At 38.3% G+C, this 61,354-nt stretch overlaps 5 protein-coding genes, 2 non-coding genes and 1 pseudogene across 7 annotated transcripts in view; 2 read left to right on the top strand and 6 right to left on the bottom strand.

Moving 5' to 3' along the window:
* Window positions 1-926: 926 nt before the first annotated feature.
* On the top strand, window positions 927-1,855 carry LOC148079785 (leucine-rich repeat-containing protein 3 pseudogene; annotated as a pseudogene).
* A 7,687-nt stretch (window positions 1,856-9,542) lies between these two features.
* Window positions 9,543-27,048, bottom strand: atp7b (ATPase copper transporting beta). Its single transcript, XM_087792372.1, is given in 23 exon segments — window positions 9,543-9,934; window positions 10,826-10,928; window positions 10,986-11,103; window positions 11,171-11,374; window positions 11,441-11,583; window positions 12,100-12,246; window positions 13,373-13,556; window positions 13,622-13,804; window positions 14,448-14,642; window positions 14,708-14,842; window positions 15,927-16,081; window positions 16,143-16,270; window positions 16,329-16,420; window positions 17,809-18,042; window positions 18,189-18,372; window positions 18,473-18,546; window positions 18,602-18,763; window positions 18,829-18,986; window positions 19,823-20,047; window positions 22,273-22,996; window positions 26,234-26,390; window positions 26,392-26,405; window positions 27,025-27,048. Coding segments are annotated over 23 exon segments (3,933 nt in total). The 3' UTR covers window positions 9,543-9,744.
* trnar-ccu (transfer RNA arginine (anticodon CCU)) lies at window positions 21,027-21,099 on the bottom strand. The gene has a single exon. It is a non-coding gene; the product is annotated as a tRNA-Arg (tRNA).
* Window positions 24,303-24,375, bottom strand: trnar-ccu (transfer RNA arginine (anticodon CCU)). The gene has a single exon. It is a non-coding gene; the product is annotated as a tRNA-Arg (tRNA).
* On the bottom strand, window positions 26,572-31,752 carry eed (embryonic ectoderm development). The gene is made up of 12 exons (XM_087791459.1): window positions 31,611-31,752; window positions 30,994-31,146; window positions 30,797-30,889; window positions 30,212-30,277; window positions 29,754-29,879; window positions 29,603-29,684; window positions 29,036-29,127; window positions 28,822-28,955; window positions 28,477-28,582; window positions 28,258-28,416; window positions 28,101-28,174; window positions 26,572-27,334 (listed from the first exon to the last, which is right to left on the bottom strand). The coding sequence occupies exons 1-12, from the start codon at window positions 31,728-31,730 to the stop codon at window positions 27,208-27,210; spliced, it is 1,332 nt and encodes a 443-aa protein (XP_087647585.1). The 5' UTR covers window positions 31,731-31,752; the 3' UTR covers window positions 26,572-27,207.
* A 280-nt stretch (window positions 31,753-32,032) lies between these two features.
* pwp2h (PWP2 small subunit processome component) lies at window positions 32,033-39,369 on the bottom strand. The gene is made up of 21 exons (XM_087791458.1): window positions 39,223-39,369; window positions 38,808-38,920; window positions 38,648-38,742; window positions 38,464-38,563; window positions 38,246-38,389; window positions 38,038-38,173; window positions 37,743-37,966; window positions 36,894-37,037; window positions 36,726-36,796; window positions 36,414-36,550; window positions 36,157-36,305; window positions 35,934-36,081; window positions 35,728-35,878; window positions 35,468-35,648; window positions 34,266-34,413; window positions 34,084-34,192; window positions 33,092-33,157; window positions 32,799-33,017; window positions 32,458-32,608; window positions 32,309-32,383; window positions 32,033-32,249 (listed from the first exon to the last, which is right to left on the bottom strand). Exons 1-21 carry the CDS (start codon window positions 39,238-39,240, stop codon window positions 32,084-32,086), a joined length of 2,745 nt encoding a protein of 914 aa, XP_087647584.1. The 5' UTR covers window positions 39,241-39,369; the 3' UTR covers window positions 32,033-32,083.
* Window positions 39,370-40,320: 951 nt separating this feature from the next.
* On the bottom strand, window positions 40,321-44,299 carry pjvk (pejvakin). Its single transcript, XM_087792557.1, has 6 exons — window positions 44,089-44,299; window positions 43,800-43,995; window positions 42,720-42,861; window positions 41,867-41,984; window positions 41,026-41,169; window positions 40,321-40,953 (listed from the first exon to the last, which is right to left on the bottom strand). Exons 1-6 carry the CDS (start codon window positions 44,297-44,299, stop codon window positions 40,652-40,654), a joined length of 1,113 nt encoding a protein of 370 aa, XP_087648683.1. The 3' UTR covers window positions 40,321-40,651.
* Window positions 44,300-58,807: 14,508 nt separating this feature from the next.
* The window catches only part of LOC148079778 (uncharacterized), a 9,638-nt gene continuing 7,091 nt past the window's right edge, over window positions 58,808-61,354 (top strand). The window contains exons 1-16 of the mRNA XM_087792371.1: window positions 58,808-58,821; window positions 58,953-59,006; window positions 59,072-59,125; window positions 59,240-59,284; window positions 59,358-59,411; window positions 59,486-59,530; window positions 59,715-59,796; window positions 59,878-59,922; window positions 60,002-60,100; window positions 60,195-60,248; window positions 60,368-60,475; window positions 60,596-60,649; window positions 60,734-60,832; window positions 60,936-60,989; window positions 61,065-61,163; window positions 61,244-61,297. Coding sequence (XP_087648497.1) covers window positions 58,808-58,821; window positions 58,953-59,006; window positions 59,072-59,125; window positions 59,240-59,284; window positions 59,358-59,411; window positions 59,486-59,530; window positions 59,715-59,796; window positions 59,878-59,922; window positions 60,002-60,100; window positions 60,195-60,248; window positions 60,368-60,475; window positions 60,596-60,649; window positions 60,734-60,832; window positions 60,936-60,989; window positions 61,065-61,163; window positions 61,244-61,297 — 1,014 coding nt within the window. The remainder of the gene's footprint in view (window positions 58,822-58,952; window positions 59,007-59,071; window positions 59,126-59,239; window positions 59,285-59,357; window positions 59,412-59,485; window positions 59,531-59,714; window positions 59,797-59,877; window positions 59,923-60,001; window positions 60,101-60,194; window positions 60,249-60,367; window positions 60,476-60,595; window positions 60,650-60,733; window positions 60,833-60,935; window positions 60,990-61,064; window positions 61,164-61,243; window positions 61,298-61,354) is intronic.

Genomic DNA, 61,354 nt, shown 5'->3' with positions numbered 1-61,354 from the left:
CTATGTATTGTGAATTTAGCGTTTATAATGATTTATATTTCCATGCTAAAGTGTTTGAAAAAGGATCTCAAACTCATTTGTAACAATACTCATTTTGACTAGTTATATAGACTCAACTAGACTCAAACAAGATCTGTAAATTATCTTTCATTTCAGTAATTTAACCATGCAACAAAATGACTAGATCTTTAAGTAAAATGACTCCACTGAATGTTGGTTATCTATTATTCTGTCAATTTCTACATATTTTCAAAATCAAATCAAATTAAATTAAACATTACTTTTGATAACTTTGTGCCGTCACTTTATTCAGAGCCATCATAAAGACATTAAAATTAATAAATTAATCTTATGTAAAGTATTAATATTCCTATTGAATGTGTTTGCCGTGCTTTATACACAAGGATTTCAAAGAAAGTGTTACAGAATACTGTATGTATAACTAGAACAGAAACTCTCTGAGGAAGAATCTAATCAAAAGTGTTGTTTCTTTCATAGATGTTTGTTTGTGCTAATGATTAATACTCACCCGGTGAACGCTTTGTTATTATAGGTTAAAAACAGATTTTTTTTAAAAGGGCTTCAGTCCAGGGCAGAGACTAAATTACACAAAAGGATTAAAATCGAAGAAAAACCAATCCAGCCTTTGTCAGATTTGGAGCGAGAAAAGCTTAAAAACAAATTGAACAGCTTCAGAAGTATAAACTTTTGTAGTAGTATTTTAGTGAGAATCGTTATACATGTGTTTAGTGACCTCTCAGCTCTTAATTGATTCTTGATTCTGACTAAAAAGGAAAATAAACAAGTGTTTTTCTCTGTGTCTCACACAGGTTCAGTGCAGCAGCAGCAGGATCAAGCATGAAACTGCTCAGATATCCGTCTCTCTCTCCAGATGGATAACATCAACAGCACAGTCTTCTGACGTCTCATTTGTCTTGCCTTCAAACCTTTGGACTCTCCTCCGTTAATGCCGGATCAGGTCAGTGGAGCTAAACGATGACTGATGATGTGTTGGTGAATCTTGAAAAGAGCCCGGAGAATGAAACTTTAGCCATTAACGGCGGGACTAATGGAGGCCGACCCGAGGTGCAAGTTTTCCGATAAATCTGCAGTTTCTTTCCGCTCGGTGCGAACTTGTGTGTTTGTTTTCATGATCATGGGGGCGAGCGCTTGCCCCAAGAAATGCCACTGCTCTGACCGGAGCGGCGTGGTGGTTCAGTGCACCTCGCGGAATCTCGAGAAAATTCCGTCCAACTTGCCAGAGGACACGGTCGTTCTCCTGCTCTCGTCCAATCGGATCAAGCACGTCCCTAAAGAGGTCTTTGCGGGCCTTCGCCGGCTCAGGGAGCTGGACCTGTCTCACAATGACATCGAGAGCGTGGAGGTCGGCGCCTGGGATGGAATCTCCGACGCTTTAAGGACTTTGGATTTGTCCAACAACCAGCTGAGCAGCCTCTCCAAGGACACGTTCACCAAACTCAACGCGAAGGTGCGCTTGTCCAACAACCCGTGGCACTGCGAGTGCTCCCTGCAGGAGGTCCTGCGGGAGCTGCGTCTGGACCCGGAGACGGTCAACCAGGTCAGCTGCTTCACCGCGGTGCAGGAGGAGTACGTGGGCCAACCGGTGATCCAGGTCCTGGACTCCGGGATCAACTTTTGCAACTTCCACCGGAAGACGACGGACGTGGCCATGTTCGTGGCCATGTTCTGCTGGTTCTCCATGGTCACCGCCTACATCATCTACTACATCAAACACAACCAGGAGGACGCCAGGCGCCACATGGAGTACCTCAAGTCTTTACCCAGCATCTCACCCAACGCCAAAGACTACGACACGGCAAGCAGCATCTTCTAGAGCTAGAGTTTGGAGTGTGTTTTCAGTCACGAGGGACATCAGCAGCACAATCACAACTGACAAAACAAAACTAAAAATCCTGTTTATCTTCATTAGGACTAGTTGCTTCTATGGAATTACAGCATATTTTTTTTACTTTAAAAATGGTTACACTTTCTATGAAGGTCGCTTATATAAAACATTATGAGCTCATTTATAAGACACTATAAATAGTTTATCAATTATTTGAAGAACAAAGTTTTGAAGTCAATAGTCATGTATGTCGACTTCTTATAAGATTCATACACTGATATAAATGTTGGACGTTAAAAGCTATAAGTAAAGTAGGAACACTGTCTTGTAATAATACATCAGACCTTCATAGAAAGTGTTACCCAAGTTGAGAGGACTTCAATACGGTGAATTTTGGATGTTTGAAAACAAAATATTTTAAAGAGAATGTTTTATTTTCAGAAGATCAGAAGAAGAAACACCATCCAAAGGCTTCAGAATACAAATCTTGTTTCCCTAATAATCTTGCCATCAAAAGATTCATTTCATGATCTAGAAAAAACAGAGATAACAACAACATTCGGAACTCCTGTCCATGTTACACGCTTTGAAAAATGACAGTATTAAAGGAATTCAAACTACTAAAACTTATCGGTGTCCAGCAGTAGATAAAAGTTAAATGAAAATGCATTTCTCTACTGCAGAAAACAAGGTTTCTGTTCTCTGAACTTCATTTTAGAGACTTTAATTAACTCAGGGTTCAACACATGAAACTGGAAGTCGCTTCTGTGAAATAACATTTTACCGAGGAGTAATCCCAGAGGGGTTAAAGGTCATATTTAAACTACGCTTTTATTAGGTAGCAGTAAAAGGCCAGTGTGCAAAGAAACTTTAAAATATCTTTAAAATGAAGGAAAACTTAGTGGTAAAAAACAAAACAAAAAACTAATTATGGTGAAGTTCAATTTTCTTTAAAATGTCAATCAAGTCTAATGGCTAAACTTGATTTTATTATTTTAGGGGTTTTGTCAAAGGCAAGGTTGATGACCTTCAAAACGGTGTCAACGAGCGGATCATAACTTTCCCTCATTGGAAACAAACTAGATGTTACTTTCAGCTCTATGATCAATTGCTTTAAACAGCTTTTCTATTGTAACCTCACATCGCTTCGTCAACCAATTACTACCTCACAGGCAGCAACATGTCACAGTAATGATTTCGTTTTGTTATTACCATTTTTACCCGGAATGTTTATTAACTTTATTTTAACTTTGGAAGCACTTCTTAACCACGAGGCTCAGTCGGCTGTATCGCCGCAGCCGTTCCTCTCTCCGATTTCTAATGAATAATTCCTTCATTTGACTATTTAAAAACCTCAAATGTTCCGAACGCAGCGCTCATATATCATTAGCTACACCGGGGAAGGAAGCAGAATGTTAATTATGATCCTCTGAACCAAAATAGTTTCAATGTAACGGTTCACTTTTCGTAAATGCTTCATTTGCTTCTCTGATGAATATCCTGGTACAAACATCTGTGTTCGGCTCATTACAAAACTACAATAGTTCTTAAAGTACATCTTACTTTGTCTGTCTGGCAAATGCCTTTAATGTCTTATTAAAAAACACATTTGGTGATCAGTAATTTAGTCATCGTGATGTGTGTGACTCTGAGTAGGAAGTATTTGTAAGAGCAGGAAACCTTAGCTTTGGAACCAAAGAAAGTTTGAATAACGTTTCTGTGTGCTTTAAAATGGATCCTTGAATAAAGAGAAGACCTTGACCAGTCATGCTTATTCAAAATGTGTTCTGGTGTCGTTAATTCTAAAAGTCAATGAGTGTTTTTTTCGCGATACGACACGCTTCTGGGGTGCCTCAAGTTTACTTTTCTCGTTGTATATCTGGGCTAATGAAGCTTCATGAAACAGTGTCATGTTTTTATTTATAAAGTTGGTACCTTTCAGTCTAAAATTGATGGGTGGTTTTAATCAAATATATGTTTAAATGAATAGATTATAGAGCAGAGAATGACATCTAGTGGGGTCTGAAAATAAGGACACTGCTTCATGAGCTTCATCATAACCACTGCCAAACAGATCTTGTTTTCGTTGATTTTACACATCTAACTTAAAATGTTTTTTCACACAACACTGATATTAGGAAAAGACATGAATGCTCCTCCCCAGATGCAACACTAACAGACTGAGGGACTCATTCATTCCTAACGCTATGAGACTGTATTACTCCAAGTTTAGGGGGAGGAGCGAAGTGAAAGGATGATGTTTTCTATACTATGTTAATCCTTGTATCTTTTCTTTGTGTTATTTTCTTTGATCTATGTTCTTTATATTTGCACTTTGTCATCCCTCGCACTTTGTTATTTTTATTGATCTCAAGAAGGATTAATAAAGTGTATCTATCTATTTATCTATATAAGCTGAACCCAAAAGCAGAGAGAAACAACCAAGAAACAGCCAAAAAACAATAATTACACATTAAATAACAAAACATAAATAAAGTCCCACTAAGAAGACTGCAAGAGTCCAAATCTCAGTCCAAAAGTCAACTAAAAGCACAGCGTGAAACAGATGGAGAGGTCCTGGACAAACTTAGAACAAAGAAACAAGTGGAACAAGCAGGAAGTGTCAAAATAAAATCATAAGACGAGACATGAATATAGCTGTAGTTTAGGAAGGTCACGGTGGAGCGGTGTCCATCAGTGTCTGGAAGAAAAACCCATCCATCAAATGGAGCTGTCAGGTAGCGATGGGTTGATGAAGCTTTATGAATCAATCTATCTTTCTAGGTCAGTAGGTGATGCCCTCAGTTTAAAAAATATTTGAGGTTTTGTCTGGATTAAGTAAGTAAGTAAGTAAGTATGTTAGTAAGTAAGTAAGTATGTTAGTAAGTAAGTAAGAAAGCTTCATCTACACATCACTACTCAAGCTGCCTTAAATCCAGATTCAAATTTCCCTGGTTTCTTTTACTCATCAACATGTCGTATTTCGGGTGATGAAATCTTGTTTACCATAACCACGCCCACTCTGCTGTGATTGGTCAAGCATCATGGTTTGTCGTGCACCATTAAGCAGTAAGACTTCACCTCCAAGGGACTCGTTGTATAAACAAATCAGGCGTGATAAAAGCAGGCTGGAGGAGAAGTGAAGCCATTTATATGTCATAATGGCCTCCGCTCTTGTAACCTCTTGTTTGTCAAGATTTAAGACAGTGAGAACTTTATAAATGAATAAGTTCAAAACATGGTCATGATGAGAGACTTACTGCATCTTGGAGAGGAAGACTTCAACATTTGTAACATGAGAATAAGTCAGGAGAGTTGGGTTTTCACAATAGTTGCCCTTTAAGCTCCAGTGTCTTATATGATACACGTTATCAACTCTTACACTCTCAAAGAGTTAAACTCCAAAGTGACTGGAGCTAAATTGCATTATATCTGGTGTGATCAGTCTAATGGAGAGTTCTGTGCTGCAGCTCTCTGTGTGCGTTTTCATTTAATTGCATGAAAATATGCCTCATTTAATCAGATCAGACTCTGAGAGATCCAGTTAAGACACCATTCGTCCTCCAGCAAAGTACGATTTTATCATAATGCTGATGATCACCAATGCTTTTGTCCTCTGCATTGTCAGCCGTCGTATGACAGCGCTGCACAGAGAGAGAGAGAGAGAGAGAGCGAATGCTGCAATGCTAGTCGACATCAACATCATTTCTGGGGGTTAAGAAGTGATCAGGGGTGCTCTGTGACTGTGACTGTGTTGCTCCGCCGTCGCCGAGACGAGTGCTTTCTCAATCTTGGAGGGATTTAAAAAGGAAATGTGAGAGTAATGAGAAAGATTTACAGCTGCTGAGCAGAAAACACATTCACACTTGAACGTAGATCAAAAGTTTTGCTCATGGTTTTTTGGCTCGGTGTGAATGTCACATTTTAAATTAAAAAGTCAACTTTACTCTGTATTCAGCTCGTTTGCAGCCAAATAGTGAGTTTTTTCTACCTCATTAGATGAGAATGGTCTCTGAGGGAACTCATATAGATGACAAACTGTCTTATTATTGCTTCTCATTGGAGATCATCATATTGTATTTATTTACAAACTGAGAGTGGACTTAAAAAGGTAAGAAAAACTTACATACACAATCATGAGTTGATAGCATGGCAGAGGTTATATAGCAAACACTCCCCATAATTCACAAATAGAATCTTAAAAAATAATATTTATCTACAAAGATCCGAGAAATCCGAAAAAAGTTGTGCGCTAACTTCTCCTTAATTATAAGTTCAACAATAGCATGAATAGGCTTATTGTCTTCATCTCTTTTCAAAGAAGATGTCAAACTTAATAGAGCTCTGAAGGTCAAATAGAAAAGAAAGAACATAAACATAACAGCTGACAAAAGTCCTTTGGCCTTCACTTCTCTTCGCCCTAAGCGGCTTCTGTGCCATATTTCAGAATCTGTTGCGAGTGATTGGCCGAAAAGGATGTTAAAGGGATATTAAAATGATATGGCTTTTTCATTTTTTCCTTTAAAATATATTTCACGGCTCGGTATCTTATAAAATTTCCATGGCAATGACAGGTAGTTTTATATATTTATTTCGGAAAATAATAATAGAAATATCTTAATTCAGGGATTGTAAATTATATATTACTAATTATCATGTTTTAATGTTGTAGTGTAGATAGCGAGATTGTAATCAGCTCATTCTTGGAACTCATCAGTTCTATTGTGCTCCGAAGGGCTCCTACAATCCAAAGCATTCAGAGATCAAGAGTGGGAATTTGTTGAGTCCAACGCCATAGGCTGTTCTCTGCGCTTGCTTTCCAGGTAGGGATCATTAGTCGAGAGGAAGAAGTCGGCCTGTATGAGGTGTTGTCCACATTCTGCCCTACAGTAGGATCATTTAGATTTACACTAATGCTTTACATAAAAATCAAAGTCATCTTATGTAATAGTTTGAACCTCGAGCAGAATTTAGAAAGAGGTAGAAGAATCTCGACTTGTAGAATCGCTAAATTGTTAAATAAAATGTTAATAACTTGATTTACATTTTCTCAATCATCAGCAAAGCTAGTGATGAAGCTTCAGGAAACAGCTTACTATTTTATATTTATATTAGATCTGAAGATGGCGCCCTCAGTATTTAACCTACAACCCTTCTTCAGCAGCACAGATCGATGGTCTTTAAAAAAGAAATAATGAAAACAAGTTGAATGATCAAATTAAATATTGATTAGTTCAAATTAAAAACATCATGATCACTGTTTTTAAATAGATCCTAAAGTAAACAACTAACAACAATGACTAAAATGTATACTCCTCTAAGGTCAGTTCTTGGCCCATTAACTTTTTTACAGAAGAAAAGTTCAGGCTTTTTTTCTACATCATACTTTTTTTTTTTTGTGGTTGACTAATTATGAAAAAATATCTTTAATTAAATATCCATGTATTCCCTTTTTAACTAAAAAACAACTAAAAAACATATGTAAAAGACTCAACAGTGTATTAGGAAATATTAAAAAATATTCTTGATAATAATGGTGTCATATGCATGAAGAAAAAACCCACGTCATTGTCAGAAGAAAAAAGCTTAACAATGGTGACCAGTATGACGCAACAAAAGTTGTCTTGTCTCCGGGGAAAGCAGTTGAATTGTTTGTGTTCAATTATAGCCTCTGTGGAACCCTGTACAGACCATAATAACCTTTCCAATCCGGGGCATTTTATCAAGCTGCGGCAGCTCCTCTGTGGGAAACACAGAGTGTAATTCTTTCTTTGCTGTTTAAAAAGCAGCGCTGGTGTGCTTCTGCAGCGGGAGATCTTTAATCCCTGGGTTTATATAAGGACACTTAATCTTGTAGTCCTGTGGATCTCGGGTCAGAGCCTCAACGTTTTTGCAGAATCGCCAAAAATAAAATCTCCTCCGTGGGGTTTCTCTATAGCTGACGGCTGTCGTCACGGATGCATCCTCGAGATTAACCAGAAAGAAAACATGAAACATAAAACATTAACAATTATCTTTGTTTTAAAAACATATTGTTGCATTTTTTTTTCAGGTTTGCCTTTGTATTTGTTAATTTTTTCTTTGTTTTCCAAAATACAACAAAACATTAGATTACAAAGGAAAAGAAAAGTACTGTATGTTCCTGTTTTTTAATTTATTTTTTATTTAATTCAATTAGCTTTTTGACAAATAAGTAATAATACATGTGCAGAAGTTCCTTCAGACTGTATCTTTATAATGAGTATCCAATCAGTGCCACAGAGAATGTGCAGCAGGACAGACAAGGAGATCATCACACTGTCTCTGTGGGAGTTCTTCTCTCAGTGTCAGGACAGATAGTCCAACTGGAACTTGGCTCGGTGAGCAGAGCTGAGTAAGCAAGAGGACACCCGCGGGTGTCTAGAGCCAACAGGACAGTGCTGTGAAATCTCTTCCGACACCTTATTAAGCCGGTCCGTGTTCTGATAACCCTGAGAGATGAGGACAGAGACATGAGCCGATGATGACGACGCCTGTCGCCATTGAAGGGTTTCAGAATTAAAGCCAGTGTGTTGAATAGAACTGGATGAAGATGAAGACGCTTTATAGTTTGAACTTCTGAACTCTTGATATGATGTCACTGTTCCAATTTGACCTGTGCTTTTTGTGTCGCTTTGAATACACTTTATGTAAAAGTAATACAACAACAACAAAAAATACAAGCAAGAAGGTTGCGGGTTTGATTCCAGCTTGAGGCAAAACTTTATGTGTGGACTTCTCTCTGTATTAACGGGAGTTTACTCCGGTTTCCTGAAATCTTAGCGAACGAGAGGTTACGAGAGTGACGTCTATTATGACGCAATAATCGTCTTCACTGACAAACCTCAATGTTTGACCAATCACAGCAGACTGGGCGTGGTTATGGGAAACGAGATTTCATCTCCAAAGAAACCAAGCATTTTCAGTGGGCGGGGCTTAAGCACATTTTCAAATGTAATATTTAGTAGAGTTTTTTTTACAAACAGGCACTTAAATCAACACATCAGTTGCCCTTTAAGAATTATATTAAAAACCATATAAAATCACAAGATAAACCTACAACTGTAGCACAAAATTGTATTTAAAACTTTTTGTTGAAATCCATGTCTGTGAAGTTCAAATCAATTTCACTGAACTAGAAAAGCACTGAAGCATCAAATACCTCTGCCAAGGAGCACATTTCGTATGCGGGTTCCTTGATAGGATTCGTACTCACACCTTTAGGGTGCTCCAGGAGAAACCGTTAGCTCTACTGCAGCTACAAACAAACCAGCGGAGTCTAAACTATAACCTCAAGCAAACATTATATATGTTTAACACTCAATCACAGTCCATCTTAAGATCTTAGTCAGTAGCTTTTAATGAAGCCTTTTTTGGAAGGATTTATTTTGATTAAAAAAGTAAATAGATCTTTATCCTCATCCACAGATACATAAAGGGCACGACAACAGTTTTTTTTTATGACTATAATCACACGGACAAGTTTATAGAACGTTTTTCCACTGAGTCAACTGAATGAATGTCGTGTGATAAATCGTGCTTTATTGTGTCAGAGTTGAATGATTGGACAAACTCCAGCAGCTGAAAGTGACAAGTTAAACAAACGCTGTGACTGACTCGACAGGTCTATGCTTCTCTTTTTTTCATTGTCATACATACGTGCGCTCCACACTTCCTCCTGCGTGATTCATTAGCGTCGTTCATCATCTTCGGTCGTTCACAGAAACATTCCCACAGTATTTAACTGAACTATGAATCATCAGAAAAGTATCCAAAAATATTAAAAACAAGAGCAGCTTCTTCATGACATATAAATATTTAAAATACAATCTATAAAAAAGTTGTTTTTTCCCTTTTCTCTAAATGTCCAGGAGCGAGGGGCGGCTGTGATCCGGGACAGAGTTCTTGATAAAGGTGGTCGAGGTCACGTTGGGGAGACTGCGCCTCCTACTGTCCAGTCTGGGATGTGTGCTGATCTGAGACGAGCGAAGGCTCCTCATTTGGCCCCTGGCCCGGTTCTCATACAGGTCACGAGGGGTCTTCTTGTATCTGAAAAAACAGAAGGTGGAAAATAAAGTATATATAAGTGCGATCTTAATGTCTTATAGACTCACAAACCCCACAAAATTGCGAGGGAGATTAAGAGTTGGACTTTTTAAGGTTTTGAATCTAAATTATTTATTTTCCTGGTTAAATATTTTATTTAAATATTTGTTATATATAAAAACTATTCTTCTTAGGAGGTAGAAAAGGCGGTCCAATATTGATTTAACCATATGTGTTGCATTCTAAATAAGGGAAATCTCCAGAAATTCAGATACTTTTTAGGAGGTTAAAAAAGCGCAAAAGATTGATGATTTCGAATCACAAAATAGCTCTGATTTTAATTAAATTAAACTAATAAAGGGAAACTAATGTCAAAGTGTAATACACCTGACTTAATGACATGTTTTCAAATGTTGAAGAGGTGGGGGACACCCTGGACAGGAGGCTGTTGCAAAGACATACAACCATTCACACACACACTCTATGGACAATTTCCCGAAGTTTCCAATCAATCTCTCTAAGTTTTTGGACTGTGGGAGGAAACCAGAGAGCCTGGAGTAAACCCACTCAACACGGGGAGAACAGACATTCATGTGTATTTTAATGTCCATTTATTTTATTTTTGAATGCTAGGTATTTCAGCTAGTTCTCTTCAAAAATCTGATTTAAAACCACATTACTAATTCTCAATATGAAGGATTGGTTTGGAGAAAAATAAATAATCTTTACGGTGGAGCAAGTTTTTCATTAACATTATTTTTCATATCTAACAAAGTTAAAACAGAAAAAAGAGATCATGTGGTTTCATGACATTGCATTGCACTGTTCTAACACTGGGGGGAGCCGTAAACATATCTGTTCAATTATGCGTCTCATCTTATAGACTTTGCTTACAATCTCAGGAGGAGAGAGGACAGAACCACTGACACGGACGAAGCAGCCATCGCAGCAGAACCCATCCAGGGCTGGAGCACCAGCCCCGCAGGCATGAAGACACCTGCACACAGACAGATGGAGTCTCTGCAGGATCGTGAACCAACCACTGTGAGCTCACCTGCAGCGATGGGGATTCCTACGAGATTATAGACGAGAGCGAAGACAAAGTTGATCCTGATCCGCCGCACGGTCTTCATGGACAGCTCGATGCTGGACACCACATCCAGGAGGTCGTTCTGCGGAGCGACCAGAGCCACACGTGGACGAGATGAAAATCCGACCAATCGTCAAGCCGGTACTCACCCGGATGAGCACGATATCTGCCGCTTCGATGGCGACGTCGGTTCCCGTGCCGATGGCGATGCCGACGTCCGACCTGGCCAGTGCGGGGGAGTCGTTCACGCCGTCGCCGACCATGGCGACCCGTAGACCTTTTTGCTGAAGTTCCTGGACTTTTGCCACCTTGTGTGACGGCAGCACCTCCGCGAACACCTTCTTAATCCCGACCTGACGGGAAATACAGGACGTTTATCTGACGATCATTGTTCTTACGACACACATGTGTCTACTCACCTGTGCGGCTATAGATTTAGCTGTCCGCCTGTTATCTCCTGTGATCATGATGACCTCTATGCCCATGTTATTGAGCGTGTGAACAGCGAGTGACGCCTCTGCCTTCACTGTGTCCGCTATTGCCAGCATTGCACACAGAACACCTGGAATATTCAGACACGTACATGTACAGGAAGGATCACTTTCACGCTTCTGTACTGGCATTTTCCTTTCTTCAAATATTGGTCACTATTGCTGGGGTTATGTTCTGAACCCCCTCTATCAAACAAGTGTGAAAAGTATTGACCTTTTCATTTTACACTTAAATGGATGACAAATTTAAAATACTGGAAAACATAACATTGCATTTGAGGTCCCATCCCTTTCACCAACTCTCTCAGTAACCTGACCTTAACAGATCCGCTAATGCTTTGCCGCCCAGCCAAAAAAAATCACAATTATTTGACATAGAACCTTAGATGTAGAATTGAAATACTGTATTTTAGTAACTGTATGTAACATACATAACACTGTTTGAACCAAGACAAGGACCTTTGCTGTTCCTCAGTGCTGCTTGCGACACAATTTTTAAAAATGCAGTACATTTTAAAAAGAGAGAAAATCAGCAAAACAGCACAAGTTGAACCAGGATATAGCGAGGGATCACTGTATCACTTTACCATCAATAGCAACCAAGATCGCCGTCTGCCCTTTGGTCTCATGGCTGGTCATGGCAGCGTCCAAGTCCGCTCCAATATGGTGGCCATTCCTCCTCAACCACTCTCTGTTCCCGATCAGAACAGCATAAGATGAGATGTCACGGAGAACTAGAACAAGAGAGTGTGTTTTAACAGAAATCAAAGACACCTTTCATGACACACCATCTCTAGACAGGACAGATCCCTGGACTTCTTAGACAAAAACCTTCATGAGTTCATGTAAGAGGACATTATAATGAGATAGATCACACAAGAAATCTCATCAGGTCACTTACATTTTCAAAAACATGTGGTTTAGGGTCAGATCCGGGGTACAACAAATAAAATCTCAAAATAAGCATTGCATTAAGATCTTTGTACTAAAACTATCATTTATACTTGTTTTTAAATAACATTGACATGTATAAACTGGTCTGTTTATATTTTAGACAAAATCACACATGGAAATACAATGAAAACATTTGAACTTGGTCAAAAAGTTCAATATAAAATACTTTTCTTTTTATTAATTAAATTTCAATTAGATTTTGCATACAGAGAAAGTCAAAAGCATTTATTTTATAAATCACTTATTAGTACTGGCCGTGCAAGAATGAGACACCAAAATTAGTGTAGATGAAATACCTGGCGTAACCGGGTATAAAAAATACATTTAAAAAACATATAACCCCCAAAAAACGTAAAGACAGAGGTAAGTTCAGTTGGATTGTTGGTCTTAAAATTGCTGAAATTATTAATTTAATCACTTAATATTTAATATGTATTTAATATGGTATGAATTTATTTGAAATAAGACGTATATTATTAATTTAATTTTCATGGGGCTCTTCTGCCCCCCTATAACCCATGTGTTATCTTAGGTTCAAGGTGACCCGAAGGCCTGAAAGCACATGGCTTTGGGTTGTCTCTGGGTCCAGGTGAACGACCTTCCTGGCCTCCATAAATACATGTGCATTGGCTGAAGTTGTTTACCTTGACCCAGAGACAACACATGGGTTAACCCCCGTTTCCCTTGACCTGTTTAAGTTGCCCTCCCCCCTAAAAGCTCCCCTGAGAGGTCAGTCTACATGATTATTTTCAAGATATTTTGAAGAGCAGCTTGAGTCAGACTCACACAGACACTACTTTATATATATGTATATATACATAGATTAAAAAAAGTTTTTGCGGATGGTCATAATGTTAGGGCAAACTATACATTTCTATAATCCTGTCAGACTTTGAGCTGGAGCACCTTCATCTGGGACGTCTGCATTAGCGACAAGGCTGCTCTCGTCGGTGGTGGCTCCTGGCAGAAGGAAACGTTCTCCGCTGGACGGCTGCAGCAGATGTTCCACGCTTGAAACCCGGCAGCTGATCCCGCAGCCAGGAACCGCCTGGAAGTCCTGGCAGTAGCCGAGCTGCTCCGTGCCGAGCTCCTGTTTTTCAAGGGGAGTCACGATGTCACGCCCGGTTCGTTCTGCAAATCTCCACGTTTGTTCACCTCTTTGCAGTGTTTGGTGACGGCCATGCCCAGCGGGTGTTCACTGCTGGCCTCGGCTGTGCCCACCACTGCCAGGATCTTCCTCAGAGGCAGCCGAGCTATTTCCCACAACACCAGCACACGCGTGACCCGAGGGACGCCGTTTGTTATGGTGCCAGTCTTGTCAAACATCACTACGTTGATCTGGGGAGGAAACAGAGCAACATAAACATTTAGATTAAATTTCACTGATGTTGATGAACAAATAAATGACTCAGCTACTCCAGCTTTGCTTATTCAAGAATGAATAATTATTCTTTTTGTTAAAATAAATGGGATGATAAAGCAAAAAAAACGTGTTGACATTATTCATTTTCTTTTAATGGAAGAAAATGTATACAAAAATCATTTTTAAATTAAAATATTCATACATTTAATTATTGTTACAAATATATATTAAATAATGTATGAACTATCTTTACTAATCAATTACACAATACATAATAATAATTTAAATTATGTTGGTGACTCAGAATGTTCTTCATCATTTACATTTAAAGTAATCGTTTCATGTCATTAAAATGATCTGACATTTGTCCGATAGATTAAACGAAACTGTCTTCCTCAAAGGATTCGGGAACATTTTGGTATTTTTGGCAGCCGGCCCAAGAAGAGCGTGATGAGGATGAAAATGATTTGATCTGAAAGAGAATGACTCGTCATGCAAATCTTAAAGATGAAAATGCTTGAAGTCCACGTGACGACAGCGACTGATAAGTGTGACATTTAAAAACGCTGACTCATCGCGAGCGTGTAGCAATCACAAACGTAGCAGAAGCAAGATTGCCTTGTGAGCCATCTCCAGAGGCTCGCCGCCCTTGATGAGGATGCCGCTCTGAGCGCCGACGCCCGTGCCCACCATCACCGCCGTCGGGGTCGCCAGCCCAAGAGAACAAGGGCAGGCTATGGACAGGACAGTGATGGACGCCTGGAAGGCGAAGCGTACGATGACTTCCGTCTTGGAGATGTTGGGATTATAACTCTGCGAAGAGGAAAATGATATGAATATTAATGAATACAGGTGGAATTGATCTTGACAGAACTCACAGGGAAGTTCTTCTTCACAATGTCAAAATCGATGTAGCCGATGGTCAGCCAGGCCACCAGCGTCAGCACGGACACGATGACGATGAAGGGCACAAAGTAGCCACTGAGTCTGTCTGCAAACTGCTGGATTGGAGCCTTCAGGAGAGGAAATTAAGTTAATGGAAAGAACGAGAAATACTTATGAAAATGCTTCATGATGTTGTTTCATCATTATTTAGAGGGCAGGATTAGTGCCATTGGAGGAAAACAATCTCAGAATTGTCACTTTAATCTAAGAATTGTCACCTTAAATGATCACTTTACCATCAGAAATCTCTCTTTAAAGGATTAATATAATTCCCATTTAGGAGTTCTTACTTCATTATCATACTTCTCACTTTAAAGTTATCCCTTGAATCTTAAAATTCCTCCTTAAAATGATCAGAATTCACACTGTAAAGTTTTCAATTTTATCTTAGAAGTCTCAATTTAAAAGCAACAGTTATCAGTTTAATCTCAGAATTCCCAATTAAAAATTATCAATTTAATCCCAAAATACACAATTAAAATGATCAATTTAATCTCAGAATTCTCAATTAAAAATTAACAGTTTAATCTCAAAATACCCAATTAAAAATTATCAATTTAATATCAGAATTCCCAATTAAAGGTTATCAGTTTAATTGAAAAATCCCATTAAAAATGCCATTTTTAAATTATCTGTTTAATCTCAAACTGCCCATTCAAAATGTATCGCTTTAATCTCAGAATTTACACTTTAAGCAAATAATTCTCTCTTTAAACTCTCAGTATACGCTATGAATTATCGTTTTGATTTCATAATTCCCTCTTTTGAAATTATCCTTTAATCTCAGAATTTTAACTTTAAAGTAAGAATTCTTACTTTAATTTTCAGAATGATCTAAATTGTCATTTAACCACATTTTAATGTAATAATTTTTTTTAGATTTTTCAAGAACTGAAGGCATATCGTAATAACAGGAAGTCATAAACAAATGGACTCCTTCTGCTATTCCTGGATCACACTAGAAAATCCTTAAAGATGTCCTTGATCAGGTTCAGAGAGAAATGTGAGATTTCCACCCATAGCCCTAATCATCTTCCATAATAATTCAAGTGGAAGAAAAACATTTTCTAACAGTTTCAAATTGGTATCAACCTGAACAGGAAATAACTTTTATCTCAAGAGTAAGTTTTGCTGCGGATCCAACACTCTCACCTTGGACGTTTGAGCTTCTTCCACCAGTTTAACGATCTGTGAGAGAGTCGTGTCTGCACCCACGTGAGTCGCCTCCACCAGCAGAGTCCCGTGAGCGTTGATGGAGCCGGCGATGACCAGACTGCCCACCTTCTTACTCACCGGCATCGGTTCTCCTGCGACACACACACACACTTTCAAGACCATATTTAAACAGCGACAGTGATATGATCTCACCAGTGATGAGAGACTCGTCCGCCATGGAGGATCCTTCTATCACTTTACCGTCTACTGGGAACTTCCCGCCCGGCGTTACCTTCACTATGTCGCCCCTCTGGACCAGCTCCACCACCACCTGCTCCTCTCTGGCGTCAAAACAACCAGTTTGAGTGCAAACCTTCTTCTATTTCTCTCACTTCTCACCTGATGATGGAGTGATCTGGACCCAGAGTGACAACGCTGGCGTCGGTCGCTTGCAGTGACATCAGTTTGGCCAAAGCTTCCGAGGTTTTATTCTTCACATCAGAGAAGCAAAAAACAAAAGGAACATTTAAGATTCAATCTTAGAAGAACATTGTGCCGAGTGAGCCAGAGTGAGAGCAGGATTAGTGCCACGTCAGATTATATAGTGTCAATAAATTCTGCAATAATAAACAGAAATGAAAAACACAACACTGTTAAAGTTTTTAAGTATATTTACAAGAGGCCAGGCAACAAAACACAATGAAATGATCCTAAAATATGTCAAATGTATTACATATAATGATGATAAATAACAATACAATATAGTATCATGTGATACTTGATTTATTATGAACCAAAAAAACTTTTAAGGCCACATAGATGTTCTGTTTGTGTGTCAGCTGGTTGATCATTAACTTGGATCACCGGTGAATCCTCGCGCTAACAATTAAACTGTCCAGAGTCTCACAAGTTATAGCAAAAACAAATACAATAAAAAAATAGACTATCATGGGCCTGCTGAGGTCATCGTTTGTCTTCTTCTCAGAACATCTTCTCACTTCATTATCTGACTGTCAGCCTCAGTGTTGTTATTGCTCAGTTGATGTTCTCCTCTTTCTATGAATAGGTCTTCTCAGTAACATTCCTGAGGGAGTGAGACTAACTACTTCAAAAATAACTTTGCAGGACGTCAGATATGCGACATAAACTTCGCTTTACATAACCAAAGGTGAGACAAAATAACTCACTTTAGCATAACTTAGAAACTAATCTGTATTATGAATTATTATTTTTTGTTAACTCTGTTTTTAACTAAAAGAACAAAAATAATATGAAATTAGCCGCCTTTACTCGATACTGTAAATTAATAATGTCACAAATCAACTAATGTGATCAATTAGTTTCACAAACATTCCATACGATTTGATTTGTTACACTCCTTCTAAACTAGGGGGAGCCATAAACAATATTTTCAAACTTGCATATTGCTGCTTTAAAAGGTAAAATCTAAAATTGAAACAATGTTTTTTGTTCACATTCAATCTTTACTATGTTTAAAAAGTTAAATATCACAGGTTAAATATCAGGGGTATCATGAATAACCCGTAAGAAGTAAGAATGTACTCCTAGAAATAGAGAAACCACTAAAAGGTTTGTTATTGCGTTTGGCATTGAAGATGCAATTTGGGTCGTTCTCAATTCAGCATTTTCAACGTGTTGTTCTAAGCATTATTCTAAATGTGCTTATTACTTTTTTTCAAAGAAATATTTAATTTGTTAATGGAATTAAAAATAACCAATTGAGATTTAAATATGTTGCATTTGCCATGAACCTCAACATCATCTTTGAGATGTTGTACATCTTCATTGGAGCACCTCCAGAAATCGCTCTGATTTTAACACAATTCAAACACAAATGATTTCATATACTTCACGCTACCTTTGCTACGTGCTCGAGCCATCGGCCCAGCGCGATGAAAACGAAGAGCATGGGGGGCGTGTCGAAGAAGGTGACCGGGCTCTGCTCTGCTTTCTCCGCCATGGCCACGATCAGCACCACGCAGGAGTAGAGGTAGGCGATGGACGTGGCCAGCACGATCAGCACGTCCATGTTAGCGATGCCGTGTTTCAACGAGCGATAGGCCTGGATGTAGAAGTAACGGCCGCCGAAGATCTGACGACAACAAAAACAGACTGTTTCGAATCAATACGTCTGCTCAAGGGGAACTCCTGAGACACATTAACTGTCCGAGGCTTGACAGCAGAGAGTGTTTATTGACGGAAACATTTTATTTATCGATCTTCTTCCGCTTTCACTACCTGAACTGGGGTGCAGAGGAAGAAGAAGGCGAGATTCAGAATGGAGAGTCCAGGCAGAACGTTCTGCTCAGGTGGCATGGATCCTCCGTGCTGCTGGTGTTGACCGTCCATCACCATCATGTAGACCATCAGACCCATCACTGGGACTCCAAAGACCAGGCTGAGGAGAAAAGAGTTCCTCCATCTAGAACGAGAACACACCAATGTAATATTCTTCATTGACTTTGGCGGGACTCAGTCTGGAAATGATTGACATGTTTGAAGGACACAGACGAGATACTTGCTGTTTAATTTCCTCTGAGTGGTCCAGGTTGTTTTTGAAGCCGGCCTGCGCCAGTTCCGCCTCAAACCCGAGGCTCTACGACCAGAAACGTCAGGTGATGGTGGACGTTTTTTGTCACGGCGCGTCTTACCTGAACCATTTTGATGATATCTCGAGCACCAAGGACATCTGGGTCATACTGAACGTGAGCTTTCTCGGTTGCCAGGGCAACAGAGACTTTCAACACTCCTTTGGTTTTGCTGAGTTTGGACTGGATGTTGTGGACACATGATGCACATGTCATTCCTTTCACCTGCAGATGGTTCCGAGTTAGATTTATCGACCACTTCCTTCGAGTTTATAGAAGCAGATAATCACAGTGAGATCCAGTTTCCCATATGCGTTGTCCTCGAAGAGTTTGGCACCAAAACCCAAATCTTCTATGAGCTGAGTCACGGCCAGAGAATTTAAGATGTCCGGGTCGTATTTCACTTCGGCTTTTCCAGCCATCAGTGAAACCAAAACTGTGATGATTCCTGTCAAACAACGAGTATTACGACGTGTATGAAAGTTAATGTTGCATCACACTATTGAATGGTGGAATTTAACATTTCAATTGTAATAATTTTTATATTGTAAGCTTGAATTTGACTTGTCTTGTATTTTATATAATACAACTTTCTTTATATTTTCAAAATGAGAATTTTTTTTACACATTAAATTCACACTTGTTGAAACTTTGAATGTATCTATGCAAACTTTTAATATGGTTTATAATACAATAATATCTATATTGAAAGGTGTATTTTTAATTATTTAATAAATGTATTCATTTCTACACAGAATTTCATATTATAAATTTCGATAATTCAAAATAGATACATAATTAAACATATTTCTGATTGGCTGTAGCCTATAATACAATTTAAGAGGCTATGAATAAAAAAAAATTGAATTTATAAAAAATTCGAATTATAAGGGTAGAAAGAGGTAAATAAAAAAATAGATTCAACATTTCAATAAACATATCAATATGAAATAAAGAAAAATATATTAGATTATTAAGAAAAACATTTAATAACAAAAAGAAAAATCTAAAGTTTCAACATTAAAAGTGTAAATTAATCTTAATATTAACAATATTAAAGTCTGGAACACTTTCACTTGCAACAGTTGGACTCTTTGGACATTTTCAAATCACAGCTCAAATCCTAACTCTTCAACTGGTTTATTCTAATATTTTAAATGTATTATACTGTGTATTTTCAATGTTTGTATAGTGCTGCTTATATCCTCTGATTTATTATATTCTTTCATACACACACGGTCACGATACATGTCCAAACGTTTCAATCAAACAGACCCAACTTACCCTTTTGTTTCAACAGGCTCCTCTCGATGTTTGCTACACATGATGCACATGTCATTCCTGTCACGTAAATAAAGCACTTCTTTGCATGGCTCGGAGATTTAAGCAGACCGTGGGACGCCCCGTTACTGACGGACGATTGACAGGACTGTTCCGAGGCAGGAGGACCAGAAGATCCGGAGGTGGTTGGTAGAGAATCCTCATTATCCAGGGACACAGTTGAAAATTCTAAAAACGGTGAAAACATATTTGTTTCAATGGAAGACGACGACCACGTAATCGTAAAATAAAACAGAACGTGTGTTTTAATTTGAAAATGTCAACATTTTCTTGTAAAAAAACAAAGATTTCCATCAACTCCGAAGCAGCTGTTAAAACTGAGTCTCATTAAAGTTGTTTGAATTCTTTCACAATTTCACGAAAGGAAAATCAAGGACAAACATGTGGTCTTGAACCTCAGAACCTCTTCAACTGAAGCGGAAATCTGAGACAAGAAAGAAACGTTCTGATAATCTGACGGATGCAATCCCACATCTTGGCAGGCTGCTCCCGTCATTGAGTTGCACAGGAAGGTCGACACAAGAGCTCTTAATGTCACGCTGGAGAGCGCGCACATTCGGTTTCCATGGTAACCGATGTAAAGAATATGTGAGTCGCACTGCAGTGCGTTTTGAATAAGGTTGGTTAGGTTTAGAGACAAGCACACTTACATACACTTATCTAGATGCACATTTTGGTCATGTTACGACATTTTTGAGTTAAGTCAATATCAGTAAAACAAATTTCAACCCTTGTTCTCAGGGTCAAGTTGAAGGCCCAAAAAATCAAGGTGAACAACCTCCCTGGCTTCCATTGATACATATACAGTAGAGGAGATTGTTCTCGGGCCTCCGGGTCACCTTGACCCTGAGAACAGGGGTTAAAATCGTTTTACTTATATTGACAAGGGTTAAGTAGTTTTCAAATATGGAGTCTATAAATGATATTTTAAATATTCTTTTGTTAAATGGTCTTTATTCTTTAACCATCGGACTTGGAGGGCCAAAGAACAAAATTCCACAGCCAAAAATGGCCTGCAGGATGCACATGTATTTGACTGATTGTAAACAAACAGTGACCAAAAGAGTACTAGCAGAGGATGGTTTCGATCCATCGACCTCTGGGTTATGGGCCCAGCACGCTTCCGCTGCGCCACTCTGCTGCAGAACACCCCAGATGGGACTCGAACCCACAATCCCTGGCTTAGGAGGCCAGTGCCTTATCCATTAGGCCACTGGGGCTGCTGGCACAACAGCAGTTGCTGACCAGACACTCCAGAGAACAACACAACTGGCTGTGAACATGATAAAGTCGCTTCAGAAAAATGTCTATTGAACCGATCTGCTGATCAGTTCAGTATCACCAATATATAAATGTATCAAAATCCTATTAAAACATATGAAACAAACTAACTAACTCTTCATATTTCCCATAAGGAGCTCATGACTTTAGAAAAAGCATCTAAATAAATAAATAAATAAACTTAACTTTCATGACTCAAGAATGGCATAGATTAATGGCAAAAAAACAAAAAAACTCAATGTGTTCTTGACCACTATGCTAACACTACGTTACCTCTGCTACTTTCTGGAGTAGAGTATTGTCAAGTACTAATAAGTTCCTTTAAAATACAATACAAATCTTATAATATAATATAATTAAACTTTTCTTACAAAACAAAGAAAACAAAATAAAGTGTATTAAGCTGTGTAAAGAAACACTAAACTAACTTCAAATCACTTTCAAATTTTAATAAACTTCTTCTCCAGCACACAGGATAAAACAGGAAGTGGAAATAAAATCCCTAAAGTTTAGTGGAATTTCTTTATAGAACGATAACAGGAGGAAATTGTCATTTTTAATTTATGGTCTTCCTTAAATACTAAAAATATTTTTCAGATGTCCTTTTAGATTTATTATGATTCCAATGCTGCCAATTTGAATACTCGGGTAAAGCAAAGCATTCTGGGAAATTAAGTATTATTCCCACCATTTTACATGTTACAAGTTACAATACAAATTATTAAATAATCTCATTAAATCAATAAATGATGCTTTTATGCTTAATTGTTGGTGTAAGTAATTTAGTTTCAACACAGTAAACTTGATTATTATTTAACTTGGATATTGTTTTGAATCTAATAGTATTTTTTTTGTATTAAAAACATTGTAATGGTAGAATCAGTCTTTGCTTAGACGACCAATACACACGTGATAAAGACTGTGCGGAGCATAACAAATCGATGAATACTCAGTTTTAAAATACATTTTCATGAGGTGATTAAAGTGATTCAAAAAGGTTTCGCAACATCCTGCAACAATCTTATCACCTGATCTCCTTTTTTTGTTTTTCAAAGTGCAAGTGCAATAAAAGGGTTCAACGTGCACTAAAAGGTTTAGTGAAAAGAACTTACTTTCCAGTGATGCTTCGAAGCCCATGTCTTCGACGGCGGCTCTAAGCTTCTCTGCTTCCGTCACACTGGGGTCAAAGGTGACGGTTCCCTTTCCCTCCTTCAGTGACACCACCACGGACTGCACTCCGGCCATCTCTGACACCCGGCCCTCGATGGACTGCACGCAGGAGTTGCAGGTCATCCCAACGATCCAGATGATCACGGTCTGTGCTTCCTCGGGAACATCATCAGCCGACGGAGGCGACATCAAAGTGGCGACGAATCCCATGTCCGTGATCTTGTCCCTCAGCTCCAGCGGGGTCACGAGGCTCGGCTGGTACACGATCGTAGCCGCAGCCTCTTCTAGCGACACCTGGATTTTGGAGACCCCCAGCAGGGGCCCGAGTTGCTCCAGGATCGTCTGCACACACGACTGACAGCGCATCCCGTCCAACTGGATCCGCACCTCGGACTCGACTGCTCCGCCTAAACTCTGCAGCTCCAAGGCGATGAGTTTGCTTGTGATGGTGGCGCTCTCGTAGTCCACGATGACTAGCCTGTCCTGCAGAGACACGCTGACCCCAAGTACCCCATTCAGCTGGGAAACCCTCTCCATGGTCTGCTGCTCCGAGTTCAGGCCCTGGACTCGGAAGGTTGCTTTAGAGGTCACTGAGAGGTCACTTCGGCTTCCATATTCATAGGCCAAGTTAACAAGTCCCTTTTCTTCAACATCAGCTCCAATCCCCTGAAGAAACAAAACCACTTTATTAAAGATAAAAAATAAAGTAAATCATGACAACATACCAAAGACGGATTGTTTCTCCTCATTATCATCTTGTCATATCAACACAAAACAGCTGTTCTGACATTGTAACAGTGCTGAATTTAACTTTATTTAAAGAATAAATTAACAATTATATTTTCTGTTCTTTATCTGAAAATACTTCCATATTAAACTTCCCAACATCAATCATCTATTAACAGTTGTGCAGCTGATCCTGAAACACGATGAGAAAATGTTTCTTTGCAAGGTTTATGGAAGAAAAACAAAGTCAACTCTCTATGACATGTTGTCAGGTAACACAGCAACAGATCATTAAAGACATGATACTTTCTCATGATTAAGTTAAACAGTCTTCACCTCTTGTAGGAAATGTGTTGATCACAGAAGTATAAATATATGTTCAAACCCCCTTTTTTGAAGGAATGTCTGGAAAATATTTCACGATAATCATGTGTTTGGTTTTTTCTTTCTTTTGCTCTAGATTTTTTTTAAAGAAATAAATCCTCCACTCCATTATACATCTTCTCTCCTTGGCCAGACCAACTCATCACATGACCACCTCTTCACATAAGCCTGCAAATGTGACTCTGCTTAAGGTCAGGGAGCTGGGAGTAGAAGTAGAAGAGGCGATGACAGTTTCTGTGCTTTTTTAGAGTTAGTAAGATTCTGCTGCACATTGGTTTCGTACTCACATGATTCATGACAACTTCAGTCGTTAAAACAACTCTCTGTGTTGTTTTCTTCTTCAAAGTAGCGTTTATATTTATTCTCTCTAAATTTTAATTTAACATCTTATCTCATCCATCCATTAACTTGACTAAATTTGTTTTTTTGCTAAACTAACTGTTCAATGAGAGCCTCGGCTCCATCTGTTTGCAGATTTAAACAATTTTTAACTGATTTGCTAGTATTTTGTCTCTATTTTAACAGTGTTAAAATAGTGGTTAAATGGTGATGTGTGTGTTCTTTACTTTGAGTTTTTTTTAGCTCTTTTTTTCTGCAGACATATATATATTTGATATATATTTTGTTTAGTAATGTGTTGTAGGTATTTCTGTGGTTTCAGTGTGAATTTGGGACATTTTCCCATAATTTTAAACAATATATTTTCTGCTCTTTTTGGCCTTGGTGATGTGCTATTGACTATTTTATTTGACTGATTGTAAACAAACAGTGACCAAAAGAGTACTAGCAGAGCATGGTTTCGATCCATCGACCTCTGGGTTATGGGCCCAGCACGCTTCCGCTGCGCCACTCTGCTGCAGAACACCCCAGATGGGACTCGAACCCACAATCCCTGGCTTAGGAGGCCAGTGCCTTATCCATTAGGCCACTGGGGCTGCTGGCACAACAGCAGTTGCTGACCAGACACTCCAGAGAACAACACAACTGGCTGTGAACATGATAAAACCGGTGCTGTGTCTCAAATCGCATACTTCTCTTAGTATACTAGAAGTTAGTATGCATCAGGATAGTGTACATACTAACTAGTACGCAAATTCTCAACAGATAATACGTCTCAAATCAAACACTGCTGCTACGCACTAACCGGAAATGACGCGACAGCTTCTTCTTCTACTTCTATTTAATGATGGTTGCAACCAGGTTTTTCAGCGCTATCGCCGACACCTGCTGGCAGCACGTTTTGCAAGTTTGAAAAAAGAAATAAAGGAAAAATATGAGAATCTAAATATTTGCGAGATATTTAAGCTGGTATTAGCACTGAAGACAACATCCTTCTACTGCTGCTGAAAATGCTCCTGTAAGTATATGAATATATGCATCTATATATGACATAACTTCTTTTTACAACGTCACTAAGATTGCAGCCGTTTAGGGTGGTTAGTGTCCATCGAACCATACTCAGTTTTGTGGGCGTTTAAGTACGCCAATTTAGTGTGCATGGCGCAAGTATGCGATTTGAGACACAGCACGAGTGACGTTCAAAGAGCAGATTTCAACAGAGGCGGCATAAGCGTTCTGTGAAATGGACTTTTGTTATTTGAATTGGGGTAATTCAGATAACCTTGGATCCACTGACACAGTTAGACAAGAGTCTATGACATGCTCAATAACAAAGTATACAGTTAGTGAGGAAATGTTAGGTGGAATCCAACAATTAAACTTCCCAACATCAATCACCATTTAACAGTTTTGCAGCCGATAGTCAAACACAATGAGAAAATGTTTCTATGGTTTCAAGGTTCGTGGAAGAAAAACAAGACACATCTTGATGACATATTGTCAAGTAACAATGCAACAGATCATTAAATACATGATATTTTCCCATGATTAAGTTTTCACCTCTCATCATTGATATTCCTTTTTATTTATGTACTTTAATACTATTTTCCCCTACCCAAATATAACTTTAATTTCATTATCTGTTTAAAGTATGAGGACAATGGAAGTCTTCAGCATCAGCGAAGAATATTAACGTGTATTATAAAGATCTGTGTGTGTTTAAACAATACTGTACTACATTTCAACTTGTGGTGAGTTGTCCCTATAGCTATGGCAACCCTATAAGGACATATACATCCAAAACATTTTTTTATTTTTATTAAGTAGGTTGAAATTCAATTTACAGATGAAGTAAGCAGAGAAACTAAGTCACTACTTCCATGCATCATAGAGCTCGTTGGTCTGTACTCTGGCTAAGGAAAGTATTGTAATCCCACACATTATTATTTTGTTGTTGCTTTGCTAATGCTTACTATCTAGCAATAAAAAATATACTTTATTAGTTTAAAAAAAGCTGTTTTTCGGGGGGTTTTCCCCGAGTATATGACAGACTTTTAATTAATACCTTATTTCAGCTTTAGTTATTTAAATAAATGTATTTATTCACCAGTCATTATTGTATATTAGCTATATTGCTTAAGCGTCTATTTTAGCATTGCTAACCAGCGGCCATGCAACGACAGTGACATAAAATAATGTAATAGTTTAAAAAAAATAAGTGTAATACATTATTTTAACAGAACACAGTTTGTAAATGCATTACACTTTTATATCGGGGTTCAAAGTAAATCATGGAGGATGAATGAACAGTTTAATGTCCACTATATCATTAATTCCACAGGTGGTTTACTTCATTTAAATCAACTTTTAAACAGAAAAATCGATATTTAGACGTGAAACGGCGTTTTTTTGTTGTTTTTTTTTCAAACAATATCTATAACCCGGTTCACGTACCAGGGCGGCGGGTCCTCGGCCTCCCGGAGGCTCCGTGTGGGGGACCTCGAGGTCCGGGGCGCAGTCACACTCCACCATGCAGATCTGCTCCCCCGCGGGAGCTGAAGACTTGGAGACATTTTGACTTCTTTGCGAGTTCGGCGAAAACATTTCGCGGTGCGACGATCCGTTGCTTTATCGACGGCAGTCAAGTTCTAAAAGGGCAAAAGTCCGCGATGGACCTGCGAACTGCTCCCTCAGGTGATAAGCGCGCGCGCTCTCTCTCTGTTGCGATGAGAAGTTGAAATCAGTCACGTGACTTATGTCCATGATAAAAGGAGGTACTAACCCACTTTCAATGGTGTACAAAAATAACTTTTTATTCCAGTCCACAAAGTCATATACAACAGCTTCATAAGAGTGTTTGACCTCCCCATCGGCAGATGACTGGTCGTTTTAAAAAGCAGGTCTTCTTATCTTTAATATGTGAAACAAATACTCATAAAGAAATCTACAAAAAAATGTTTCAGGACATCAAGTCAGTATCAATCTTCACCGTAATAACATCTACTTGACCCATAAAAAAAATGTTAGTCACTATAATGAATGATGTGGCAGGACACAGATGTATTTACAGGTGGTCAGAATGTTCCATATACCTGAAATATAACTTGATATTGGAATTGTTTTTAAGCTTTGGGGTGCATGTGTGCCAGAGAATGTATTTCAAAGTCAAAGGTTAACAGTAGAATGCAACTGCATAGTAACTAGAAGGCACTCTGAGTGGACAGAAGTATCACTATATTGCTTACATCAATCTTCCTGGACCAAAACATTGTTCAAAAAAACATGTTGTCTAAATGTCTCAAATATCCAAGATCAGGTCTATAGTTAAAAATCCTTCTGACAAACAGAGAATGTTCCACAACCTTTTTTTTTTTTACCCCTTCTACTAACTCAAATGTGACTTTGAAACACGTGAACTAGTCAGAGCTTCATCGCTGTCGATCCCAGCGCCAGATGGAGGCGTCATCACACACGGCGATCAGGATGCTGCTGTCCCGACTGAAGCTGGTCTGACGGATGGCTGATGTGCATTTGGGAAGCGTCAGAGTGGTGCATCTGAGGGGCGACACCAAACACTTGAATTAGTCATCTTTATTTGTAAAACGCCTTTCGGTCAAGAGTAGCATTACGTTTATTTGAAGGTATTAATAGACAACATTAAAAACTAGTCTCTAAGCGCTGTGGGTTTCTTTTGCCCTACATTTACTTTGAAGATATAAACTTTTATAGATACAGTTTATAGAACGTTATTTATCCTTTGGGGACATTTTTCAGGAACTTATGGTTCCAGTCACATAACAGCAGCTGACAGAAGAACAAAGTACAAGCAAAGCGCAAAATAAAATAGCTGAGGACATTCCCCCCCCTCACTCCCTCCTCCAGCCCCGAAACTTTCCTTGCATTTCTTCACATTGAAGTTCAATCACGTACTCGTTGCTGGGGCAATTTCCCCAAATGATAAAATAAGAGGGACTGCATTGTCTTTGCTACTGCGAAGAACTAAAATGGAAGTGACAGACGGTGTCCTCTGTGAATGCCCTGAATAAATACAAGTAGCATTCATTTTTCTCTGCCACAACAGCAGCAAAACAACAACTAGGCAGTTAGTTTGTTTTATTGCCGGTCATCCCATTTTATTTTGGCCATATTCATCAGCCACAGGCGACAACACTCCATGAAACTAATGAACAATGTAACTTGTTTTTCTCCTATTATTCCAAACATTTTGTTCATAGAAAAGTTTTGAAGAATGACGCGTCTCTCCTGACAGCTCTTGTTAATCTAAACACTAGTGTGTGTCAACCTCAAGTCACCCACTCACTTCGCTTTGTGTGGATCCTCCACCTCCAGGTCCCAAACATAAAGTTTCCCCACCTGGTTTCCAAGAGCCAGCATCTGTGAACAAGATCATTATTGAAATGATAACCGACAGTCGTTCAATTGTACTATACCAGAGTTATTATAAAAGGTTTAATCACCTTCTGCCAGAAGTCCATGGAGAAGCGCATGTACCAAATGTCACACTGGGTGTAATCAAAGCGTCCCAGGATGGTCACGTTGGATTCATTTGGTTTGATGCGATCAATGTCGTCCTCCATTTTCCCGGGTTTCCAACACACGATGGCGTTTTCACAAGACTAGAAAAAAAAGAGTGAAGTAATTTGAGGTTTGAATATTTGTCATTTGTCAAATATTACCTTTGACAGAATGAGGTCTCCGAGCCACCTCACACAGTCCACGTAGTTCCTGTGGATGTCTCGTGTGGAGAAGTCTGGGAAGTGAATTTTCTCAGAGACAAAAGGCCTGTAACACAGATGATACAAGAATAGTGCTGAGTCAGCGGAAGCTGTGGGACGTCGGCTTCTCCTACTGTTCTAAAATCAGCTGGCATGCATGTCCACCCACTCAAACCTCGCCTCACACACATACATACATATTGAAGTTCCTATAAGTTCTCACAGTATCCTTTAAAAACTTTTGTGTTACACATCACAAAAACATCAATTCATTATCGGGACATTTACATCATGATTATCAACTACCTGTTGGTCTTGGATGGATTGTATTCATAAGACCCACGGATGGCTTTCTGCATCCTTTCAGAGTTGATTCGCCAAAGTTTTAGAGAGTGGTCCATCCCACATGACATGATCTTTTCTCCAAGGAGATCAAAGTCCTGCAGAAGGATTTAAAAAAAAAAGGAGTTTTTGAGGAAGAGACAGGATAATGGCACAGATAAATCAAGTCTGAGCTTACAGCACTGAGGACTTCATCACGATGACCTTCCACTCCTCCAAATATAGCCACTAGGGTGTCTGTCTGAATGTTCCACAGACGAAGGGCATGATCTGAAGATATTAAAATAAAATTAAAAAAAATTAAAATAACATGGTCAGTAGCAGAAAGTGATGGAAAACCTCTGCTGTATCACATCCACAATTACTGTTGTTGAACCATCTTAACACGTAAATATTTGCTTAGCTAGAGTACATCCTTATCAGCTCTAAACTGTCGCTTCTGCTTTCGAGTGTAAATATTTCTTTCAGAAATTCAAGAGAAAGTTTAAGATTTTGATCTCGGCCATAAATGATTTTCTTGTAAATGTTACAGGAAGCATCGACTTCCTTCTATTCTGTCGTTGTCATGTGAACACAGATTAGCTTGTTGATTTATAAAACAAAATAAATGAAAGAACAACATAAATATTGAAACTATTTTAACAATTAACTTCTGATTACTGCATTATTATATTTACTATAGGAGTCCATGTTGTTTGTTTTTGTATTGCACTTGTATAAGAAGGTTCTATAAAAGGATCAGTACCTTTGCTCACAGAAAGGAGAAGATTTGGATCCCTGGGATGAAACTTTAGCTCATTTATGGCATTTCCATGGCCCACGTAATGCTAAAGGAGAAGAACAAATCAAGTTGAAGAACAAATCACACGATACCTTGGTTATTACAGAAATGGTACCTTGATGCACTGCATTGTGATGTGGTTGATCACCCGAATGATTCCTCTGGAACCAGCAACAGCCAGCAGAGGGTGACTGGTGTTGGTGTCATAAGTCCAGGCACACGTGTAAAAGTTTTCATCAGCCTTGATGCAAAGTTTTAGTCAAGAAAATATACTTTAAATGTCAAATCATATTTAAAATGTACTGTATGTTTCTTTTTCTATGTACAGTGCTGTCTGTGCTACATACATTTTAAGGTAAAAAAAAGAAGAATCTATGAGAAGTGTGTTGTTAGGGGTTTTACGGCCTTAAAACATGTATAATAATTGTAAAAAATAAAGCTGATTACTTCACGGATTGGGTCTATTGTGGGTTATTTCTAGATCGTATCCCTGCGATAAATGAGGGACCACTGTACTCACAACTTCTATAATAACATCAAATGCAAATGTAGGAGAACTTATTTAGAGGATACATCAGCGTCCACGTAAGACTGCAGCAGGCGGACTTCTCCCTGAGAGTGACACTCGTACAGAGTTACCTTGTGAGAAAAAACACAGAATTAGATTTAGATATATAAATACGTTTATAACCTCAAGATACATTTGCATATGTTTTCTAATAGCGGTTGTAACAGAATAAGTGTTCTTATACAAAGAAAAATTTCTATTTCCAGATGCCATGGAATTCAGATCAATTATTTGAGTTATAATAGCGATATATTCCTTTAAGAACATTCAGCAACCAATTGCAAACGATTTAAAAATCACTATTACATTGGCTGAAATTTGGCAGCACTTTGGCTCTCGCTCCTGAATAACCAGCCAATGCAGGATGTAAAACACAGAAATTATGATTCATCAATTACCCTTTTCACGATATTGACTTCCAGTGGAAATCTGTCATTGAGTGATTACGTTAAGTACAAGTATATCATTGTCAATTCAAGCATAGCCCATGCAACTGGATAATTGTTGTTGTGTCATTTTCATGAAAACAAAAACAACGCTAACGTATACACAAACAGGAGCATGTTTTAATACTGCTCATAGTCATTTACCCTGTTACTGCCGACTGTTGCAAACACCAGTGGATCTCCTTCCTTACTGTGCCAGTTAAACTGGACTCCAAACAGTGGCTGGCCATGGTCCTCCTTGAAAATATCAGGCGTACAACATAAGAACACATAAGAACACCGGGGATAACTTTATGTAAGAAAGCTGGATTAACAATGACGTATCTTAAGGGTTCACTCACTCGAAGACTGTTGACACACTTGAAGGAGTATCTGCACTTTTTGTACTTCCACTTCCCCTTGCCCCAGCTTTTCCTGCCGGGAGCGTTGGCGGTGTTGGTGGGTGTGTCTGGTCGCTCAGCATTTGTCCCACTTTCAACGCTCACTGCATCATCCTGGACACAAAAACCAATGACGTGTTGGGTGTGTTTCAAGAGATGCTGCCTGACTGAACACTGTGCTAGAATGTACACACACTTGAAGCGTGTATAACATTGTTGAAGAGGACTCCTTCGGTATTTGGTCGATGTGATGTTAAAACTTCTATTATTATGTAAATGAGTGAAGATGCTGTGTGTTAAATAAAGGACCTCCATTGAACATAGAGGCTAAACCTTTATATCCATTTTATCTTCAATATTTAAGATGCTCATGTAGTCTTGCACATCATTTACAATGGAAACACTAGAATACATTGTATTTACTGACGGAAATGAGAGACTGTTTTGAAAGTCTTATTCTGTGTGAGCTTCTGGCTATTCACTTTAGCTGCTCTGCTACTTTGGCACGATGCTAACGGGCTAGCAGGGAAAGGTTGATGCACAAAAAGCTGCAGGCGGGAAACATAAAAAGTGCTTACATTCTCATCTCCTGATAAATCTGGGTTGCTGTTCTCGTCACTGCTCAGTTTTTGTTTCTTCGCCGGTATTTCTTTTCCCGCTTGAGAAGGGGACTCAGACATGTTCTTATTTTCCCTCATGTTGGCTCCGACTCCGCCTTTTCCGCCAAATTGCCGCCAGTGCTTTTGGGTATTGTAGTTTCAAGTCGACATATACGTAGTCCAATGATCTTAAAACGTCTTCCACTTAGATCGTTAATTATTTATTTATTACTAAAAACACAGCATAACAATAGTAACATTTAAACCAATGATCAACTGATTATATTGAAAGTGGAATAGAAAATGAAAATTGATAGCATTCAGTTTAACAAGAATTAAAAAAACGACTAAAATACATTAAAATGTTTTATTAAAAAACACATTACAGACATTTTATGTAGTTGGTTTCAAAGTCTAATCATTTTTTAAAGATTTGGAATGATGATTCAAAACTACATAATCATGTCTGCACCATCTAAAGATGCTTCGCTCATCTCTTCCTCCTCTTCCTTCTCCTCCTCCTCCTCATCTTTGCTCTCCTCTTCAGCTGCTCTCTTGATGCCCCTCTGCTTAGAAAGAGCAACAGCATAACGGATGCTGTACATGTTGAAGTCACACCTGAAACAGAACACGAGTTAAAATCTCGGAAGACAACATTAGCCGACATGGACACTCACAGTTTGGACAGGTCGTCGTAATGTTTCTGTATACTCTTCTGTAGCGCCTGCAGCGTGGGCATCATGGATCCAGACCTTATCCATCAAATATGTAGGAATAAACGCAGTTAGAAAAACTCTTTATTTGATCAAGGTTAACATTTCCTCACCTATTTTTGAGTTTCTGTCCATTCAGCATGAGCAGGTTTTGAGCCCAGGTCAAGTAGAACTGCAGGTGACCCGACTTCTCCAAGCAAGTCGCCAGAAAGCAGAGCAGCTTCTCAACGTAAATGTCAGGGAGGGAGCCACATACCACAGGAACTACAACACAAAATACAATTTAATTTGGAGCCAACATACGAAACATACTTTTTCTTATTAGCCATGAACAGAAATCATGATTTTCCATTGTCTCTTTTGACATATATTACAGATATATTAGATTGAAATTCATCAATATATATGTCTTTTCTCAATTAATCCAAAACGAAGATCAAAATCTTTTACGCACTTTGCTGATGTGGGACAGTTTCCAACACTTCGAGGGTGAGAGGTTTCTCGTTCAGTCGGAACGCTAGAACAATAGCAGGCGCCCAGTTTTGAAGCTGCAGCTGTTTACGGATGCTGACAGGCGTTACGTCCAGGTCGAGTTCGTATGGATCGAAAACCATTGAACTGTCCAGGGAGTAGATCAGAAGACCCTCTGTGGTGGTGGCTGACCAGCTTCGACCTGACGGATAAAGAGAACGACTGAGATATGTGTGCGTGTGTTTACACTTCATACATTTTGTTCACCTCACTTACCAGTAGGAGAGAAGCGCAGTGAGCTGACCCTGATCTCAGGCTTGAAGTGACGTGAACTCATATCTCCTGTAATGGAAAGGAAAGAAATAAAAAGTAAATATATAATAATATCAAAATATTGAAAAAAGTAAACACATCATTGCATATTTCTTCATTAAATTAAAAAAAAGGTCCATGTCATTCTTTATTTCTCTAAATAATATGAGGGGCTTAGATAGATAGATAGATAGATAGATAGATAGATAGACCATTTCAGATCACACCAAGACCTCTACAAGATACCTCCCTGTGGATGTTTTCCTGGCATGTCGAAGCAGAAAGAGATCAGGGGCTCGTATCCGACTGCCAGTACCTTTGCACAATGTGTACAGACCCAGGACACGTTGGAAAGATAATGTCACTCTGCTGGCTTGTAAACGATTCAATGAAAAGCTAGAGGTGATTTCTGAGGAGAGGACAGTCTGGACCTCTTCCTCTTTGTAGCTGCATCACCTGCTTTAATTGCTTTTATTATTGTCTGGGCCAAAGGTGCCCATTTTACAACCTTGGTTATTATTTTGCATGTACTTTGTGAAATTATTCTCATATAGATGTAAACCCAAAGACTTTGAAACAGGTAAAATTATAAATAAATTATTCTATTAGATTATTTGTATGGCCAGCACTGTACCAAGAGCAAAAACGCTGTCTGTGGACTAATAATACATTTAATTAAAAGTGGAAAATTAATTTTCCGTTTCCTCTGTTCACATTTTTAATGTATTATCATACACTTTCTACGCCAGATTTATTGTGCAAAGTTTAGCACGCTAAATACACGTTTAATAATATATAACTGGATCATCTAAAAATCAAACAGATTTCAACTTTTCTTCATGCAGCCCTGCCACTCACTTGGTATACAATTGAATATTTCCATCAATAAAAATGGCTGATAAATTGGTCATATCAATTAATTAAATAGTTAAGTAACAATATTTAGAACGTTGTACCCTTCCTGACGCCTGGAAGGCTGATGCTGACACCATCTTCATCACCAGCTCCTTCATCCACGAGAGCAAGACTTCCAAACTCTGTCATCTTCCTTCTATCCAGGAACTCCTAAAGATGGCCACATAAAGGAAGTCAAGACATATTCCACCTCACGATGATCAAGTTTCACTTCGAGACGCACCTCCATGGCGTCAAATGACAGGTTACAGGAGATTTCAAACTTCTTGATGAGCATCTGCTCCCTGATGTTGTAGATGCAGACAAATTTGGAAAGACCTCCTGCGAGAATTGACTCCCCATCTGCTGAGTAGCACAGCGATGTGAAGGACCTGTTGACACAGAAGATTCAGGGAACACGTTTACTAACTACTACAGGTACAAAAGTTTCTTTTGCTGCATATTCAACTTCACAGTTTTAAATCTGACAAATGCAGACGCATAAATCTAAAAACCTGAGTTGAAAAAAAGCGTGCAATCATGGCATGAACATTATGTGGATATTGGCAAAACCAAACATTGGTAAATGGTAAACATTTTATTGGATATGAGGATTAAATGCACTGATTTAAAATAATTCAAATTATAATAAAATAATTAAAATATCTTAAAGCATACCTACATGAACAAAATGAAAAAAAGTTGATTACAATGGATTAGAGCTTGAGGGGTTAAAACTAAATTTATGTGAAATTCCATCAATTTTTTCAAGTATCCTTAATTTAAATTTCTTATTATAGGTGATGTTTTTAACGTTAGATCTAAAGGGGCCAAGGTGATGGACCGATATGCTTGATGAAAAACTGTCAACATTTTAAGAGGTCAGAAGGTGGCGCACTTAAATAATGTGAGGTTTCACTAGAATATCAGTTGCATGCCATAGATTATGAGCACAGTAAGGATGTGTACTTTCAACAATCTGGTCACACTATATGTTAAACACACACACACACACATATATATATATATATATATATGGGTTATTAATTCAATAATTTAATTGTAGGAACCTATCATAGCACAGTAAACACACAATGCTGTTTCATGCTTAACATGAGCTTACTAAATTAAAACAGAGGGATCTATAGTTTTATTTCACAAGAGAAGAAATACGTGTGAAATCAAGTGAACATTTGCATATTAATTGAATTATAAAAATAAGAAAATCGATTAAGTTCCATTAAATATGAATACAGAATCATGGAGAAAAATATCGCAATGTTTAAGAGTATGAATATTTCCTTACTCCCCTATAAATGAGTGACAACTAGGGGGGGGCTGTCAAATAAGGATACAGTTTCATGAAGCTTCAAAAAAAAGCAAAGCATCACTAGCCAGCGCTGCCATCTCTACATGTTCACATGAACAATGTCATGGTTCACTTACTTGCCCTTGGCAGACTGCTTTGCTGTGATCTTGTCAGTTTCTTTGCGTCCCGTTGACAAGTCATGGCGCCCTGTCACAGAGTTATTCTGCGTGGCCGTGTTTGGGTTCCAGAAGGTGATTTCACCATTCAAGGTCGCCACCGCCAGCTCTTGACCATCGGGGCGGTAAGTCACACATAGAGCTGAGGAAAACATATATGAGCGTCTTCTTATCTTTTCATAAGAGGATGTGCACTGGCAAGTTAAAGGAAGCTCATTCACCATCTGCAGAGAGAGGAAGAGTCTCTTTGACCTGCCAGCTGTCCTTCATGTCCCACAACTTGATGGTGCGATCCCATGAAGCACTGGCAAGGATGGACTGGACCGGACTGAAACACAGGCTGCTCACTGGACCTTCATGGCCTCCCAGCACCTAAATGACGAATAAGATTTAACTCTGTTTGAAGATAAAACTAAGATGATCTTACCTCCAATAACCGGCCTGTCTGCATTGACCATAGGAAGACCTCGAAAGAGTCCTGGGCGCCAGCGCTTACAAGCTCTCCACTGACATCTACTGCAAGCGATGAGAACTGCGCAGGCCGCGGTGACGTGAATGTCCGAAAGTTTCGGTACCTTTATGAAGACAATCAAAAACATTTACAGCTACCCTTGCCCGAAGTTCAAATAAGTTGCAGCACTTCAATTCACCTGTGCAGGTCGTAAGCTCTGACCGTCCCGTCCAGAGAAGCGCTGACGACAACTAATCCACTGGAGGTGAAGGTGACATTGCTGATGCTGCTCGTGTGTTCTGTGAAGGTGACGAAGCAAAGGCAGCTGCTGGTGTTCCACACTTTCACCTTCAGGCCAAAAACATTTAGAAGAATAATTAACATCTTCAAGATCTCAGGATCTCAGGAGCAGAAAAGCAGATTAAATCTCTTTAGCCATTAGAATCACTTGATTACTTTGCCATCGTCTCCTCCAGTGGCGATGTACTGTCCGTCAGGGGAGTAAGCCAGTGACGCCATGTTGTTGAAGTGACCCTGCTGCTTGAAGACGTACGACTCACTCTGCCACTCCCACACCAACAGCTGACCCATCCCTGCAGCAACATCAGGAAAACAATATATCATCAGCAAAAAATCAAAGCTGGAGTAGTTTGCTGTAACTTTACAATACTTTATAATGCATTTAATTCTTGATTATTATCATTTAGATATTTATTCAATGAATAAATTATGATTAAAAACTATGTATTAACATTTTCTATTTCCTACCTGAACACCCAAAGCTGATCCAGTCACCAGAGCAGTTTATAGCTATAGAGGAAATTCTGCGATCTGAAATACTGAAAAGAGCCGATGGTTGATCATCACATTTGAAACAAGCCATATTAGGTTTGCAGGAATTGACAGCATACAGTGTTTCGAGAAAAAATATTTTACCTGAGCGAGTGAATGAGGTTAAACTCTGGGAGTTCATGCAGGTGGAAGATTCCAGAGGCGAAACCCGTGACTAAGATGTGAGTGGGTTTGTGGTAGGCTACTGCTGTCAGGTTGTTAAAGTCACCTTCTTTGTTAAAGAAGTGTCTGTAGGGAGAGAAAAGAAAAATAGCATCAATATTTGTCTCTGTTTTAATATAGAAAAATGTGGACATTTTACTATCAACTACCAAACAACTTTTCCTCTTACATGTTGCTAATCACTTCAAGGAAATTCACAAAATATCAGTTGAGCGTCAATAGCAACGTTGTCAAACTAAAGCACACAAGGTGCCAAAAAAAACAAAACACAAAAAAACAAGCATCATGAGGTGAAAAAAAAAGTGTATTTTCAAAATGTTCTTAACAGGAAGTATTAGTCTGATATTGCAAGATTATCATTACCTATTTGGATGCTCTTAATGATCTCAGTGTTTTTTCACCAATAAATTCTTTCTGTAGAAATCCGTTTTACTCTGACTGGAAGTATAGCCTAATATTTAGCCTAACTTAGCTTAAAGTCAACCATCTTGCGGCCCACATTGAATGGACTTAGAGAACTGAATACGGCCCTAGGCCTTGAGTTTAACACATATGATTATTGGTTAATAGTAGTAGTAATTTCAGTGCAAGTGCTTCTTAAGTATTCACAGAAACATGAAAGCGGGTTGACTAGTATCTAAATGCCACTAATTTTGCACAACTTGTAAAATAAATTTGGAGAGAAACCCGTCAGGCGCTGACTCCCTTGACAGATACTGGTGTAGCAAAGTAAATTATGGATCAAGCCGTCACAAAATTGAGTCAACATACTTGCTTCCTTGCTTGTATCTGACATTTTTTCTCGTCTCCTTTTCTTTAGGTGGTCCCGATTTACCCCTGATGACATCCCCTTCCTCTCCCTCAACCCGGTCTTCATCCTCCTCGCCTTCATTAGGCATCTTGGGCTTTTCGTTACTCTTCTTCAGGTAAAGACCATCTGGCTCGGTGTCACTTTCCCAGACGCACAGACTCCCGTCCTGACCAACTGTGTATAACTGGTGAGACAGAGTGACAGAGGTCAGAGAATAAAGATATATATATGAATATTCATCATGAGTTTACTTACGTCGAGGCTGTCTTTCTCAAAAAAACATCCCATTACCACATCTTTGTGTCCACCAAAGGAGTAGTAGATGAGATTGGCCCATCGCTCTGCCCCGAAGATCCAAGTTGACATGTCTTTGCTGCCCACAGCAAAACACCTACATTTTCAAAAGATACCTTGAATCAGAACTGGCCTCGAGTTCCATCACAAAAAGGTAACGTTGACTCACTTCGAGTCATCGGTCCAGTCGATGCATGTGGTTTCATCATATGGACCGTAGTAACTTTTATCCAGAACAAAAGCGTTAAATTCTCTTTGTTTTCCAGGAGCATGGTAGAGCAGCGCCACGTTTTCCTTCGTCACAACAAACTTCCTGCAGTGAGCGAAAATATAAATCAGCAACTTTCATTTTTTCTTTAGATTAATAGACATTTTAGACCCTCGGACCTGCCATCGGGTGAGAAACGGATGCTGTTTACAGGTTTGTGGAAGTGGAAGTGATGCAGGATAGCTCGGGTGATGAGACTGACCAGCAGTGCAGCACCATCTACAAATCAGAAGAATGCTCCACATCAACAAAAAAGTTACTTTTTTTTACTTTAAATGATGATGGATTTCTCTTCCTCAGCACCTTCATCTACAAGAATGGCCAAATTCCCATCAGGAGAGAGACCCACACATGTGATATTCTTTGTTGTGGAGATTGGTAATGTTTCCGATGTGTTGCTGTCAAACAAAACATAGTCAGAGTTAGAATTGATTTCCATTTTAAAAACTACACCAGGGCTTACTTTTTTAAGTCAAAGACCGACAGTCTGTTTCCAGCCGGACTGATCACTGCGTTGCCATCTTTCGAAAAGTTTAAATTCCCCTGACGATAGACTGCACCAAGTAGATTGGAAAACTAGACACAAAAATGGAAATCAGGATAACATAGGCAAAAGGATTCTAGAAGGATTATTAAATATATTTTTTTCCAGAAGAAACACAAAGTTTAACTTGCATCACTGTATAGAAGTATTATCCAAATAATGATCGTGGTGTTGACAGGACTAACTGTAAGCCCATGACGGGTAAAATAGAAAACACTCATAATTATATACAGTATATACTTCTCAAAACCATTGAGTATTTGCTGGATGTGAGCAAAAGTTCATTTTAAATAAAGTAAAAATGAACAGAGTCTGGTGTTATTAGCGAACTTACCTTGTAAGCAAACTTCATGTTGACAACGTTTCCGTATATCTAATGCATTTGTTAAGCCAACAACTCTAACAATGTTATTTTTCTTTCCACAAACGCTGGACTAATAACAACATACACGCTTCTACTCCACACGTGTTTGCATTTTGTTGTCACTTGTCAGGTCCGCCGCGGAGCTTCATTTGCAACCGAGCGCCCTCTGTTGGAGAGGAGGATGAAGTCAAGGTAAGTTAGTAAGTAATTTTTATTTATAGAGCGCTTTTCCATACCAGGGTCACAAAGCGCTTAAACAATCAAAACAATACTCAATAAAGTATATATTTTAAAGATCAAGATAAAACTGATAACACAACAGGAGTTCCAGTAAATCAAGGAAAAGCCTGAACAAATAGAAACGTCTTAAGATGTTAGACATTGTATTGATATTAATAAGTAAATACATAATAAATGGATTTTTTTCTGAGATAAATGTATTATATTTATACGTTATTGATATGTAATCTAAATATATCAGAAGATGCGGGAATGGAGATACTCATTTTTATTGAAAACGACACTGAGATAAATATTTATTTTTAAAAGAGCGACAGTTTTGGATGTTGGACAAAAAAATCAAGGTTTTTGTAAAGCCGTATTTCTGTAAAGTTTATTCAATAAAAATAACAACATCGCAAGCAGTTTCAGGATAGACCACCAGATGACGCTGTTTTGCAACAACTGTATTGCTTTGAACGCTTGTACAATAAGTTCAATTTATTTTAATAATCTGTCAATCACACTCATGAACATCATATTTGATTTATGGTTAGTAAACAATCTTGTTCTGTCTGGTCTTTCCACACAATCTGTTTACAGATAAGCAACTTGTAAATAATTCAGGTTTTGACAGCTTTGGTACATCCAGACTTCACGTGTGTTGATGCTTCATGAAACTGATCCTCACATTATCCTGATTAATCATAAGAAGCTTGATGTAAAAAAAAATGGGAATTGATTGAAACTACATTAAGAGAACTATTTTATGTATGTAGGTTTGCCAGTAGAGGTACTCAGATTTAACATCTGTGACAAGACAAACCTGTTACACCTTTTCTTAGTTAATCTAATATAAGAAGACTAATAATTGATATTTAATATCAATAAAAATGATCATTTAAAACAAATCTATTTTATAGTAGTAGTTTTGCAGATAAATAAACCCATTTTAAGTGAAAAATAGAAGGAGAAATGGGTGAAATGTGGGAATGCAAAAAAAAAATCTGCAACCAATTGTAGTACTTTTGCAGATACACTTACACATTTAAAGTGAAAAACAACAAAAAACTAATATGGAAAAATGTGAAAAAAAACAACATAAAAACAAGCTTGATGTAAAAAGAACCTTCATCATCACGAGTCTCCAGCATCACCAGGTCTTATTCAAAGCTACCATTCACCTCAGTGATTTGTGCCAGAGGTCAAAACAAGGCACAGCATGGAGTCGCACATATTTCTGCCCCCCGCTGGAACACTCCACACACCCGTACACCGTCTCTCTCTTCTGGCTTCCCATGCCACACAGCGCACACGGGCCTTTGGCGATGTTGTGCTTGAGCAGGTTGACGCGAGTGTGAGAGCTCTCCCTCAGGTAGGAGGTGGAGATGTCCGTCATGCTGGCCGACTTCTCGTAGTAGTCCGTCACCATGTCGTCCATGAAGGTGTCGGTGTGCGTGAGCTCCTCGAAGGTCCTGTCGTCTGCCGAGAAGAATGACAGATGATGAGGCGGATGGACAGACATTTCACAAAGGCTTTTGATGAACTATATACCGGCTCTGAAGGGATTTCCATAAATGATCCCAGAGAGGAAGCGACGGAGTCGACCCATGGAGAAGTGGCCGATGACGCCTCCCAGTTGCTCTCTGATCTGCTCCTTTTCAAATCCACCCTGAGACTCCGGCGCCACACAAATATCTGAGACCAGATGAAAAGATTTACATTTATTTTTGTATTAAACTTGCACTGTTACAAATATTAACACTTTAAATGATCATTGTACTTAAGATGGCAAATTTAAAAATTTCCATTTTTTCTTTTCAAGAAGTAATAAAAAGCTTTGCTCCTCCAGCCAGTTGTAATAACGTTGCTTTGTTTATACAATGAGTCCCTCAGAGGTGGAGACTTTCGGGATTGATGACAAACCTTGATATTTGACCAATCAAAGCACAGTGGGTGTGGTTATGGTAAACAGGATTTCCTCTTCTATCTTTTCAGTGGGCGGGGCTTAAGCCCTTTTTTTAATGTAAATATTTCAATAAAAAGAGTTTCGTACAGACAGACACATACTGATGATACAATAGAGGTTCAAGATCTATTTAAGACACACTTAATTCAATACATATTTTCTCATGGTTTTGTTACTTCCCTTTTCAGACAAACACGTCTGAGTGTATCAAAGACCAGATGACAAGTGATAGTAGTAATCTGTTGTTCTTCTGGATTCAGGAAGGTTTGAGAGGAAATTGTTATTTACTAGAATGGCTTCTAACAGCCGCTCACATAGTGTTTTAAACAGCAATTTAGTCCAGTTGAAAAAAACACAACTTATCCTCGAAGTGTATCGTTAACATAACAACTGAATAAAATGTCCCACAGCCTTTTGTTTGTGTACCTAGTCTCCCGTCCAGACGTACAAACAGCGGGCAGATGGTGAAGGCGATGGTGGTGTGAGCCGGTATGACAATGGCCTTATCACGACCTTTGGGGTTCCTGCCATCGTCAATCTGAAACTACAGTAAGAGAACTATTTTATATATCGTTGATGAAAAATACAATTGTAGGTTTGCCAGTAGAGGTCCTCAGATTTAACATCTGTGACAAGACAAAACTTGTTACACCTTCTCTTAGTTAATATAATATAAGAAGACTAATAGTTGATATTTAATACCAATACAAATTTAAAACAAATCTATTTTATAGTAGTAGTTTTGCAGATAAATAAACCCATTTAAGTGAAAAATAGAAGGAGAAATGTGGGAAATGCAAAAAAAAAAAAAACTGCAACCAATTGTAGTACTTTTGCAGATACACTTACACATTTAAAGTGAAATACAACAAAAAAAGGTCTGGAAAAATGTAACAAAACATAAAAACTCCAACAAATTATTCAACATAATTATATTTTCATGATTACTAGGAAATGATGATACTTTTCTGATTAAAAGGAAACTGTGTCATTAAATCCTAAAAAGAAAATAACAGAAAAGCAAATTATCTTCCTGAAAAAAAGAATGTAGATTCAAATGGATAAAATTATTTTAATTCATTTTTTTTTATTGATAGAAACTTGATAAGAAAAATGTAGAAGAAAGTTTTTTATTAATTTCATTACTGTAATATTTAACACTATTAAACACTGTTGGAACTTCAGAGCTTTAAACAAGGACTCTGCTTCATGGAGCTTCACCAGCCCATCACGACTCATTGCTCATGTTTTCATTTCAAAGGTCAAAGCATCTTTTTACCCTCATGGTCGTTCCTCTCATCCCTGCATGGACGGTCAGCGAGCACTGGCGTGTGGTCCGGATGCTCTCCACCACCACACAGAGGATGCTGCGTCCGCTCTCTCTGGACTGTCGGACCAGACAATGATCCAGATCCACTTTCCTGTGAGAGACGCACGGTTAGAAAACGACACCATGAACTTCACAAGCTCCAAAAATATTAGCCCCGTCATCATCTTGTGGCAGTGTTAGATGACATCATCACTTATTCAGTTTTACAGGGAACCCCCTCGTCTCCTGTTCTCTCTGTCAGAGTCATACAGCGAACATCAAGGTATCATTTGTCACAGAGAGAGAATCATTTCACATCATTAACACATAATAACACAGTTTAGAAAATAGTTTATAAGATACTTAGTAACAAAGACTTATTTATTTTACTTTATTTTCATGTTTGAATGCTCTAAGTAACATGCAATATAATTAAAAAGAAAGGAAGAAATAATGTATTTAATGAAATTAATTTCGACAATTCTTTTTAAATAAATTATGAATATTTAGAAAATATAAGGAAATGTATTTAAAATGTTGGATTAAAAGATAGAAGGTATCCTATGATCATTTTCTATTAGAAAAAAAACAACCTTTTAAATAAAATAAAGTATTTTAAGGGAACTTACGGAAATAGCATTAGAAAATATTGAAAAAATAAAATAAAATGAATATTTTGTACAAGTAAATATGTATACTTTTTCAGTGACTTGAGAGAGGATACTAAGAGTCCCACTGTGTCCAGTAGTGACTGATAAAACCATCTTTTTTTTGTATATTCCAGCAATCGCATAACCTCCTTGGCAGATGTAATTAAACAGGTAATAATGTTGGTCAGACTGTATGCTAGTTATGAAGCTTCATGAAACTTTGTCCAAATTTGAAAGGTAAGTAGGTGGCGCCGTAAGTTAAAAAAATAATTTGAGGTTTCAATTGATTAGATGCTCAAAGCAATTGATTTTTAGAGCAGAAAGTGACACCTAGTGGCCTCTCTCTGACTCTACACCGACCCTTCACTAAGGGGGGGTTGAACGAAGCACTTTGCCGTACCTGGAGTTAAGCTCCCGAAGCAAGGTGGGAACCTCCAGCTCGTGTTTGGTCACGATGCCGAAGGAGGCTTTGACGGCCACGGAGTCCGAGCCGCTGATGTTGAAGCCCACGTCGTTGATGACATGGTTTCCAAGGCGACCATTCAGGGATACGTCCGATTTATCCTCGTAGTTAAGAAGCTGATACGACGACACTCCTAAATCAATGATGATTAAAAAAATATGAAAGAAATGTATTATAATGTTAATGTATTGTTGTATCGTCTTCCATGGCGATGAATCCACTTCACCTGCCGTGATCTCCTTCTCGCCCACCAGGATGTCCTTCAGAGAGAAGGGGGTCGAGGCATACTTGAGCTTCTTCCAGAACCGTCTCCTTCTCTTCCGGGTCACCAGGCTGAGCGGCTGGTACCGGTCGGCCTCGCTGAGGCTCGGGACGGGGATCAGCCTTCCTGTGTCTCCGACCTGCTTGACAAAGTTCTTGGTGGCAGCAGCGAACATGGCAAACAACGACGTGTAGAAGTTCTGCTGGAGCACCTGTTGCCTGCTGGGTCTTCAATAATGCAGGTGTGTGTAAGCAGAGAGCACTGTGAGTGTTACTTCCTGTCACATGACCAGCTAGGTGGAAAACATAATTGGAGCCAGATCATCGCCACAGTACAGGAACGTTCGGTACATGTTGTTGCTTTTAGTTTCCTTCAAACATTATCTTAGACTAGAGAACAGTTTAATTTAAACTTCTTGCTTGGATGGTCTCCACATCGCAAGTGGTCTTTTATGTGTGTGTGTGTGTGTGTGTGTGTCCTGCTGCTACCGTCCAGTCTCCACAGACAGAAATAGCCAGTCTGTTATTTGACCACCACATGTAAGCATTTTTAGTTTCAGCCACAGAAACTAAAGTAAGTCCTTTTTTTTTATACATCTTTCAGTTCACCCTGTAATTTTTAGTTCCAAAGACATCAAACATTTTCTTTAAATTCAGAGCTCGAAACCAACCATTACACGTATCAAATTCATCATCTAACATGTTAGACAAGTGGACAGAAGTTCATGTTACTTGGATTTGATCAGACTTTTTATCTTTAATTGCCCCCCCAAAAATAAATAATGTTATATGTTACAAGCCTTAGCTTGTATTTGGGGCTCCCATGAAACAATCTCTCATGATGGGATGATAACAGGCTGCTTTAAAAACATAGAAATGTTCTGCATATGTTCTCCTCTCCAAAACTGCCTGCATGAACAACCACAGGACTCAGAGTTATTTTGTATTTCCATTTTTAGTGAAGAGTTCCACCAACTAGGAATGTGCAACATTAAACATGAAATGTTTTAATCTTAAACATAAATAAAATACAATTTAACTCACCAGTAGTTTGTGTTGTCTGTGATTTGACTTTGCGAAACCAACATTATATTTTGATGTCAGCAAAATATTTCCGTTTAGGCTGTAACTGTTAATTTTGGAGAGAAGTTTGAGAATATTTAGCAATTGGATGATGAAGCTTCGTGATGGAGTGTCATGATACTAAAAGGTCAGTAGGTGTCGCCCTCAGTTTTAAAAAAAAAGTTTCAATAGAATAACTGTCCAAGGCAATAGATAAAAATAGCGTAGAATGACAACTAGTGGACTCTGAAGATAAAGACACTGTTTCATGAAGCTTTATCAATCCAACAATAAGAACATAGTTTAGATCAGGAGAGTCAACCTCAATCACACAAGGGGCCAAAATCACAAGTTGTGAGTCTTCGGCTGAACAAAATTTACCCGACAGGAAGTAGGAGTCTGATTTTTTTTATTGTTGTCCTTCGCTAAACATCATTAGTTTTTAATCTTATTGTTGATATCCCTCTTTTCCTTATCTTAACCACTGACATCTTTATAGGTAATCAACATCAACATTGATTTACTTTGATCTCCAGACAACTGTCCGTCCAGTTAAATTACTTGGCGGGCCAGTGTTTGATAGAGGGTTGAAAAAATACTTCAAGCGCTCATAACTATTAAACATTTGTTTCAAATTAATAAAGTACTGCATGTCAATATTAGCAAATATGTAAAGAGAGCACCACTGATACTATTTTTGTTGATTAACTATTTATTTTTATTGTTTTTTCAATTCATTTGTTATACAAATGTATAAAGGGCACTTTTTGAAACATAGTCAAATAAATCTGTGTATCAAAGTGTGTTGTTTATTACAGCAATTTTAAGTTTTTGCAATGAACTCATCACTCTTTTTCACAGTTGTAATAAAAAACAACAACTAAAAATGTCAAATAAATCCATTTCAAAAAGTAAAGCAACGTGAACTTAAACGCATCCAAAATCCAGGTGGCGCCCTAATGAACCCACTTCTGAAAACCCTCAGTTCATCACACCGTGTGAGGAAAGAATACATGTTGAGGCCCTTCACTTTCCTATCCTGTTCACGTGGGTCTCCTGCAGCTCAGAGATTCCCGACTTCTTAATGGACATTCAACATGTCACTTCCTGACCCCAGTTGTTGTTCGAAACTACAACATATCAACACGTCCATGTTCAAACAGGGACATATTCCTGATCATCTCAGGATAACAACGGGAAGACCTTTAGCAGCGTTTCTGTGGAATCTTGAGACAAAACTCCCCGATGTTTGTTTGCTTCTCCTGCAGGTCGTCCCCCCTCGGGGATCACAGATCTGCTCGACTTGGCAGTCGGAACCTGGAAAAGACATCAGAAGAACGAAACATGCAGATTGTAAAGTGCTCATGATGCACAACAAGGATGTGGGTCAGCGTGTTGAGTTCCAGGCGGAGAGGGAAATTAAATTTAATAACATTAAAAGAGCTATTATTGAATAAACACTCGTGAGGAACATGGAATACTGAAGGACCATAAGAGAATGAATGATTCCTGTATAATACAACAATTAAACCTGCAACTTTTTCTCATTTTGTTTTAGGTCCTGGAACATAAATCATCTACCGAGCTCTGGCTGTTCAAACAATCTCTCTCACGAAAGAAGTATCACATCATGACACAGTGAACATTAGCATCATCATCCATAGGGGGGGAGGAAGAACGAGGAAGAGGAGGGAGCAGCAGGGAGTGGAGGAGACAGAAGGAGGGAGGAGGAAGGAGGGAGTTTGCCTCAGTTTCCAGTGATCGCTCCTCCACTCAGGGATATTTGGATTTTCAGTTTGGATGCTGGAGTCGCTCGTCTGACTCTCCAGGCTTGTGTGGTGGCGTGTGAGGCTGCGTGAGTTGCAGCAAACATGGGCCCCTCGTTGTCTTTCGGGATTATTGTGTGGACGGTCATCGCTCTTCACACGGTGACCTGTCAGGAGGAGACAGAGAACGGTGAGCAGAAACTTTTATCATTGATGAAAAATGCAAAGATGATTTACTTTGTATCTGCAAATCTCTCAAATGTTACTTCCTCGCACAATGATAAACACACCCAGTTACAATTTCTGATATTTTTTCCCAAAAAGTTTATGGATAAGTAATAAAATATGTAATTGCACAATAATTGTAACTATAAAAATGTTACGCACATATTTCCACGGTTTTGTCAAAGTTAAGAGGATCTTAATGTTATGTGGACAGTCAGGATAACTGTTGAACACAAATACAAAAATAACTTGCTGAGGAACCTGGTATTTTTATTAGACAAAACCATGAAAAATAAAAAAAACTATGTAGGAGTTTCTTAGAGCTAAAAAAAAGGTCAAAAACGTCCCTCCAGATATTTACAACGCTATAATTTTCTTAATATATGACCTACAGAAGTTTGATATAGTTTAAAACATTCCTTGGAATGGGTCGAATAAAATGAGCCTATTCATGCTAACGGACTAACAACGAAGATGCTAGTGCACGAATAAAATGAGCCTATTCATGCTAACGGACTAACAACGAAGATGCTAGTGCACAGCCGTTTTCAATCATTTTGGCCAAAACTTTAGAGGAATTGTGACTTTAAAAGGCTGCAACTTGCTAAACTTTCAAGCGACTAGAGCTTTGAAAAACAAAAAAACTAAGCTTAGTCCGGTCACAGAGCAGTTCATTGAAGTCATTTTGTGCCCAAGAAGAATTTTGTGAAGCTAACTCAGGTGCCTTTCATATTGTAGAAAAGTCTCCATATCTGTAACAAATCAAAGTTCCTTTATGTTTTACAGTTAAATAAAGCTTGTGCAGCATAAAATAATTACATTTTTTATTAACAATTTACTTGTCACAAATATTTGGTTCACAGTTCGCAGTTTTGTGTTGCAATTAAACTTCTGGTCGCTAGGTGGCAGTAGTCATTACGTCCTCTGCAGCTAAAATAACGATGAGATCGCAACAATGAGCAGGGACGAGAGGATACAGTCAACTACAGCAGCTACTAAAGCACATTTCGTTTTCAAACAAATGAAATCAATAATGACTTCATAAAGATTCATGCGTTGTGTACATTTTGCAACGCAAAAAACTCCAACTATAACTCGTTCCTAAAGTATCGCAATGTATCACAATATATTGTAATGTTACCCCTGTAGCGTGATACGTGTCATATATCCAGATTCTTGACAGAATACACCTCTAGTAAAAAACCTCCACTCACACATTTCAAATGAACCTGCTGTAGCGTACACAGGCTTGTCTTTACAGTGTGTCTTTAACCTCTTATTTAAAACTTTTTAGGAATTGTTCCATCATCTACAAATAAAATAAACAGCAAATTGACCATTAACTCCACATTTAAAGGGAGATTAAGCTCCCTTTAAACGTGCTACAAATCTAAGCCACAGCTATTTTAAACTTAATAAAAAGACAATGTTCCAGCTCACAGAGCTGCTGAAACCACTAAGTGATGACCTGCAGGTTCCCACACAGAAATAGGATTGTGGTTCACTGAGGAGGATTCATTAGAAGGAACAGCAAAGGTGATAATCTGCTCTCATTGGCTAATTTGCCTCTAAAATCTCAAGTACCTCTGAGATAAAGTGGCACTCGGTCAAAAATATGGTGTAGTTTTCTTCTCAGCGCGATGTGGACGCGGAATGAGAGCCTGCTGCGAGCCAGAGCTATAATGATGTGGCCTCCTCCAAGAGACGGACAAAAGCAGGCCACTAATTTTGGTCAGAATTGGGGCCAGAGGCAGACAAGACACACCCAGAGTGAGAGTAGGCTGGAGAGTTTGAAATAAACCTCAATCTGAGCAAAGATCAGTGGAGCAGAGCGGTCTTGGATGATCGACCCCCTTTGTAAAAAAAAAAAAAAAAAAGGACATTTGAGGTTGGATGGATTAATGAAGATGCTGTAAAAATAACTTATTAATAATATATTTATTTCTAGTTCTACTCCTTTTTTTTGTTGACATATTTAAGTATTGGTTTAATTATTGTTGTGTTTTTTTGATTATACAATTTGCTTCCAGGTTGTGAGGGAGGCAACTTGTAGCCTTTCTATGTGGGGTTTGTATGTTCTCCCCGTGTTGCGTGGGTTGATTTGGAACTTGTCTTTAGAGTGTTCGTGTGAATGGTTGTGTGTCTTTGTGTGCCCTGCGACAGACTGGTATAGTGTCCAGAGTGTCCCCCGCCTCTCGCCCTGTGAAGCTGGGATAGGCTCCAGTTCCCCCTGCAACCCCTATGAAGGAACAAAAATGAATACATTTTATTGTGGTTGTTATTATAATTTTATGTATATTGTTTAATCTTTTCCTCAACTTCTGTGACAACTCAAATGTTCCCAATGTGGAAAGAATAACGGTATCTTAGTTATTTGTTACTAATCTCTGACTCAAAAAGAAAAATATTATTGACAAGTAAATATTGTGATATTATAATGAACTTTTAAAGGGTAACCATAATCCTAACCCCAACCCTTACCCTTATGCTAACCCTTAACCTTACCCTAACCCTAACCCTAACCCTAACCCTAACCATTACCATTTAGGTATGAGTGTGTGTGTGAATGGTTGTATGTCTTTGTGTGCCCTGCTACAGACTGGCATAGTGTCCCCCGCCTCTCGCCCTATGAAGCTGGGATAGGCTCCAGTTCTCTCCTAACCCTAACCCTAACTCTTACCGTTACCCTAACCCAAAATATAGACAAATAAGTGGATTAATTTTCTTGTATTTTAAGCACAGCCAAGCAATGTATTTTCAGAAATGCTCAAAGATTTATATTCAAGCAAATTGTGCAGAGTACCATTACCATTTTAGGTATTAGTGTGTTTGCTTGAATATAAATCTTTGAGCATTTCTGAAAATACATTGCTATGGGATTGACTACATGTTTGAATAAACTGCTAACAAGAAAGCAGTTGAACAGCTACTCTGGCTTGGTCAGCCAACATTGCCTTTACTGGTCTCAGTGTTCTGGATGATGTTCGAAACATCAGTAGGTCACATTACATGACATAAATCCTTAAAGATGTATTTAAGATTACCAGGTTTATTTGGAGGCATATCCAAAACATACGTAAGTGGAAGTCAGATTATTTAATTCAAGATTTGAATTCAACTTTAGTATGTTTCTTAAACTCTCTTTTCAAAGTCAGGAAGTTGTTTTAGTTGCATTATGATCAGAGATGCTGCTTGTTTTCAACTTTTGAAGAGCTGATACATTGTCCAAAAATCAAACCTGTGCGGAGCCTGATGAGCAGCTTCAGCAAGAACATTCAAGAAAGAACATTTATACTTCAATATTTGATGTTGTACAGTTGCATTAAACTGCATTAAACTGGAAATGGTTAATGTATTTTAGAAAGACATTAGCGAAACAAAAACCTTCTATTTATTCCCTTCAGCTAATTCCCTCATCAGGGAAGCAGGGAGACTTTCCCAGTTAGTTAAGGTGAGAGGCAGGGGAAACCGTGTGACTGGAGACTCTTAATCCAGGGGTTTCTTCTATTAATTTGAACCTTTCTCTGCCTACTTTTACTTAATAATTATAACATGTAATAAAGATGAATCATTGACTCTTTTTGTGTAGATGTTATTCACAAAATCCTTTTTTTTATATATATATATAAGACCCGATTAATTAGGAGAATGTGACTCTAAGTCAGACAATTTGTGCTCTTAGTAAAATCAAAAACGTTCATATTTCTGAGAAGACATGCATTTGTATTTTGATGAAAAGGAAGATGAAATAAATAATCCATGAAGGGATGTCAGGTGCAAACTTTATATAAACCAGAATTTGAATGGATTATCAAAAACTCAAATCAGTTATAGCTTTGTATTTCTACAAAATCAATTACCACTTTTAACTACTAACACTTGTTGTACTAGCTGGCGTGTGTTCATCTTCTGGTTGTTCCTTCAGAGGTGGCCATTATAAATCATCCTCCTCTCTGGTCACACATCCTCCTCTTCACATCCTAAATTGTCTCCTTAACCCTGATTGGTTGACCAAGTCTTGACCTTCCTCATGATAAAAATTATATTTCTTCTTTTCTTTCCTTCCTAATCTGACTTTCGGTTTTGTTTTTGTCTTTAACACGTGAAAAGTATTTTACCTACGATCATCACTTATATTTTGGTAGACATAAATACTTCATTGGCCAGAAAACGGGTGTGAGGAATGTAACACACATGTTTTATTTTAAATGTACTTTGTGTAGGAGTTTAACAAATACCCTCTCGCTGGTTTATTTCTGCTGTAATTGTGTGTTGGGCCGGACGACTTTTGCTTTAAATAGAAGACCAGAATTTTTGTGACCCAAACTGAAAGCAGAATAAAAAATAAAATTGCTTTAGAGTTTGAGAGATTTATGTCACTTCGGAGTCTTGCAAATCTCGCTAAATGCATTTCAAGATGCACATTTTAAACACATGTGTTTTTTACAAGCAACATTTCCAGGTTAAAGGTTTACGTGACTCAATAACAATAAAAGAAAACTATATCCTAAAGTGTTGAAGCTACCTGCTGAGTCGCGATGAAGGTCAGAAGAAGCCTGGACGATCCTCCGGGTGTGGCCTTTCTTTCTCCCTCCGTACTAAATAAAGACAAAGCCACAAGTTCCAGCAACGTATAATACTTCCAGTGTGGTTTCCCCTGAAATAACTGCAGTGTTTAAAGGCCGGGTTCTCCCGCGGGGAGAGGCTTCACCACATAATTAGTACTTGTGGACGTCCCTGAGCTGCCAGCGTTGAGATGCACCCGTAGAGCGAGGAGCAGGTGTCGCCATGTTTACTTTTGACTCACTTTCTCCTGCTCCAGTTCACATTAACATTTTTGGAACGTGTCAGACGCTGGACGTGTTAAACATGAGGCTGAACTGTGCATGAGTTACTGCTGCTGAAAACAAAAGATCATCATAAATTTCCCTAAAAGAGTTAAAAAGTTTAAAAATATGTATTATGTTATATTCTTTTCTTATAACTTCGCTTCTTATGCTGTTTTGACAATATATTCCTGAGTCAGAGTGCAATTGAAGAGCAACTAATGTGTCTCTTAAATATATGTTGGACTTCTATTTTACTCATCAATCATGTGTCTGTTTGTACAAAACTAACTTTTCATTGAAATATTAACTTAAATGACAAAATGTGCTTAAGCCCCGCCCACTGAAAACACTTTGTTTTATGAGGATGAAATCTTATTGACCATAACCACAGCCACTGTGCTGTGATTGGTCAAACATCATGGTTTGTCACCGCATGTAATCAATCCCAGAAGTCTTCACCTCCAAGCGACTCGTTGTATCAACAAAGTGAGGCATTATTTCAGCTGGCTGGAGGAGGAGTGAAGACATTTGACAGTTACAGCACTAAAAATATGTTATTATATTATATTAAGTATTTTGGTGACACCATGAATTTTCCCTCAGATCAGAGGATTTCTCCCTAAAATAAGAATAATTTAACTCAGTGTTCAATGATTCAAACAGATTTTGAACCAGCATAAACACAACTCTAAAGATAAAACAAATATGAAATTGTGTTTGTATTAATAGACAATATTTTAAAACAATGATTATAAAAAAAAAAGTATTATTTCTTCCAGATTTGAACTCATAGGGAGTGTACTTATAGTATAATGGAGTCATGTTTACAACTTCCTGAAATACATTTACCACCTAAGGAAAAGGTAGTAATTATTGAAAGAAACGAATGAACTTAAGAAACAAAGTTTTTTTTGTTGTTGCAGGCATTAAAAGGCAACTAATGTGTTGATTTAAGTGTCTTAAATAGATCTTGAACCTCTATTGTACTCATCAGTTTGAGTCTGTTTGTAAAAAACTCTCTTTAATTGAAATATTTACATTAGAAAATTTACCTAAGCCAACTGAAAAAAACATACATTACATTTATAAAGTAATAAATTTGAAACATGGTCATGATGAGGGAATTACTTCATCTTGGAGAGGAAGACTTCTACATTTGAAACATGTGAGTCAATCAGGAAAGTTAGGTTTTGATATAAGTTGTTTGTAAACATTATAACTTGTAAAATATGTAAATGATTTTCAGGAAATCTTTAGGGGGATTTTTTAAACTAATTTGTCATGTATGACTTGAATGGCTTATCATCACTGCACCGCTCAGAAGTAGAGATGCTAATGTGGCAACAAAGAGTGTTCTTGTTGTTTGTTAAACATTTATATTAGATCGCTCCACTTATCACTTCAGCTGTGATGAAGGGAACTTCCTTGGCAGAAGTTTGCGCTCTCTGAGTGCTTAGGGTAACACATTCCTTTGACACACAATCTTCTTCTTCACATACAAGCTGTATCTCCAGGCACAACGATCTCAAGCAACTTTGGTTTATTTGAGCAAACATGGCCGCCAGCTGATCAGACCTGCGTCAGCCATGTTAGTCCCTGTTGCGGTCTCACAATAAGAGCTTTTGGGATCTTATCCTGCTCAAAATAAACTTGTGTCCTTAACTCTCTGGTTTCCTCCCACAACGTAATACTCAACTGACTACACAAGGTCTACATCACTGCTGTTCTGTCTTTGTGATAATTATTGTGGTACGGCTATTAATCACAAAGCGCTTTAATTTCAAAAACAATATCCAGTTAAAATATATGCTTTAAAAGGCCAAGACACATAAGACAAACACAGTCCCAGAAAGTCAGGGAAAAGCCTGCACAAATAAAAACGTCTTAAGATGTTTCTTGAAGGAGTCAGTAGATCATCAAACACAGAGGGAGAGGAAGATCGTTCCAAAGCTTAGGAGGAACAGTCCAAAAGGATTTCTCTCTGCTGGATCAGATCACTGATGTAAGGAGGAGCCTGACCATGAATAGATCTGAAAGTAAGAACCCCAATTTTTTAATGGATCCTGAAAGAAACTGGCAGCCAGTGAAGAGTTCTAAGGAAACTTAGAGCAGATAATCCAACCCACAATACTTCTCTGGTTCTCGGGGAAATGTGAGTTCTTCTACTAGAGCAGGTCAGAATTTTGTATTAACTGCAGGAGAGACAGCTCCTTCTTGTTTAGACACGAAAATAAACTGTTACAATAGTCCAAATCAGAAAACACAAGGATAAGGATAAGGCTTGAATAAGGACAAACGCATGGATAAGGATTGAAAGACTTTGTATCTCAGTTCAGATGTTACTCCTCCCATCACTCTCTGTCTCAGTACAGATCTTTTTTGGCTCGTTCTCTAAAGCAGCATCTAGATTCAGTGTGATCATCTAGAAAAAAAGAAAGAAAATAACTCACATTCTTGGTGTGAGTGTGTAATAAGGCAAAGTGCAGCTCTCATTGTGATATAAGTGTCATGAGAGTGAAATGATTATACGCACGTTTACAGCCAGAAACAGTAAAAGTCGACCGCAGTCTAGTCGCGGCGCTGAGCCGATTGACATGACCCAGGAGACACTTGTGATGTGCACTTCTTCAGAAAACTGCAATTTACTTTGAACTCAAGTGTTATTATGTATTTAAGTCGCACACTTACAGAGTCAATGCTAGCCTGTACTTTATTTTTAAATCTTCCATTTGTGTTTTATGTTAAAAAAAAAAGAATTATTCATCTCCGAGTTCTGTGACCTCCTAACACATACATTATTCTGTCACTGCCTAACTGACATGACTTTCAATTTGGTTGACTTGAAGAGAAATTGCAGACCAATACATTTAAAGACTTGGTTTTAAGACTTTCTCATGGTTTTGCTAATCCCACCAAACCTCATAGGATGTAATTAAAGTCTTGAGTGCAACTGTTTTCCCTCATAAACGAATGTTTCAATACAAAGATATTAGATAGTGCAGATTATTTTGGTTTTAATTGGCTATCGAGGAACGTTGACAAATCTTCCAAGAATAAAGTAGAAAAACACAGACCTCTGCCAAACTATTCATTCACACCCACCAAAGCGTCTCACTGTGTATTTTATCAATGTATACATATTTTTTTTCCAGCATTTGTAATATTTCTGCTTAAAATAAAATCAACTGTGCAGCAGGTGGCTGTAGTTGTCTTAAACTGCCTGCACAAAAAACTCCGATCAGATAATAATTTGGAATACCACCAAAATGTTCTCAATCCATTTATGCTCTTGAGCTATTTTGCTAAGAGACGGACAAATTAAAAAAATCACTCAAGTAAATTAAGCCCGTTATTATGTGAGATTTACTGTATATTATATACAATTTAAAGGCTTCATAAGGCACTAAACTACCCTATCCATTATATATAGTAACATATATTGTGGTTCATAAAAATTGAATTTCACAATAATTGAACTTCAATTTCTGATCTTTGTAAAATATTGCCTCCTGCTGGTGAAAAGTCAAAGGTGCACCAATATAAACTTGAAGATGGGCAAAAATAAAGTTTTAAATTCCAATTATTCAATGCATTTTATTATAAAATCTGCATTATGTTTAAAACACCAACAACTTTTTCAAAAGTTGAATGAAAAGATGAAAGCGATAAAAAGGGCAACACTGTATATTACACACAATTAAATGAATACATGTCATGATCTTTAAGTACAATTTGGCTATAGGTCTATATTTGGTAATGACACTAATTATTTCTAGTTTTCTAAAACTTTTAATCTTGAGAATTCAATTTAATCATAAAAATGTGAATAAAGTGTGAAAGATAAAATCAAATATATTGTTTTTTTTTCTTCTATAGTACTATGTGTTTAATTGTTACAAATATTTGATAATTTTCTCTTTATAATGTTGATAAGGTAAAACTTTTCTGTAATTAGACTCCATGTTTTTGATCTGTTTTCCGCGAAATGTATTTTATTTCACCAACTAAATACTGATTAATTTTGTATTTTAATTTCCGGCTATATTAAAGTTAATAAAAACCACAAAAAATAGAGCATTGCATCAAAAATAGCCGGCAGAGTAGGTTTCTAATTACAGACACTCAGTGGTACGGCTAGTAATTTCCAAACGTTTTTCTGCCAAAGATTCCTGTAGCAAAAATATAAAAGACTATGTCAGCCAGGATGAGTTGAACTGCTCAGCATATTTTAAGAGGTCAGTAGGTCTCAGTTTTGTGAAGTCTCTAATTGGTTATAGTGCAAAGAGATCTTGTGGACTCTTAAAATAAAGACACGGTTTCATGAAGCTTCACTACTGAATGGTCCTTTTTGTCCTAGTGACTTATATTATAGTGAGGATGGACATTTCAGTCAGTCTGACGTAAGATACGTTTGTCTGACATAATATCTTTTCTAGATGTTGACGCCACGCTAAAAGGAAACTGCACAGTCGACGGGACGCTCCATCTTCACGATGACGTCTGGAAACCGGAACCTTGCCGAGTGTGCGTTTGTGACAACGGTGTGACGGTGTGTGACCAGGTTCAGTGTGAGTTGGTGTCGAACTGTGAGAAGGTCGTGACGCACGAGGGAGAGTGTTGTCCCGTCTGTGAAACCTTCGCCAGTGCAAGACGACCCACAGGTGAGACCAACAAACTAAACGCCATGAACAATATTTCCCTGATGAACGAGTGGAACAAAACATTCCTTTATTTTCTCTTTCCTTTCATTAGCATACATGGGCTACAGAGTAAGTAAAGCTTCTATTCACCTGAACATGTTATTCAATACATCTTAATATTAATCATTTATTTTGAATTTAAAGGGAGAAAAGGGTGAACCTGGTGACATACCACAGGTAAGCTAAACTAGCAAAGTTTGATTTATGTAAGAGATTTATCAACTCTTTCTGTGTCTTTGTCAGATTGTTGGACTCCCAGGACCTCTCGGACCCTTCGTAAGTGTTATTGTATTTGAACAAGATCAAGATAATATCTAATAGCGAGATATGGTTATGTTGTTTCTTTCTTTCTATTATATTTTTTGTGTATCAGCACAGGTACAAAATAATGTATTGCCACATGATTGATTCTGCTGTACTGTCCTGCTGTTCTTTACTGCGTTTAGCGCGTTATGAAAGTATCTGCAAATAATGTTGTTTTCATTCTTATATCGACACAAACCTTTGATGCATTCACATTGGTATGACGCCAGATTTGTTTCAAAATAATGAAATAATGAAGAAAATATCGAAGCTTTTCTTACTTTACCTTACTTCCATCAAAGAAAACAGTTTAAATAAAAACTAGTATTTAAACAACTTTATTTTTTGCATTGAATATATATATTTTTCTTATTCAAAATTTATATTTTCATTGAAGCAACCTATTTCTGGCATTATCTTTTTTTTTTTTTGATTGAAGCAACTATATTTGGACAAAAGCAACATTTTATAAATGAATAATAACACAAATCTACCTTCATATATTAGGACCACTATTGGATAACTATACAATAATGACGGGTTGATAAAGCTTCATGAAGCAATGTCATATTTTGAGAGGTCAGTAGGTGGCACTCTCACTTTAAATAAGATGTACGTACATTAAAGAGACCCGAGAAAACAAGGCAGCTCTCCCCAAGTGGTAGAAAACTCCTTTTTTAAGAGTTCTCAAATGATTTTGAATCTTGGTTTAGTTAAACACAAACTATAGTTTATAGGATTAAACACATCATTGAAAGGTTTTCAGTTATTTAACCTTCACTCTTTCTGATGAAGGGTCCTCCGGGCGCTCAGGGCAGAACCGGGCACAGAGGATTTAAAGGAAGGCGGGTAAGTAAACAACATATTAACAGTTTACTTTCAGCCTAATCAATGTGAACTTAACCAATATAGTTAGAATCGTTGATTTAAAATCAAAATTCTATTATTTAAGACTTATGTTTAAGTGCATTGTAGATATGCTTTTATAATAATCTGCAATTGTGCAGGGATTCAAAGGCCCTCCAGGCTTTGATGGAGAACCAGGTATTCCAGGAAATCCAGGAGAGCCAGGTCCACCTGGTCAGCCCACACCTGGGGTGAGTAGTAAAGTCGGTTAAATTGTAAAGTTATATTTTTTATACCAATGTTCTTCTTTGCCTGACTTTAGAACCAGCTGGTATCACAGATGGCGCTAGGGTTCAATGAAAAGTCTGCCAATTTGGCTGGGATGGTTTCACAGACAAGGGTAAGTCTAATATAAAGGCAAAAACAAAAAATATTTTACTTATGATTTACAACATTCCCAGGGTGAAGTGGGACCAAGAGGTCCACCTGGCCAGTCGGGACCACCAGTAAGTTTTATCCTGTGGTAAAATGCTAGCTTAACTTGTAGCAGACAAAAATGGCCTTTAAGCAAACACAATATGGTATATTAAGTCTATCTATCCTTCTTGAGGGTCCAAGTGGTATTCAGGGTATTCATGGAGAGGCTGGAGATCCTGGACCACTGGTGAGAAAACGTCTGCTTCTATAAGTTTTCAATGAACTGAAAAAAAACAACTTGTTGTAATTGTATGTTTGTGGTTCAGGGAGAACCAGGTCATCGAGGACCAGATGGGCCAACCGGGAAACCTGGACCAGATGTGAGTACCTAAAAACCTTAACTTGTATAGTCCATTATAAACAAATCCAAACAGTTGGTTCAAGTATGTTCCTTCAGAGTTCTTACCTCTTCACTGAACCAAACTTGTTTGTTTAGGGAGAAGCAGGACCTGCCGGTGCTTCCGGAGAACCAGGATATGCTGGATCAATGGTAACCAATCAGTCCTTTAAATAGTCTACGATCAATTTAAACATTTTCTCGGTCTTATTGGATACATTTAGTCTATTTTTGTGCATCATATATTCTGACTATGACTAAGAAGCTACTTAAAACTCCATCAGGGCGCAAGAGGATTTCCAGGACTACCGGGTCGACCTGGACTTAAAGGACACAAGGTATGTCAGAAGGAACATATTTCACATCTTATTGGTTGTCATTAAAACGCGTTATGTATCAACAGGGTTTGGGAGGACTTGCAGGACCAAAAGGAGAGCCTGGTGCAGTTGGTACTAAGGTATAACAATGTGATAGTGCCCAAAATAATGAAGAACTAAAGAGAGATAGATCTTCATGTCATCTACCAACAAAACACAATACTTAGTCATTTAATCACACATTTTGCTTTCAGGGTTCATCAGGTACTCATGGTTCAATGGGGGCTCCTGGTCCTCAGGTAAGAGGAACCAAACAGAGTTATTTGATAGATTAATAAGACAAGACACTGATCCAGGCTCATTTACTCACAGGGGCCAGCGGGTCAAGCAGGAGAAAGAGGAAGAATGGGTCAAACTGGCCCGGTTGTAAGTACAGAATTCCAATTCCAAGTTTTTATTTTTAAATGACTGTTAAATGATTTATGAATGATTTATTAAAGGGCAAACGCGGTGCATCTGGTCATGCTGGTAAACCAGGACCTCAAGTAAGTGCTTGTATGCTAGTAAGCTAATAGAAGTTGGATAAACATGCAATTTATTTAAATGGCAGGGTCCTCTGGGAATTCCTGGTATTGCTGGTTTTCCTGGGAGCCCAGGAATGAAGGTGACGTCACTTTAATCACATATTAAAAGTGTTGAACGTTAGTAGTAAATGTGGGTTGTGTGTAGGGTGAAGCAGGCCCCACGGGCTCGAGGGGTGGCCCAGGCCAACAGGGACCCAGGGGAGATGTGGGTCATGTTGGGCCAGCAGGTCGCACTGGAAAGCAGGCAAGCATAATCTTTTTTTTTATTTTTGATTAAAATAATTTTTATTGACATTTCATATTTACAGGGAGCTGAAGGACTTGATGGAGGGCCAGGTCCCCGTGGACAATCAGTAAGTGTCCCCAGATTATTGCCGACTTCATGGGGATAGACCTCAATGAATTAATGAATAATGTTATTATTATTCTCAGGGTCTTGGAGGCATCCAGGGTCCATCAGGTCTACTTGGCCCTGCTGGTCCACCAGGCCCTCAGGGAGTGACAGGATCACCTGGTGCCAAAGGACAATTGGTATTTTTAAAAATGTTCTCCCAAATATTAAAATATTAGTGATACACATGCCTGTATAAATGATTAAAAACGTGTTATGCTTGTCTCCGCACAGGGTGATGGTGGAATTCCTGGATTCAAGGGAGAAGGCGGCCACAAAGGAGAAAGAGTGAGTAACATTTCAATGTATGGATCATCGAGGATAGTATTGGTTTTGTTATATAATTAAAACTGTAATCATGTTTCTATTGGGCAGTTCTTTACGTCTTAATTGTACGTGTTTTTAAGGGTGACCATGGTGCTCCAGGTCTGATTGGACCTATGGGGGATGATGGAAAACGTGGACCCCGTGGCGATGCTGGTTCACAAGGCGACCAAGGACCTGCCGGAGAGACAGTGAGCCAATATATAATACTTCTGAAATCATGAGCAAATGAATGAGCAAAAATATAAGTAGAAAAATAAGTTATTTAATCAAGAAAACAAGGCACAGAATGAAAACTGTTCTTCTTTCAGGGTGCCCCTGGAAACAGAGGTTTTCCTGGTTCGGATGGGTTACCCGGTCTGAAAGTGAGTAAAAGCTGCGATTAGCCTCATTGTGATCCTTTCAATTGTTGTGTATAATTAATAATATTTTGTGTATAACTAAATCAGGGTGCTCAGGGTGAAAGAGGAGTACAGGGCTCATCAGGGGCAAAAGGATTAACTGGAGACGTTGGACGTGGAGGTGAAAATGGAATAACTGGAGCTAGGGTGAGACAATAGGGCGTTTATGTTTGGTTCATATATTTGGTGTTGTGTTGGATGCATAAGGCCCAATTCGTGATAAGGGATTTGATGGTTCTTTCTTCCACAGGGTTTGGCAGGGCCTTTAGGTTCTCAGGGAGCAGAAGGAAAACAAGGACCAATGGTATCTAAACATTACTTCACAAAGTCAATCCCACCCACAATAGTTATCATCTAATAAGATTACTGGCCTGGATAGGGTTCTTCTGGAGACGATGGGAAACCTGGACCAGCGGGCACGAATGGAGGGCGAGGAGGAGCAGGACCCATGGGCTTACCTGGACCCAAAGGCTTGGCAGTCAGTATCCATGATATCACACATTGTTGGTAGAGGTCAAATATGTACATAACGGATCACCTTTTAATATACATGTATAGGGAGATGGAGGTAAAATTGGAGAAGCAGGAACCCCTGGAGCATCAGGTCAAAGGGTATGTGGTCTTTACTCAGAAGGAGAAGACCATTTCAATTTTAAAAACATGATGTTT

Source organism: Callionymus lyra, chromosome 5 (assembly GCF_982586985.1).
Source record: "Callionymus lyra chromosome 5, fCalLyr1.hap1.1, whole genome shotgun sequence".
Lineage (NCBI taxonomy): Eukaryota > Metazoa > Chordata > Actinopteri > Syngnathiformes > Callionymidae > Callionymus > Callionymus lyra.
The sequence above is the reverse complement of the archived record's forward strand: the minus strand, read 5'-3'. Positions and strand labels throughout refer to the sequence as shown.

Excerpts from the sequence above, each read along its gene's own strand:
- pjvk (XM_087792557.1), bottom strand. The coding sequence starts at position 44,299 with ATGTTCGCTGCTGCCACCAAGAACTTTGTCAAGCAGGTCGGAGACACA. Across the intron at positions 43,996-44,088 it reads CGAGAAGGAGATCACGGCAG|GAGTGTCGTCGTATCAGCTT; the intron begins GTGAAGTGGATT and ends TCATTGATTTAG. Across the intron at positions 42,862-43,799 it reads CTTCGGGAGCTTAACTCCAG|GAAAGTGGATCTGGATCATT; the intron begins GTACGGCAAAGT and ends CGTCTCTCACAG.
- eed (XM_087791459.1), bottom strand. The coding sequence starts at position 31,730 with ATGAGGGAAAATAAGAACATGTCTGAGTCCCCTTCTCAAGCGGGAAAA. Across the intron at positions 28,175-28,257 it reads CCATGGACTTCTGGCAGAAG|ATGCTGGCTCTTGGAAACCA; the intron begins GTGATTAAACCT and ends TCTTGTTCACAG. Across the intron at positions 27,335-28,100 it reads GAGGATCCACACAAAGCGAA|ATGCACCACTCTGACGCTTC; the intron begins GTGAGTGGGTGA and ends GTCGCCCCTCAG.
- pwp2h (XM_087791458.1), bottom strand. Across the intron at positions 37,038-37,742 it reads AGATACAAGCAAGGAAGCAA|ACACTTCTTTAACAAAGAAG; the intron begins GTATGTTGACTC and ends CTCTCCCTACAG. Across the intron at positions 36,306-36,413 it reads CTGGAGGAGACGATGGCAAA|GTGAAAGTGTGGAACACCAG; the intron begins GTAATCAAGTGA and ends TTTGGCCTGAAG.